This window comes from Odontesthes bonariensis, chromosome 15, assembly GCF_027942865.1.
Source record: "Odontesthes bonariensis isolate fOdoBon6 chromosome 15, fOdoBon6.hap1, whole genome shotgun sequence".
Taxonomy (NCBI): Eukaryota; Metazoa; Chordata; class Actinopteri; order Atheriniformes; family Atherinopsidae; genus Odontesthes; species Odontesthes bonariensis.
The window spans coordinates 19,999,568-20,067,907 of NC_134520.1; the positions used below are offsets into that span (position 1 = coordinate 19,999,568).

At 39.6% G+C, this 68,340-nt stretch overlaps 5 protein-coding genes and 1 long non-coding RNA gene across 8 annotated transcripts; 5 read left to right on the top strand and 1 right to left on the bottom strand.

Annotated features, from left to right (window-relative positions):
- Window positions 1–638: 638 nt before the first annotated feature.
- On the bottom strand, window positions 639–19,429 carry ccdc50a (coiled-coil domain containing 50a). Of its 3 annotated transcripts, none has more exons than XM_075485422.1 (13): window positions 19,092–19,429; window positions 15,363–15,425; window positions 12,215–12,344; window positions 10,315–10,405; window positions 9,687–9,789; window positions 6,472–7,350; window positions 5,492–5,643; window positions 4,725–4,772; window positions 4,494–4,538; window positions 4,028–4,171; window positions 3,806–3,888; window positions 3,591–3,700; window positions 639–2,851 (listed from the first exon to the last, which is right to left on the bottom strand). In XM_075485422.1, exons 1-13 carry the CDS (start codon window positions 19,144–19,146, stop codon window positions 2,832–2,834), a joined length of 1,923 nt encoding a protein of 640 aa, XP_075341537.1. In that variant the 5' UTR covers window positions 19,147–19,429; the 3' UTR covers window positions 639–2,831. The 3 variants fall into 3 exon arrangements, with proteins under 3 accessions (XP_075341537.1, XP_075341536.1, XP_075341538.1); XM_075485421.1 differs by having other exon boundaries at window positions 4,674–4,772; XM_075485423.1 differs by lacking the exon at window positions 4,725–4,772.
- Window positions 19,430–23,522: 4,093 nt separating this feature from the next.
- Window positions 23,523–24,975, top strand: uts2d (urotensin 2 domain containing). The gene is made up of 5 exons (XM_075484377.1): window positions 23,523–23,639; window positions 23,865–23,969; window positions 24,061–24,098; window positions 24,380–24,470; window positions 24,564–24,975. The coding sequence occupies exons 1-5, from the start codon at window positions 23,540–23,542 to the stop codon at window positions 24,587–24,589; spliced, it is 360 nt and encodes a 119-aa protein (XP_075340492.1). The 5' UTR covers window positions 23,523–23,539; the 3' UTR covers window positions 24,590–24,975.
- Window positions 24,976–27,519: 2,544 nt separating this feature from the next.
- LOC142399836 (uncharacterized) lies at window positions 27,520–30,884 on the top strand. The gene is made up of 2 exons (XM_075484378.1): window positions 27,520–27,591; window positions 27,747–30,884. Exons 1-2 carry the CDS (start codon window positions 27,573–27,575, stop codon window positions 29,648–29,650), a joined length of 1,923 nt encoding a protein of 640 aa, XP_075340493.1. The 5' UTR covers window positions 27,520–27,572; the 3' UTR covers window positions 29,651–30,884.
- A 5,710-nt stretch (window positions 30,885–36,594) lies between these two features.
- On the top strand, window positions 36,595–42,057 carry LOC142400500 (uncharacterized). The gene is made up of 2 exons (XM_075485425.1): window positions 36,595–36,905; window positions 39,828–42,057. The coding sequence occupies exon 2, from the start codon at window positions 39,835–39,837 to the stop codon at window positions 41,545–41,547; it is 1,713 nt and encodes a 570-aa protein (XP_075341540.1). The 5' UTR covers window positions 36,595–36,905; window positions 39,828–39,834; the 3' UTR covers window positions 41,548–42,057.
- A 415-nt stretch (window positions 42,058–42,472) lies between these two features.
- LOC142400501 (uncharacterized) lies at window positions 42,473–47,752 on the top strand. Its single transcript, XM_075485426.1, has 2 exons — window positions 42,473–44,828; window positions 44,968–47,752. The coding sequence occupies exon 2, from the start codon at window positions 44,971–44,973 to the stop codon at window positions 47,332–47,334; it is 2,364 nt and encodes a 787-aa protein (XP_075341541.1). The 5' UTR covers window positions 42,473–44,828; window positions 44,968–44,970; the 3' UTR covers window positions 47,335–47,752.
- Window positions 47,753–53,209: 5,457 nt separating this feature from the next.
- LOC142399837 (uncharacterized) lies at window positions 53,210–55,760 on the top strand. The gene is made up of 7 exons (XR_012772888.1): window positions 53,210–53,294; window positions 53,837–54,030; window positions 54,152–54,342; window positions 54,479–54,531; window positions 54,622–54,883; window positions 55,283–55,474; window positions 55,707–55,760. It is a non-coding gene; the product is annotated as an uncharacterized LOC142399837 (long non-coding RNA).
- The last annotated feature ends 12,580 nt before the right edge of the window (window positions 55,761–68,340 follow it).

Genomic DNA, 68,340 nt, shown 5'->3' on the forward strand with positions numbered 1-68,340 from the left:
CCGCTGACGGTAAGCGGGTCATATGAGGGAATAGTTGCACAGTGAATACACTGAGCACATGGATTACATTAAAATGAATGAAAAGTTGGTGTGCCAAAGGAAGAAGTCGTGGATGAAAGCACCATTTTAAGGGCAAATGTTGCAAATTATGATGGTTATTGCTGTATTTGTTCCTATGATAAAATAAAATGAAACGAACAAAGAAGTCATTGTGTATGTTTTAACTTGAATTTGTACAAACACCTGGAGGCGTGCACGTTGTCATGGCAGGTTTCTTCAAACTGGTTGTCCTTTCAGTGAATATTGCTAAGTCTCAACACTAACTACAACTGCCAGGTGAAGAACACGTTGTGTAATATTCAGCACAAATGGTGAATCTGGGTGTCGGTTAAAAATGTAAACGTTTGTCCAATAAATATGTATTTGGTCCAAATTATCAGATGAGCTACTGCAGGTAGAATTTGGAGTTAAACGCGGGATAAAAAGCACCTGTGGGTCCCGGGAAGCTTAAACCTGTACAACAGGTCACTGTGTCATCTCTGTGGTTAAAAGATTAGGAAGTCACATGAGGCGTTTAAACGTTTCTGTGGCTTGAACTCGCCCATTTCACTTCAATGAGCAAAAAAAAAGTCTCAGTGGAAATGCCGATAAACTTTATTATATTTGCAGATGCTATACATGGAGCAACCTCCACAATTTTAATCAAAATGATACAGCAAATCCCAACACTGTCAATTCATGATTTGTATATTGCATACAAGCCCTAGATCAAAGATTACAAACTTTATGTATGATGCAGACAACACTAAAAATCAATGTTATCCCTGATGCACAACATCCAAATACAAAGACTCATCTTGATCACGTCAGTTTTGACTCTTTAATATCCAATGTGTCCACAAGGTGGAGCTCTCCTCAAAGTAAATCCAGAACCCCACCTTTGAGCACTAATTCTGCTACAACCACAACTTCGAGGTTTTCCCATTTAAGTCTCTGGAAAGTTAAAAAATATGGCACACATCCCATTCTGTCAACAGCAACTAGCACATGACTCAATTCATCATTTTCCTCTGTTTGTCCAGCTCACACTTGGGTAAAAAATAAATTTTACATGAGGGGAAGCTTGTTTTGGAAGCCGATGTACAATTTCAGCAACTTTTTATGACATTGCAAGAACTTGAATGCAGCACTGACTGTTTAGAGTGAATCGTTTTGTTGCTGTCACAATGGTGTGAATAAAAATTAACTCTCCGTTTTCCCTTGTGCAATATGAACAGAAAGTTTCAAATGGGTTCATTTGAGTTGAGCAAGAATGAACTGATTTCCCTTCATCCAAATGGACTTGTATTGTGGAAATGTTTGTTTTCTGTAAGGCAGGAAGTGATGTCTGCCTTTGAGTTTTAGACAAACAACTGGAAGTGACAGCAGGGAAGCTTGTGGGGCAACCAAAACTGAGGGAACAATGTGAGGGGAATAAACAACATGGAGTAAAAAAAATAAATATAAAGGTCCCTTCTCAAAGAAAAATAACTTGTACAACAACATTTCTGGACCAAAGAGAATCTAGGATCTCCTCAATGATTTGACACAATTTGATGGCACGAGTTTATAAAAACGCACGCGTTCTGAATTCAGGATTAAGAGGAGCAAAGTACATGCATTTCAGTTTTGGATTGTAAATGAAAAGCTGATATGAAAGACCTGCAGAAAATAGTTTTTTTTTCTTTTTTTAAACAGCAGTAGAATATAAGTGAGTAGATATTTTGTCCATTCACAAAGAGAATATTATTGGCTTTTTGTAGCTTTAGCCCTTTCTGATTATTAAGAATGAGCCAGATTATTGATAGAGCTGAAATGCATGTACACAGTTTTACACTCTCAGTAAGCATGCACAGAGAAACAGTAAGTACAGTACAAAGTCATGGGGCTAAGAATGCCCCCCCACCCCCAACAAGCAGAAAAAGACACAGCATACAGCCAGTTAATGTCCATGGATGGTCACCAAGCTCCACCTCATCTGCACTGGAACCCGGGGGAGCACATGGCAGAGCCAGAATTACCAGCACCGTGATAAAGGCTTGGTGTTTTTTTTTTGTTTTTTTTTCCAGTTTAATACAGCAACAGAGATGAATTCCTTCAGTCTTCGCCTGCGTGGCACATGGATGGGGGCTGCTTGTTGCACAGCATGAACTGCAGCACAGGTGTACAAAGCAGCTGCCATGTTGTAATCTAAGACACTGTAGCAGCAGCCATCGTGCACCAGACAGACATGTCCCATGAAGAGTTAGGAGGGAACTGCATGGTTATAATATATCCAGCTGAGGCCTTTAAGCCCATGAGATGGTGTGGTCCACAGATGGGACAAACATCAGCACACTACTCAATAACCACAGCAGATGAGGAGTCGGTTCCTCCAAGAGCTATGAATCATGGGAGTTTATTTCGCAAGGCTGCTTCTTTAAGCTTGTCCAAAATGTCAAGTCAGTTAAAAGGAAATATAACACTCAATGTAAAAATAAAAAAGGAGCATGAAAAAAAAAAAAAAAAAAAAAAAGAGTGGTTCCAGCACTCTTAGACCCACTTCCTCAACGCTGGGCCAACTTTGGAGAGTTGTAAAAAACAATTTAAAAAATAAAATAAATAGATAAGAATCCCATTTTCTACTCATTGGATTGTCCCAAAGGCTTTTGGTCAACAGAGTGTGATTGAATGATAACAAAAAGATAAATAAATATTTAAAAAAAGTAAAACAAGCAACAAAAAGAGAAGAGGAAAAACAAAAAAGGATGAATGACTGACAGCATGACAGCATGTCTGGACATTTTCCAGAGTCACCGCTTGTGATAGGCACCTAGAAAAAGAGGGAAGAGACAGAGATTTATCAGCATGCCGGTTCATCAGATATTTATTTACTCTGTGGTCTCTGCTTCTTATGCTAACTGCTCCTCTACTTAGGTGAAACCATTACTTATGTTTATGCTTTGGAGAAATTCATCACTTCCTGTGTGCCAGTGGTCTTCTCTGAGGAAATGCCTAATTATGTGTGTTCATTTAGAGACCGTTTGCAGCAGTGCTGTTTTTGTTCCAAACGAATATCAAACTCTTTTTTTTAGATGTTTATAGACAGATGAGTGAAGGAAATAAATTTTCACTTAGTGTCACTTAACTGCATTCACCATTTTTCACCTTTTTAAATGGATGTCAAAGACGAAATGATAAACCAATGTTTTGAGACTAATTTTTTTTTAAATTTCTGGCACAAAGAACTGAAAATTTTCCAGTTAGCACCAGAATCATAATTTGGTCAGTTATGCTATCCTCTATGCTAATGGAAATCCATCTTGATCTCCAGTTTTTTTTAATTCTTTATCGTAACACTTACATCCTACATGTGCAGTCATGCCAGTTGTGTGAGTATCTAGTGAATTTATCACTTCAAACAATTAGAAAATGCTAATATGACCAAAGAATAAACATAGGCTATGCTACAGAATAGGCATTAATGTATTGGGTGACTAAATACACTGTTGTGGTCCTGAAACAAGCAGCACATAATACATTTTTCTTTATTACGAACACACTGTTAGTACCTTTGTAAGCAGCCTCTGGTCTTGTGGGAGGGCGAGAGGCAACAGGGTTGTCTGAGTAGCCATAACCAGAGTTCACATTCTCATAGTCATGTGTACGAGGCTGAGGAGGCCTGAGACAGACGGGGAGAAAACAAGAGCCAAGACATTAATGATGTGGTAGGGGTTTCTGCTTCATGACTGACTGGAAATATTGGGTCTTTAGTTTGTTCTTGTACCTGGCAGGCTTGCTGTGATTTTTCTGCCTCTGGTAGTCAGCCTCCTCTCGTGTTCTGGGCCGCACAACTTCCTCTGGATTTGGCTGGAAACCAACAAAAATTATGGTCCGAGTGCTTCAGGGGAAGCCGACGTTTATACACAATAAAACGACGGCTAAAAAAAAAAAAAAAATTTGCCACTAAGCCCATGATTCAAAAATACGTATGATTATGGAAAATTACCCTGTATTCTCCCTCTTGCCGCCTCCTTTCCATTGCCATCCTCTCCACTGCCAACCTATCCCTTTCTCGTTCCTTTTCCTTCTCCCGCTCTCGATTCTTCCTGTATTCCTTCTTCTCTTGTTCCATCATGAGTCGGGCGATTTCCTGCCAAAGCAAGAAAGCCGGATAATGTGCACAAGCAAAGAAAACACTTCATGTCCAACAGGCTTTCATATATGGGCTTAACACATGTTACATTAGATAATTCCCACTCGAAATGATCAGAAAATACTCATTTCACAGCCTGTTTATTTAAAACAGGCACTAATTAACATAACACTAGGCTATGCATTACATAATGTCTGGTTTAGACATGGATTTTATAGGGTTAAATGTCATAAAGCTGACTTAACTGGCTGAACGTGGGAAATGAAAGAATATAAAAAGAGGACAGACAACATAAAAGTTTCCAGACTTGCCCACTCACCTCGTCTTGTGCTACTTGGGCTGCACGCACATGCATCTTGCTTGCCTGAAACCAGGGAATAATCAAAACATTACAGTTTTACATACATAATGTTGCCGTCCCAACATCATGTAACATAAGAAATTACTCTGATCGAGTTTTTTTTATTTTTATTTTTTTAAAAAGAGGCTTCAGATTTGCCTTATGTGTTGAGTGCCAAATCAAGAGACAAATCAAAATCAGACTCCATACTGAATTTGAAGAGCCAGTCAGACGTTCTTTTTTTCCTTTTGTGGTGTTCTGTTAAAACAAAGGCAGTTGATATAAAGAAGTGACCTTGTACTCGCTATATCACACCTCTTATGCTAATGTTGGACCTCTTAAAAAGTAATGGAAATGCTTATCATATGGATGAAATAAAAAGTAAAAAAAGTTTACCAACTGGAGCTCTATCAAGATAGTAAGAGACAAGGAAGCGACATCTGTATACTTTCCATTCTTACCCTTTCCCCTCCATGACAGGGTCCACCCTGCCAGAAATCACCCCATTTGTGATTTCTGGCTAAGACATAAATATAAATATATTTATATAAATATTCAATTCAATTCAATTCATTTTTATTTATATAGCGCCAAATACAACAAATGTCATCTCAAGGCACAATATATACCTTCTTCACCTCCACACGTGGAATCTAAGTCATGATTCGGCTTTAAAAGGAGACTCATCTCCCCAAGTAAAACAAACAAACCAACTTTTTGTATTAGGACTGACTGCTCTGACCACTCATCTAGTAAAGCCTCTTTAGAAGAGGTTCAGAGTGACTGTGTACACTTTTGACCTACAACCTGGTCTCATGCATTAGTGTTAATATTCAGCTCTCTCTTCTTGTATTTAAGTGTTTGTCACCGTTTCTTGGCCTGAGTGTTTAATTTCTCAACAATGGTGCACATGACAGCCCGCCTTACATGTTAACAAATTACAAAAAAAATGTGACACATGTAGTTTCCCTTCCTACCTTGATTTCCTCTTCTTGCAGTTTTCTTGCAACTTCCATGTCCTTCTGCTCCTGCTCACGAAGATCGAGCTTTACCAACCCCTTGGTGGCCTCGTTCAGTCCGTACTCACTTTCTCTTATAACTGCTCCGCTCACTTTGTTCACAATACGACCTGCAGGTGGAATCAAATCACACAAGCATAAGTATATTACATGGGGGAAAAAAAAAAAGAGAAGAAAATCAAGGCTGCAAAGATTGATAATTTCAAGGAACAGACAGGCATGAAGAGCTGTTTCTCTAATGTCACACAATTGCGAGAAATTTACAATTACCAAGAAGCAGTGATCATGTCATTTGCTTGTCTTGTCCAGTCAACAGTTGAAAACCAAGAATTATAATTAGTGATTTACATGACGTCAAGGGAAAGTCAGAAATTCCTGCATTTGTCTTGATGAATAAAATAATTACATTGATTGAAAGGTTTAGAGTCCACTGCATGGTTGATCAATCAGCAGCTTGTTCGACTGCAACTGCATTTGATTGCAGTTGTAGTTAAAGCCTCGAGAAACCTAAAAGGGCTTCAGTGAATCTCCACTGGCGATTATCATTGTGTTTCGTTAACGATTTTGTCAGTTAAGAGCTTTTTTTCTTTTGATAGGATAATACAACCAGATCAGCAACCCTGAAACCCTTTGTAAAATGCATGAAGCTACTTCTACTGGAAAACCACAGCACACGTCAGTTTCAGCAGTGTTACAATTCAGCAAAAAAAAAAAAAATATAAGAGAGAGCGAACCCCACAACAGCAACAAATTATTTCAAGCTATCAGAACCTGTTGTAAAAAAAAGACTTGGATCCTGGTTATTTAAACAGGGAAAAGCAGTGATATCATTAGTGACTGCCGTGTTAGATCGACCCACCACCAGAGATTGCCACAGCAGAAAGCAGCACACCACACAAACACCCCTGCAGAGCCCAGAGGGATGCTCAGGGTGGTACCTGTCTCTCTGTTGGGATGACTATGACTGCGCTCCCTTCCGGGATCCTCCCCCTGTCGGGGGTCCCAGGGCTCCCTGGTGTCGTCTCGTTCTTCAGTGCTCCTGAACTCATCAAAAACCTCGTTGGGGCTGGAATGGGTACGCTGCCGGCTCCTGGCTCTCCTCCTACCATCATCCTCTTCCTCCTCCCAGGACGCCCTGCTCCCCTTCGGCCTGTCTCTGCTGTGTCCTGGCTCCGGAAAGTCATCTTCAAGTTCTCTCTCCCTACTCCTGGTTCTTGCTTGTTGTTTGTCTTTTCGTCTTTGTCTGTCTCTCTCTTCATATCTGTCCACATCACGTCCTCCATCTCTGGATCTTTCCTTGTCCCCGTCCTGCTCCCTGCCTCTCCTTTGGTCTTTTCCCACATGCCTCTCCCAGTCTTGATCTCTGCCCCTGTCTCTGTCATGCCTATGCCTATCTCTATCCAAGACCGTGTCTCTTTCTATTGGACTCTGTGGTGGAGGTGGTCTAGCTGGTCTCTCCTTCCTCCTCACCACTCTATCTGTGTCCCTGCCCCCTTGGTCCCTGGCTCTGCCGGTGTGTGCAGGCTCATACTCTGGATACCTGTCCCCATGCTTCCCTCTGGAGGGCAGCAGGTGCTCTGGATATGGATCTGCATTCCTGTGACGTCCTCCCTCTGCTGCTAGGTAGTGCTCAGGATATCTGGAGTGGCTATGGGGTGCTACAGAATCCAGTTTCGGGTACCTGCTCCTTTTTGGCTCAGTTGAATAATGGTCTGGAGAGTGATCTTGTCGCGATCGGACTGGAGAGTACGTATCATATCGACCAGGGGAACTTGATTTGTGGCGGCTAGGTTTGTCCACATCAAGGGGTCTTGCAGCTGAGCAGGACAGAGTGGAGGGATTGATGATGGTTCATGAGAACATGGAAATGTGAAAAAGAACATCAGACATGGACGATTTAAGCTAAGATAGTTAGTAAGCATGTAGTTAAACAGCACTTGTGAGGAGAGTGATGGTCAAAGGACAAAGTTCAGGCAGTGGATGAAAAATGCAGGTTTTAGAGGTGCCAAAAATGTTCAGAAATGTGTTCACCAAGGAAAATTAAGCCTAGCCTGATAAAATTAGGTCTTATAAATATAAAATAATTTCACGCTACACAGCCAATATATACTGTAATACCTTAGAACACAGTTTGATTTTGATCGACAATTGGAAATGAAGGCACACAAGTTAAAGGAAAGAAAAGCAAACACTCAGCATGATAAGCGAATGACTTATCTTAGTTAAAAAAAAAAAAAAACTCCATGAAAACCAGTCTCCTGAGTGATGGACAGAAATTCAAATGAAAACAAATGAGTGGAAATGCACATTGAAGACGCACAAAGCACTAGCCAATCATCGCTGGTGTGACTCACTGCAAAGGAATTCCTGTTATCCAACAGGCTCCTTAAAATCTAATAGATTTTGTGAAAAAAAAAAAAAAAGTTTGACTGAAAAACACCTTGACTGCCAGTACCTTCCCACAGTGATAGGGTTAGTGAATGTTTGCCCTTTTAGTTCATTCTGGTTTTAAAAACATTTGCCCCATTCTCTCTCCTGACAGTTTGTGCCAAAGTCAAGTGGAGACTTGTGTTCTGACTCCACGAGATTAAGACCAACACAGTCAGCAGCCCATCATTTCCTGAGAGGAGCCGATTTCACCACCCGAGCCCTCTGGATGGATGATCCAGAGGGCGAGTGAATGTGCAAATGAGGAAGAACTTTCTTACAAACATTCTGCCATGAACAAAATTCTTTCCATCACAACTCAAGATAAACAGTAAACAATGGAACTCCATCTTTGTCCTGCCATGAGCACATTCACGCTCATCCAGTTTTAGTCGCACAGAGACATTATACTCGAGTGGTTACGCAACGTACAGAGCTGTACAAAAAACACAGTGGGGTCGCCGGTGGCATAAATAGTCTAGTGAATGCAGTGACGAGTTGCTTATTTTTTTGCTACATCCCGAGCATCTGCTACAAGGAGCTAAGGCACCAGAATGGATTGCCGTCCACACACACAGACAAAGCAAGTCAGGCAGGCTGACAGCTGCAGACACTGTTGCAGTTGTGTTTATGTCAACAAAGTGGTCAATGTCTGTGTCTATTCAAAGCTGTATGCACTTCAAACACAGCCCCAAAACTACCCGAGCTTCAGTTGCTGCGTCACTAATCTTACAAAGTAAGAATTATTACGTCTTCGTAAAGCTGCAAAACAGAGAAGAGATGCACCGTAAACAGTGATTGTCAGTATGAACAAAGAAATGACTCTCCGGACTGATCACCACTTAGGAGTTAAATTAATGTGCTCTGAGGAAAAAAAATATATATATCCAAACCGTTCATGAAAAATGGGAAATAATCTGCCACATTAAATTCAGGAGGAAGAGACAGCTGCAGAGAGAAAAAAAAAAAAAAAAGAATAAAAAAAAAGCTGAACTTCCTCCAACACTCGAGTCACACGTGTGGCGAGGCCAGGCTCAGACCTCGACACTGCACACTTAAATGTCTGACATTTCAGCAGCAGAAAAACCAAAACTGTCATCTTCTACAAACGAGCCATGCTGAACCTGCATTCCTCAACATGGAGATTATGCAGGATTTGGGATCAAAGCTCCAACAGAAAAGAAAAGGATTTAAATGAACCTCAGTGGGATGAATCATGCAGTGTGTGTGTGTGTGTGTGTGTGTGTGTGTGTGTGTCTTTGTGGGCTTGTATGCTGGAGGTATATCAATAAATAGAAACATACTGGAACAACTAAACTTTTGTTGTGGATAATTATCACTGGGGCAAAATAAAGAGGTTCCCTTTAATATCAAAGTCAGCATCTGATATGAAAGCACTTATAAGCTGTATCTGGAGCACTGCTGAATACATTTGGACCAGCAGCTGCTCTTAAATGGGAGCAAAATAACTAATTATTTCTCGGCAGGAAAATGCAAGTCTTCCTTCAAGGTTAATTACGCGATTATAAATGCATCCCCGTATTTTTGCCTGAAGTCAGCAACAGTCTCCAGCGGAAGCACACCCTCACGCATTCAAAGCTAGAGGGATAAAATGTCCACCCATTCATCAGTTCTTCCACATTAGCTCACAGAGGCAATGAAATACATATGACACACACACACACACACACACACACACACACACACGAGTGATGCTCTCCCCCACCTGCGTGGTCCTCAAAGTAGTCCTCGTCAAAGTTTGTTTCCAGCTGCTTCTGTCTCTTCCTCTCCTCTTTCATCTCCTTTTCCTGCATCTTACGAGCAATGGCCTACAAACAAAAAGGAATATGGGGAAAAAAATAAAAATAAAATCACGTTACCATGGTGAGATGCGTCAATTGGCACACAGAAGGAGATTTCCATCAGATTGAAAAAGATAACGAGCATCATCTGAGATATTCTGAAAAGGTGCTTGTAATTTAACAGTTGATGGATTAAACCTGAACATCAGTTCTTGGTCAATGCTGATATGTGGAAAACAGACACGGATTTTAGAACTCTCCTCTTTAACAAAATCGTGCCAACTTGGCATCAGAGAAAAAAAATAAAAATAAATCCTCAAATCTCTGATTTTTACACAAGGCGGCACATACATTGTAAATAGGACTTTGAGAATAAAATAGAGGCTAAACCTTTGTGGCCATCACAAAGACAGGACTGCGTGAACTTGGTAACAGTTCAATATGAATGGCCAAATCATTCCAGGACATCAATAATAAGAGACAAGGCACTGACAAGTAGATGCAGCCCATATTGTACCTGCTCAGGCAGAAATGTGTGCGTTTGTTCCTTACCGCATCCTTCTCTTCTTGCTGTCGCTGCCACTCTGCTTGTCGGACCAGTTCTTCCTGAATCTCCTGTGCGATTTCATTATCTTGACGCTCACTGGTGTTCCCACAGATTCATGTGCATTTAGTGTGGAGGAGAACCAACAACAGAACATTAAGAACAGATGCTAAAGTAGGGCTTTGACAACACTGCTATTTGTATTCCTTGTGCTTAATGGGCTACATTGAACGGATTAAGTTACGTGAAGACACTTAAGCATGATTCAATTAAAAATCCCGCCTTAGCCACTTTATATCTTTGACAATAAAATACATTTTAAGCGGTCATGTTACATAAGGGAGGACGGCTTTGAAGTTGTCTAGCATGCAGCGAGATAGCGGGTGAGCTTCTGGCAGGAGCTTGTTACGATGTTGATCTCAAAAGCTTGCATTGGCTCACTCGTCTCTAAACAGCATGATTTTGACAGAAAACACCATCTGCCTGGAGGTCTGCTATGCAAAGATCCCTTCTCTGGGAACACACATACATGAGTGTGATGCCACACTGGCAGCAGCTGAACAGGTATCTACCCTGAATGCACCTGAGTGTTAACGGCTCAGAAGGAAGTTGGCGAAAGTAAACTAACTATGCCTTCAACACCGTGTACATATAAAAAAAAAAAAAAAAAATAATAATTTTTAAAAAAAAGTACTGTTGCCGTATTGCCGTGTGTCTGCATGTTCCACTGCCTTGAGAGTGGGTGGCCATGAGGTGGCACTGGCACATGCGGGCTGGATGGCATTATGAGCTAGCAGCAGGACGAGCAGCACAGGCCTGCATGAGCGGTGGGGCATCTGGTCTCTCTCTGGGGGTTCAAGCTCACCACTAGAGCTGTCTATGTTTGTACATTTGAAACTGTGAACTCACTGAGTCAGCAATATTATCTTGATAAAAACTGCAGAGCAAAGAGAAGGGCTTTAACTCCAAGTGACCTTTTATCAGCCTCTGTTGCAGCCTAAAGGTCCGGATTGAACGAGAAGCAACACAACACTTTTCTATGTTGAAACTTGTTTCCCGCAACAAGCCGCTGTAGTTGGCATGTTTGGATACTGCAAAGGCTAACTAGCCCACTGAGGAACTTAAGCATATCTCATGGCTAAAGACAATACCGCAAAGAGACCACAAGAACTGGAAATGATCCACTTAAACTGCTTGCAATGTTCTCTGCATGTTTGTGTGCATATATGTCAAACTGTCAGACAAATATGCATTTTGAGAACTAGCGCAACATTCACGAGCACAGCTGCTGAACAGCTACAGCTGCTCTTTATCACAAAGTGAAGGAATGCTAAGTCTGTATCTTACGAGTCCCCAAATCCATCTTTAAACCTTCTGAATATTGTTCTTTAACAAAAAACAAAGTGACATTACCTTGTAATTTACAACAATAAAGAGGGTTACTGATACCCTTGTTAACGAATGAGAAGCTACCCATAGTGGGAGTGTTGGATTAATGTGGTTTGGAGTAATAATGCAATTTCAGACTAGTTGGAAACTGCGTTTTTCAACCCAACAACCACTGACCTCAGTTATTACTTACGGGTTTACTTCAGGACATTTCATTTCAGAAATTATATCAAACAAATATAAAGTTACAGTTCTGTTGATTTCACTTATAAAAAAAAAAAAAAAAAGAAAATCATAACCAAGTTAACGCCCCACGTTTAATCTATCATAAAAAAATAAGCAAAAAGACCAAATACAGTCACATACATCTAATCTAAATCTTTCACCAGATTACTATGCTGCCCAGTCTAAAGTGATCCTTGCTCCTCATTGGCTGATACTCTTGTGTATGATTTTACTGCCCATACTTAACTGGTGTGTGTGTGTGTGTGTGTGTGTGTGTGTGTGTGAGTCACCCACATTTCAACATGTTGTTTCTGGTTCTGGATCTTTGCCCTCTCATCCTCCTCTTCTTGTAGTTTCTTGGCCACTAGCAGGTCCTTCTGCACCAGGCGGCTCTTATGGACATTGGAAGCCAAGTGGCTCTCAACTAAAGACACAAACATACAAGCGGTGCTCTTAAAAATGTGTAAACACAAACCAGGTCAAGTCAGACAGCACTAATAATGTGGAATCAGATAAATAACGAGCAGTTTATTTACAAGTCTATATTTATTTTTTTTGTTCACGTTTTCCTCTCCGAAGAGCAGCAGTGTGAAGATTGTCTGCGGAGAACAAGATAAACGTTGAGGAAGCAGACGTTTCAGCCTCGTGTGATGAACGGAGCGAGCGCTTCGCTTCTGAGAAATGAAGGTTTGCAGCTGAGGCGTCGTTCCAAGGTTGTGTGACGGCACGCTGTGGCCATAACAGATAATAAATCTCGCTTGCTGACGCACTCCCAACACTTTGTAAGCATGGAGTGCATCACTCATTCGCTCAGCTCTGTGTCACACATCCATTGATCGGTTGCCAGCTTTCATGTGAAAAAGGAGCAAATTACATTTGCCAATTTAACCGTGAGAAGCTCCACAACATTTCTGCTTCTGACTGGTGGGATTGAAAAAGGAAGCCGAGTCACAGCTGTGCCAACGTGATAAAAAGTCAAAGGGTTAATCATTGATTTTTTTTTTTTGGGGGGGGGGGGGGGGGTGTTGGCGGTGACGCTGCCATCAATTGTTTAAGTTTACGACACCTCACGAAAAATATGTCAAAAGCCAAGATAAGGCTATCATTTATCCACTGCCGTGTTTGTTCAACAGGAAAACCGATTCATCTCTCAGGGGGAGAAAAATCATAAAAACATTTCCAGACATGTTCCGTCATTCAACTAACAAAGAAGAAGAAGAAAAAAAGGGTTAAATGGAGAAAGGCCAAATGTGTGAACCTCAGGGACATCAGAGAGCTTTAAACCCAAATAAAGAGAGCAGATTACAGAGAAGTAAAAAAAAAAAAAACAAACAAAAAAAAACAGAGTACTGACACAGCGATATCAGAAGTTTTCCATGTGACGACATTTGGATGAAAATAAAAGCCAGCTGTTTGTACTCATCACCGTTAAATTAAGGTGCTAAAAAAAAGACTATAGACTGTATATCTATAACTCTCATATCAGCCTGCAATCTCCTCATGAATTCCAGGGTCAAAGGGGAAATTAACATTTTCTTCCAGCACAAATCACTTCACTTCACTTGTTGACAAAAAAAGCAAAGAATAACGAGCCTCGTGGTCCTTACACACCAAGGCAGCAATCAGCACTCAGAAGCACTGGAGAATGTCTGCAGATTGTAAAGTGCTATCTCTGCTTTTTTCCACATTTTTTCCCCATCTGTTGGAACTGTCCGTGGCAAAGGTCACTCTGGGTGTTAGGTATAGAATATAAGCTCTCTGTGCTAACATTAACTTTGCTATTCTTTTATGCATGAGCTTAAACAAATGTGCAAACCAATCCAAGTTAGTTTAACACAGGTTTTTGAGTAGTCTACGCACAATAAGAACACTCAATTACGAAATACTAAAAGCTGACCTTATAAAGAGCTGGTTTTATACAAACACTTTTGTCTATGTTTTTTTTTACCTTATAAAATAATGTAAAAACTACCAAGTCCTTTCTGCACTGCAAAGTTATTTCCTCTAACACAGGTTGTTCGACCTAGTTTGCAGGGAGATTTTTATCTTTGTGGCGTGTTCAAGTGCAACATTTTTAGCCAACACAATGGCAATGTGAGGAGACATGGGCTACTTTACTGCCACTGGTTTCTGAAGCTGGTCTGGTGCATAAGAGGCTTTAGTTTTACTCCACTAAGGCTTAAGAGGGTTAATAATACAAGAGGCAAGCCAAGCAATCGCAGAGTGATTAAAGCTGATATGCACAAAGGCTATGGTTAAGTGACTTCTGGCAGAGTTTGCAGCATAATTAAAATTTTTATGGAGCGGGGAAAGTGGCATATTTGTGGAAACAGAGAAACAGACTATTGTTCAGTGCAGTGAAGTGACATCTACTGTTTTCCACTGGGTCTCCACTATGAATTCATCCACTCTTCAAATCAAAACGTTCAAATCCTAACGCTGACAAACTTCTAAGACCCACTTAGAGAAGTAGCCTTTTCCTTTTGGTTCCTGTTATTATCGTTTTAAATGAACAAGTACAGGTTAAATATATGTGAAGGTGAAGACTGTCATTAATGTCATCTGCATTTGTTAATGATTGAAGGAAAGACCTTGTTTTGTCTGGGGCTATATTTATCTGCACCCCTAGGCAAACAAAAATGTCCTTTCAGCCTAACACAGCAGGAGACGGCTTACCCTACAGCAACAACGCCCAAGCAAATGAAGCCTCTGGCCAAAGAAAGAACATTTTCAAAAGCAGAAAAAAAAAAAAAAAAAAAAAAAAAAAAAATCATGAGCTGTTGTTTCATCCCATTACTGTAAAAAAAAAACAGAAGCATGGATACATCCTCTCTTTTTTAAAAATCATGTGCAAAATATGCAAGTAATTATTTACACATGTTCTCGCATGAACAGCACCATCAGATGACCTAATGGGGCAAGGACAAACACGTAGCTGACTAAACACACAAGTGCAGCGCACACGCATGCAGTCGAGAGACTATAGAGCGTTACTCTGGCCAACTTTAGATCTAAATCAGGCCTTCTCTGTACAACAGCTGCAGCACACAAAATGAATACGATCCTGACAAACCACATGCGTCAGTTCACCGATTCAACAGGCCTGCTCTCACACAGTGCCGCTGTGGCACCCTGCGCCATTCACTCAGTTAATTGTGTGGCTGAAACAGAGTTTGTATTAGCTCAAAGAGCTCACCACTGCAGTTTACCCTGTTTTACCTTCATCTCTGTCCACAAAGAGAAGTATGACAGTCTATCCGCCTGAAATAATTAGAATTCACAAAATTTGTCACACATTTGAATATTTCACAGGAGCCATCATAAGACAATGTTTCTCCCACGTAAGTTACCCTTGGTAGAAATAAGACGACTCACTCATCTCTTGAGGCGAAAATGTGGGAATCGGGAGGAAATAAAACACGGCTTATCTGTACTCTCTTACTTTCTTGTTCTTGGAGGTTGTAGGCCAGGGAGTGGTCCTCCAGCACAGCGAAGTCTCGGCACACTGGAGAAAAAAAAAAAAAAAAAAAAGAATACATCTGACTGAATTGAAGTAACAACATTTAGGATGCTTCAACCATGCATCCTCATTCAAACGCTATGCAACTCGTGCAGGTGAAATCTGAGACAGATGAGATATTAAAATGTGGCCTTTATAGTAACATCCGGCCCACCTGCCTACACACTAGTGAAAGATTTATCAATAAGTCATTCAATTTATCTAGCAGATCATTCGTCATTTGCTGATTGTTTCATGAAGTCAGTAAATCAATTATGAACGCAGCCACAGTTGTGTCAGCATGGCTGTTTCGGAGCAATTTTTATATAACCTGTGGACATTATTCAATTAACTGTTAACAGATTGAGATAAGTGCACTGCAAACAAAATATGGATCTACTTAAGCCAGTGTTTCTCAATTCCGGCCCTCGGGACCCACTGCCCTGCATGTTTTCGATGTTTCCCTCCTCCAGCACACCCGATTCAAATGAATGGCTCCTGATCAGGCCACTGCAGAGCTTGATGACGAGCTAAATCATTTTCAAAGTTGCTAAAAGTGAAAAGGCTGTTGAACGGGTTAACGAGCAGGACAACAGGAGAATTTTTGCAAACCTGTGCTGTTTCGTGTATGAGCTGATAAGAATGCAGCCTAGCGAGGTTAAGAAAGACCGCAGCATAGCGTTATTATGAAGCTCAACTACTCATCTCAGTTTACAGAGCGATGTATGAGGATCGTGTCAACTGGATCACAAACAAAGCGATCAGAAAATTCAAAGTCAGAGTCAAAACTACACCGTTTCTCGGGCTGATAGCTTGGCCATCTGGCATGTGGTTTGCTCATGTTTGTTGAAAAACTGCATGATGTGAAACTGGAGAGGAACTAGAAATTGCCCTCGCACCACAAAAAGCCCCGAAAGATGCGCAAAGTGATGTTAGATTATCTATATGTAGGGTTATTTAGAGATGAGAATTTCCTGCGAAATGAGAAAAAAAAAAAAAGTTACTGATGGGCCGCTTCCTCAAAGACATTTATAGATGTCTAAATCATATCCATTTAAGCGTAACCCCATTTCAAACCAAGTTTTCTAAAACCCAAAAAACAAAACAAAAAAAACCCTCAAATCTGTAGCTTACTTATTCATTTATACCTCGTTTCACAGATACAAATACAAAGGACATTATTTTCAGCATCTTCAATGACCAACTTCTTCACATATAGAAGATTTAAACAAGCCACACAGCCAACAAATAAGTGGGGAAAGAGGCTTGTTTACCACTGTGTTCCATAACCCGGCCTTTTAGTTTCACTCTTTAACCGTTTGGGGACTGAGAATACCAATAGAGTGCAACCTGCGTGCATTCTTGACGATTACAAGATTTCAGCAGCTTAACAGTTTGTGGTTGTCCAATTCTTCTCTTTGTGATGCACACCGTATATTATCTATGAAAGACAGGTCTGGACTGCACCAGGCCAATAAGGCACACGCACTGTCAATGAAGCCATGCAGAATGAGGTCTGGCAACAACAAACCTCCCATAAAAATATGTAATCTTGATGCCAGCATGTCTTTCCAAAAATCTGAACATCTCTGCATTAATGGTGCATTCACACAGATGGAAGACACTCCTACCATGTGCCCCGATACGCCCCCCATACCATCACAGATGTGTGCACTGTAAACAGCCTGGATGGTCTTACTCATCTTTGGCAGTTGAAAACCTATGTCCATTTCCCCCAAAAGCAGCTGAAACACAAACTAAACTGTTGACAACAACAATAATAACAATAACATAAGCTTGTGTCCAGAGAACTTTCTCCAAATACGGATCGATTTCTGGTGTCAGTATTACTGAAGATGGCAATATGCTGAGAGCATTCGTTATGAAAACAATTCTTCAGAAAACCGTAGGAGGGGTGCTTTCCTAAAAAAACACCCAAAAGCACCACAACACATCCACCTTTAGTGTTTTCCGAAACTAGACTAGCTTTTCCCCCCGATTTGAATATTTGGTACCGACTGCTCTTCGAAGGCAGGCAACTTCCTGTGTAGGAGAGCTAAGGGGATATTTAAAACCTGTCACAACCTCCGATAATTACAGATGGGGAGTTATGTCGACATGGATAAAGTACCATCCACCGTTCATCAACGGCATTCTTTCAATTCTACAGCAGGATTGATTTTTCCCCCATCAGCTGATATGCCACAATATATTACATATATTCACTTCATTCTGATCTTAAATTTAGAGCTTTCTTCTACAGATTACTTAATTCACACGCACAAAAGATAACGTACAACAGCGCCTGACAGCTTTACGTCACAAAACACTGAAGAATTATTTCCTGTTACTACTGCAAAGTAGTACTAGGAGGCTCAGATCGGCTGGTAGTAGTTGTAGTAGTAGATGGCAGATGCCTGCTTGAATGGAGGCAGACATGCTAAAAAGAGGAGGGCATGACCTCCACAAAGTCTCACCCCGACTCGAGCCAGTTTGGAATTTGATTGAGTGTTTTCCCACCATATGCTTTCTAATCTTCTTAACCAAGAAACAGACATCTTATTGAGGGTTTATCTACTTTTATAGCTTGCACACCACTGTGTTTATAACAACACCGAGCTACAGGGCACATACGCATTATAGCTCACAGCTATGGTTTAGGCTCCAAATCCATCATTTCAATCACTTGAGGGTGGAGAAAAAAAGAAGAAAAAAAAGCCCACCATCACTGTCAGCACTGTGCACGATGACCGCGAGAAGCTAGTCTTTGTGTTTCATGTGGCAGTGGGTAAACAAGCTCAGCTAGTCCTCTGGCAATAGAGCGGTTAAGTGGACAACTAAAAAAAGGTTTTTACCATTTTCCCCAAAAAATGAGGGATGGAACTGAAACTTTTCAAGCAGCTCTCCCAGTCTTTCCCTCTGCAGAGTGGATAAGCAGTGCAAAATGCTGGATTCTTCTGTCTCTGACCAGAATAACAAGCATCCTGCTGAGCAGCTGCTTCACACTCACAGGATGGGTTGTTTCAACCAGAGCAGTAGCACATCAATGATCCATTTCATACCAAAAGCCCAGCCATCCACTCACTACCATGTGGACATCAGAAGCAAAAAGCAAAGTTTGGGGATGAGTGCAATGTTTTTTTTCTTTAAGGACATTTTTGAGTAGAAGCAACTTTCACAGACAGAGGCAAAACAAAGCGTTAAACAGTATCCTCAGAACCATAAACAGGCAAACAACTCAATGAGATCTGTGCTGAAGCCACAAGTCACCTGACCCCTGAAACACTGCGTTTTTTTACAATGTTGTCGTGACACATTCCCATAAACCATTTTACTACAACTTAAACATATGGGGACACAATATTCTAGCATACACATATATATATGTATATACATATATAAAATTGGAACCATATTTTGACTGGGATACAAAAAGCTGGCGCGGCACCTGCACCAAAGCTAAGGAGTGTGATTACTGTTGTCATCTGTCTTTTGTATGTAAGACTAGTTTGTTTGCTAATACTAACTAGCCGGCTGAGCTACGAGCTATCACAGCCACAGAGTCTGAGACCAAACATTAACACTTGTTTTCAATCGTTAAACGTTAGCCCCCGCTAGTGTCCCCCAAACAGCTGGCTAGCTTCACATTTAGCTGGGAAACGTGGACATTACCCTCTTTCACTCCAGGTAGTTTATTCTTGTCGATGCTAACGTTACATTCAGCCATGTTGTCACCGATAATAAGTAAAAAGAAAAAATGTATATAAATTAGAAAAAAAAAGGTTGACGGTGAATTGCACTTCCGCGTGTCTTCCGAAGGTTAACGGCAGCCCAGTGATTGATCGCCTTCACTCATAAACCCGATTGATGGTTCAGGTGCTGGACGGCCCTTTGATTAGTTTCGGTCGCCACCCTCTGCCGATACGTCGCTGCCGAGGCTAGCGTGTCAGATTTTCTACGAGCGTCCCTCCTCCCTGACCATAGACGCTTCCTTCAACCAGACCCACAAAAGCGACGCAGTCGATAAACACATCACTTCCTGTCTAGGGATGTCTAAATAAAAGGCGCTAAGTGTCGTAACCATAAACATTATAAAGTCTATATGTCTATGGTTGTAAGTAAACATTTAAAATAATAATAATAATAATAATAATAATAATAATAATAATAATAATAATAATAATAATAATAATAATAAATCAATCAATCAATCAATCAATCTATGTATATATATATATATATATATATATATATATATATTTTTTTTTTTTTTAAATGTTTACTTTTCAAAAAAAGGCCCTGTGTGGTTATCACCTGGAAAAAAATGGATTTTGGTTTGCAATATCTCTCAAATCATTCATATGGTGATGAAAGATTTCAGGAGCATTAACACCATTATTGAAACTTTTCAAACTTACATTTGGGCTTCAATTTATATTGAATTGTCATGTAGTAGATAAATGATTGAGGTTAGATTTAAACATCAATCATGGGTTTAACTTGATTAGACTGAGACATTTGTAAAAGAATGCACTTGGTATTTCCAAAATTTTTTTCTTTTATATAGATATTTTATATATATATAATATATATATATATACATATATATATATATATACATATATATTATGATAATTCAAAAGCAAATATAATGGACAGATGACAGGCCACAGGCAGAGGACCAAGGGCCAAAAGAAGTCAGGGACACGTTTATCCAAGAAATGAACATGTTATCCCCAAAACAGATGCAGAAACAGATCCTGAGTTTAAAACAAAGCATTGGTAAAACAATGCCAAGCTGCAATATAAAGACCAAGAGTAATATACGTCCCAAAGACACAGAGAAGCTAAAAAAAAAACAAGAACTGAATGCTGTCACAAAAATATGTAGCTAAAATGACCAAAATGAAACACAAAACAACCAAAACGATAAGCAAAATGACCACAATTACAAATAGCACTAGCAAATAGATGAGGAATTTCCAAAATAAGCCAAGAAATGTCCTTAAAAGATGCAAATTGAAAAAAAAATGACCTCAAACAAAAAAAAGAAAACACCCAAGACTTAGCCACAAATTGACCAAAAAGATATGCTAAATGATCAATATGAGACACAAAATTGTACAAGAAAAGAATAACAAAGGGATACAAATAACCCGATGTTACACAAATGCTTCCATATATACTACGTAGATACAAAATCACCACAAATTGTATCTTTAGGAATTGTAATTTTACATTTCTCGTAGTTTGTCGCTTTCATTAGTCAATGGGAGCATTTTCGGGTCCAGGGATTTGTCATGTCATAATCCATACAAGCCCAAATCAGGCACGTGTTGCTTCGGTAAGTCATTGTGAAAATCACAAACTACGCAGTCTATTTTTCTCTAAGGTCCAAGAACTACATACATTTGTAAGAAGAAAAGCCTATCAGCAGACACTAAATTTACCTCTTTACTTAAGTTGAAAGGCCAACATACTCCACTTCCGGTTTGACTGTAGTGACTTGTGAAAATTGATGCAGCTGCACTGCACGCATCACTGTTGACATCTGCAGCAGCTTCAGGAAGCCCTCATGAGTCTGCCTGAGAATAAACTGTTATCTAGATGAACAGCGATGCTTGCGGCACTGTATGCAGACAAAAAATGCAAGATTATTATTATTATCATCATTTGTTTCTTCAACGGAGTCACAGCAGACTATGATCACCTGTCCTCCTTTGAATAAATATGAGACACATTCGCAGGTACGACAAGCTTTCTCAGCGCTTATCTCGTTTTCTCCGTCGGTTGCACAAACACGCTCGCGCATCCTGTGACGTCACAGCAGCTGCTTTTGAAATTACGTTACTGTGATTGCTCCCTCTAGTGTTCAGCAGTTCTAATGGCAGGTTGTCTGCCACACCTGCTGCAGCTCACCTGTTCCAAAGTAGATTTCTAAAGCGTCATCATTTATAATGAATGAACAGTAGCGGTCCATTTGTGAGCCAGTTAGTAACCACAATAGACCAAAGTCTACACTTAACGTTAATGCATTAATACTTTAAATCTTACTGTTTATTTTTCAGTGAAAAATGACATCTGTGGGGAGTGACGCAGTGGACTGGTTGGGCACAGAAACAGTATTTATGGGTTTGATGCACCCATTAGATTTATTTCCTTAGCAAAAACCGAGAAAATGCGAAACTCTTTGAGCAGCTCTGTGTTATATAGCCTAGGGACAGAGTAGTGGGGTTTCTAAATTATAATGCTATAAAAAGGGTCAATGCAAACAATTGAGTGGCAAGAAAAATCAAAAAGTCCAAACAATAGACGTTTTTCTTTATTTATGAACATTTTCTTACCTCCCGCTGCGTCCTGTGAGCCGAGTTACAGCCTCGTTTTGGCGTTGACGAAGGTAGTCTGGCACTCCGGCACTCCGGCTAGTTGGCTGGGGCCACAAAAATAAAGCGCTTTGCTTCTCAAAACAATATGCGTTCAAAAGAGTAATACATTGGCATCACAAAATCGTTCTCCAGGAAAAAGTCAGACCTCACAATCAATTGGCGCTATTTTCTCTCCCTCCGTATTACTGCGAATGCTTACTGACTATCTTAGCTTAATTCCAAATTAATCTCCTGATTCTTTTGGTTGTTCCACATTAGTCGTCTTTTCTTCAGGTCTTTTAGGTAGGTGTGATGAACAGCTGAATGACTACAGCTTTACGTTTGTGTACAGTTCTTGGATGTGAGGCCCATATGAGACATCTAAGAGGACTTTTTTGAACCCCTCACCAGTCTAATTTAGCAGGTGGCAGCTCGTCTCCTTAAAGGGATAGTTCGCCTCTTTTGACATGAAGCTGTATGACATCCCATACTAGCATTATTATTTATGAACATTTTCTTACCTCCCGCTGCGTCCTGTGAGCCGAGTTACAGCCTCGTTTTGGCGTTGACGAAGGTAGTCTGGCACTCCGGCACTCCGGCTAGTTGGCTGGGGCCACAAAAATAAAGCGTTTTGCTTCTCAAAACAATATGCGTTCAAAAGAGTAATACATTTGCATCACAAAATCGTTCTCCAGGAAAAAGTCAGACCTCACAATCGCTTGGCGCTATTTTCTCTCCCTTCGTATTACTGCGTGCTGCCGCCTGCCAATAGCTGCGCCTGTTACGGTGTTTACTGCTCGGAAGCAGGGGACTGCTCGGTCTGCACAGTTTACACAGCCCGTAGTGATAGAAGGGAGAGAAAATAGCGCCAAGCGATTGTGAGGTCTGACTTTTTCTGGGTGAACGATTTTGTGATGCAAATGTATTACTCTTTTGAACGCATGTTGTTTTGAGAAGCAAAACTATTGTTTTTTTTGTGGCCCCAGCAAACTAGCCGGACTACCTTCATCAACGCCAAAACGAGGCTGGAACTCGGCTCACAGTACGCAGGGGGGGTGGGGGGGGGGGGGGGGGTGTAAGAAACTGTTCATAAATAATAGTATGGGATGTCATACAGCTTCATGTCAAAAGAGGTGAACTATCCCTTTAACACTGGACGAGCACAATGTCTGCTCCTCTGACAGAGGTGTGAGCTGTGATTTCCTTGATGGCGGACAACGGTGACCTTGGTGGCGTTGGGTGATTGGCTCGGTCTCAGTGATGGATTTTCCCTCAGTTCCAAATCAGTCCTAAAGCCAAGATTGAGGAGCCCATCTCTTGCTATGGCGCTCTTAGACACTGAATCAATTTACTTACCTTTCTTTGCCCGGACCAGCACACCCATATGTGTCTATCTAAAGAACCAATTAATGTAAAAGAAAAAGACTCACAGGTGCCAAGAACATCTGATTGTGGTCTCTCATAACCAGCTGGCTGATTGATACCTTCCTTTCTGTTTGATTTGCCCATGTCAGAGTGATGTAGGGCTACTGGCCTTCACTGCAACGTCACAGCCTGTATTTCATTCAGACGTCCACAGTCCTTGTAAAAAGTAGTTTGTTGACGAAGCCCCCAATGACTAGGTGACAAGGGGCTGACTGGCCCCTCCTCCCAGCCAAAAAAGTATAAATATATTGATGGTATGAAGTGAAGGGAGCGGACTGGTTGCGTTGTTTGAAGAGGATCATATCGCGGGCTTTCTATACACAGAGTGCAATGGACAGGGTTTCAGTTGTGACATATGGTTTAGGACTTATGGGTTTGATACTACTGCAGGGGATGACCAGTGTGGAGGGGAGGAGCATATTCAACTCTGGTGAGTGTGCAAAAATGTTCATTTCAATGTCTCTACAATAAAAATGCAAATGTTTTGGGGTTTTTTTCAGCAGAAGTTTGAAAATTATGCATGCAATTATATGAACTTGAAAAAAGTAAAAAAAAATATATATACCAGGTTAAGAAACACTCAAGACATAGAATGATCTAATTTTATGTGTTTGTTCGACTTAAAGGGACATTTTCATGTGCTTTATATGTGCAGGAAACCATGTTTTTGATCTTAAAGAGGATGCAGACAGTCAGAGCAAGATTCTCGCTCTATTAATACACAAAAGTTTAGTTCCTGTTGAAAAGGACGAATATCTGGGTGAGAAACTGCATGTGGAAGAATGCTAACTCCATTATAAATATCGCATTTACATATTTGCCAGCATATTAATGGGACTTTCTGTTAGCAGGTATGGAGCTGGCTAATAAAATAGCGGAGCTTGAGCAGGTAAGGCTTCTTTTTTAGCTGCTGTAGTTCATGAAAAACTGAGGATTAGGCAGGGATGTTAAGATGTGTCCGCAGTGTGCTTGAAATTGAGTGCTGGCAACTGATTTCAATTTCTCTAAAGCTGTGAATTAATTCTAAGTACAGTAAACACAAGTCACACAATGAAAATCTCTTAAACAACTTGATGACCTTGAAAATGATGACCTTGAAAAATTACCTTGAAGATATTGAGTATCGATGATAAGATGAATGTGTTTAATCACTGTAATCTGTGCGTACAGATGCGGGCACTGAGGGAGGACCTGGAACTGGAGAGCAAGATTACAGCTAATTTGGCAGAAGGCAAATCCATAAACAGAAAGCGGGGCGAACGTGAGTTAAATACACACTTACAATACCTGACGTTTCTCTTTTTAGATCACCTGAATCTAATTCTGCTAAATCTGTGTCTCCTGCCGTCAACAGCTTGCTTCTGGAAGTACTGTGTTTGACATGGACGCATAAGGAGGACCACTGTGAAAACTTGCTGCAAAGCCCAACATAGCCTTAAAATCTGCAACACCAGTAATTTATTCACAATATATTTATTCCAGCAATATGGAGTTGTACCACAGTCAGTGTCATCAATAAACGTTTCATTTTTTGTGCACTAAAGTTCTGTCGTGAAAGCTCTAACTGCCGTTGCTGTACATGTTGAATCTGTAAATAATCAGCTTCTCACTGGAAATACTTGGTGGTCAGATATGACAAAAATGTACTCGACTCCAAAGATGTATTCATATTTCACTGTGGATTTTTATTTGTCTGCCTCTTGTGTTTTTGTCGCCCTCCTGTGGCACGCCTCAGCATATTTTGTACGCCACTGCCAACAATCACCTGTCACTGCTTTTAGAAATGCACTGTTAGTTTTACAATGTAAATAAAATTATATCTACATGTACTTTTTGTTTTGCTTTGTTTTGAAATGTCTAAGAAGGAAATTATTTTCTCAGGAAATCTTTTTTTTTGTTTTTGTCTTTTAGAATGGCATTCTTGCATTATTTTCAGAACTTTAGTAATTTTACTGAAGATGAACTTTATACCGTTATTCCACCAGCATGAAAGAGGCAAAGATTTGAAACTGTAATAATTAGCACGTGCTAACAAAACCACGTGGCAAAGCTGCTGTTATGGGTGATTTACAGTCCAATGATATTCATTTGACTGGATCTTTTAGAGCAGGCTCACACAGCTGAGTCACAAGCTTAGTCTGAACAAAGGCAGCGCTGGAGTGAAAAGGTGTTTATCATACAGCACATGCAGAACAGAGGAGGTTTCTGGGAAACCAGACTGAAGATGCATTCACAGGCTTAAACAGCAGCATCCAATAAAGTGATTACTTTGCTCTGACTGAGCTGCAGTTTCAGCAAATATTAGTCACTCACACACACATAACCATTCCAGCATTTTTTCATGAAGATTTTGTACAGCGAGACAAAATTAGAGCATAGATGCCAGCAGTTTCATTTTCAAGTGTTGCAAGATGGCAGCAATGACAATCTGACATAAATGAAAAAGTTGGAAATGTAAATATTCTCAACCTCAGAATTCTGAAATCATTTAATTATTGATTCTTTACAAACTCTTGTTTACAAGGTCCTGGCTGCGTTGCCAAATTAGACAGACTTTCATTCCACATTCTGCGAGCAAAGGCACGTGGGAGTTACTACAACAAATCTTTCTAGTCATCTAGTCTTAGATTTACCAAATATAAAACTGATTCAATTTCTTGAAGGGGTTTGTTGAACCAAACTGCTGCCGAATATTGAAAAGTGAATTGAAATTAGCTCTTCCTAGCCATGTTGCCACACCCATACAGCTCACCACTAGAATGTGAAAAATCTCATCCCCTCTGACACATGTGCAATGAGGCATCAAGTTTCCCCCTCAAACATGTAATCAATTTTATTCCAGAAACATAACAATAATAATCACAATAGGGCAATACAATTACAATAGGGCTTTTGAATGCTGGTGCTCCAATTCCAATGATTAATAGAAATGAAAGTCTACATAATCATGTAGCAATTAACTGCATTGTCTTGTAACTGGTCTGTTAAAACATAAAAATTCTGCACTCATGTTACTGTCTAGTTTCAACAAGCATCCAGAAATTTTGGAAGACATGATGAATGAGCCACCATGTGACATAAGCTATCTGTTTGTACAATAAACTCACGGTGCATTTAAGCCACTTGTAGTCACAGTATAGCAGTGTGACTACAAGTAAAAATATGCCCTCACACAGTGGATTTGTGTCAGAACTGGATAAAAAGCAAATTTGTGGATCAGTTGGACTTTTAAAAAAAATTTTGGCTAAAAATTTCACATCAGCAACCAGATGGATACAACCATCCAACTGTGCTGTCACCTTAAAGCAGCACAAATCACCCCAACTGAGTTGCTTCAGAAAATGTTTTTATTGTATTGTTTCAGTTCAGCTCATGAACGGGAAGCAGAGCAGTCTGAGACCGTCCCTGTAAAGATAAGTCCTCAGCAGGAAATGAGCCAGCACCATTTGTGTCACTCAAAAAAAAGTATCTTTTTTTTATGGTTGAATATCACATAGGACAGACTTTACAGTTTTATTTTTAGATGGGACTAGAACAGAAAGATAAGTACGACTGGAGCATTAGGAAAGCAAAACTGTCAAAACCATCCATTTTCTATACCCACTGAATCTGTCGGTCGGGTCGCGGTGGGGCTGGAGCCTATCCCAGCGGTCATCGGGCGAGAGGCAGGGTACACTCTGGACAGGCTGCCAGTCCATCTCAGGGCCACACAGAGACAAATGAGACAAGCAACCACACACATGCTCACACTCACTCCTAGGGAGAGATTTTAGAGTCACCAATTAACCTAACATGCATGTTTTTGGACAGTGAGAGGAAGCCAGAGCACCTGGAGAGAACCCACGCATACACGGGGAGAACATACAAACTCTACACAGAAAGGCCCCAGCTGGGAGTTGAACCTGGAACCTTCTTGCTGTTAGGTGATGGTTCTAACCACCACACCACCATCAAAACCTCTTTAGAAAAAAGGTTTAGACAAAACCTTTTTTTAGAAAAAAAAAACAAAAAAAAAACAGCAATACAACAAAACAAAAATGCAAACACAAAAAAAATGCAGAAATAATGCAACACTAAGATTGTCATTTGTCAGATGTTCATGTAAACTTTGTAGGATTAATTATGTGAAAAAGCTTAATGGAATAAGTACTTTCACCCCATGGTTATATTTTTAAAGCCCTCTGTGGTCATGCTTGTCTGTAAATGTCAATAACTTTGCAGCATGAAAGATATGATAGTCCTTTGAGCTGACATGTCAGTGGAGCAGAGGCGGGATAACTTGACAGACAGGCTGCACATCTATTTAAGATGGCACAAGACAGACAGGCAGCGCAGAGCACTGCAGTAAAAAAAACAGACGGAGATGGATGCCCACTTCAGAGGTTAGTAGAATATCTTGTTTACATTTTCATCCAAAATAGATAATAGCGTTTTATTGCAATTTAAAATAATATCAATTATGTTTTACTTCTTATTATTTTTAAATGAAATTTTAAGCATAACTTAAAATATGTTTTATTTTTCTTGGACTGCACAGGGAAATTGTGGATGATTCTCATCCTGTCCATTCTCCCGCTCCTTAACTGTGAAGTGTCTTGCCCCAGCAGCTGTATATGCAGTTCAGGTATCGTCAAATGTGTCGGGCACACCATCAAAGATATACCACAGAATCTGCCACTCCACACTTACACTTTGCTGCTAAATGACACAAACATGAACATCATCAATGAGCGGAGTCTGGCTGACCAGGACCTCTTGCTCCGTTTCATGCTGACTCACAGCCATCTACACACCATTCATCCTCTGGCCTTCCATGTAGCTCCTCAGCTCAAGTCTATCAAGCTGTCGTTCAATGATCTGTCCAGCCTTCCAGCACGAGTGTTTAGTCCACTTAGCACTCTGGAGGAGATTTACTTAGAAGGGAACCAATTGGAGAGACTTGCTCCTGACATGTTTGAGGGGCTTGTCGGGTTGCTGGTTCTAGACCTGACTCGCAACAAACTCACCAACCCTGCCTCAGACATTTTTGATGGATTGACCAACCTCACCATTCTGAACCTCGGCAGGAACTACATCAAGAAGCTTCCACCTACCATCTTTCACTCCCTGACAAAACTTCAACTGCTCAGGATCTATAACAATGAGTTAGAGGTGCTGGAAGCTGGAATCTTTGATAAACTTGTTAAACTTGAAGAGTTAATGCTCCATCAAAACAAGATAAAAAGTCTTCCACCTCAAGTGTTTTGGTCACTGAGGAGCCTGAAAACCCTGACCCTGTCCTCAAACCAACTCCAGGCGGTCCCACACAAGAGCTTTTACAACATGCCCAAGCTGAGCAAACTCACCATTTACAAAAACCCCTTATTATCTTTGCCAGATGAGCTAATGGGTCACATGCCCAACATGAGAGAGTTTTATCTATTTGACACCAACCTCACTACTGTTCCTGGAAATTTGTTTGCAAACATGTCTGGGCTGCTGTACCTGAACTTGCACTTAAATGAAAAACTGAGAGAACTTCCGTCGGATCTTTTCTACTATCTTCCCAACCTTCAGAAGCTCTCGTTGAGATTCAACAACCTCAGTTATCTTCATCCTCGGCTTTTCTCCACCTTAACTACACTGGGCATACTTCTCCTAAATGACAATCAAGTGAGGAGCCTACCTGAAGACATCTTTCAGAACCTTACAGGGCTTGTAACAATGGATTTGACAAAGAACCTCTTAACGACACTTCCAGGAGATATTTTCCTCTCAAACGAAAATTTGAAGGATCTTACCCTGAGTGGTAATCCCTGGGATTGTACTTGTGCTATCAGAGGTATAGCAAGATGGATAAGACATAATGAGCATGTTATTCTTGACAAAAACGACATCATATGTCACAGTCCAGTCTACCAGCAGCTCCTTACTGTTGGCTCTCTGAGTGATGAGGAATTCAAGTACTGCGACGTAAAACCATCCAAAAGTTATTCTACAACACAAACCTACTTCCACGAGCCAACAAGACCACTGGACATCATTTCAACCACTCCACCTGCAAGACCAACCACCTCAGTTACCAAGACACTCTCAACGTTGCTTGACACTGCAGCCACTGCAGCCACTGCTTTACCAGATGAAGCTCGCCCTGTCACATCTCTTTTTCATGATATACTAGTGGTTGAACATGGACCTGAGTATATTCACCACAACCATCACAAAGGCTGGGTATACATATGGTTTCTACCCTCCAATACAGCTTTGGTGGGGTTCCTCATGTTTAGTTACATCCTTCTCTTGGCCACAGGCTTGTCGCTGATTCTTGGAGCCATATATGGCATGCATCGCCTCAGCGGGAGAATGGATAAGCTGAAGGCTGTGTGTGCACATAATGACAAGAAACACTGTGTTATCAAGCCTGGTGCACACAGGAAGATCAACTGCAGAGGCTCCACTTAAAAATGATTACTATTGCTTGTTGCTTTTCTTGATTATGTGTGGAGTTCTTCCTTGAATTGTTTCTTTTAGGGGTGTTGAACTTGAAACTTTAGATTCAGAATATCATGAACTTTTGTTTTAGTCTTTTGAAAATAATGAAGAATTTAAAGATGTCAAGCTTTATTGTTTTTTTTTTTGCCACATAAAAATAAATCACTTATCTTTGGATTTGATCAATCAAAACTCTTTTAACACCATCTGTAGGGCCTTGACACTGCTCAAACCACATATTGTTTAGGACCAGAATGAACTCTGTCTACACAATGATGAAGATGTAGCAGCATTCTCAGACAGCAGGCGCCAGATAGAGATTAGGATTGGGCCACATACACACAAAATGATATCAAGAGGTATAAGAAGATCTCACAAACTAAGGTCATTGGGAATCTCCGTGCATGCTGAAATGTACATGTCTCTGTGACGGTCTGTTCAATAAATTCCCAATAAGAGGCTACAAAGGTGAGTCCGACTCCTTTTTCTTCACAACATAATGGTGACCCCGACGAATTTGTTTTCTGGAGCCCCGCTGAGTGAGTCCTCTGTGCCCCTGCAGCTGAGATCAGTCGTGAAAGCCGGCCGGCACGTATGTTTCCTTCGAACTATTTAAAGCGGCAGAGGTTTGCTGTAGAGGTACAGTGTGACAGCTTCTGGGGTTTCTTCAAATTAAGAACACAGGAGAGGGTGGTGGGCTCGCCCTCGTTGCCTCTTATTTTTCCTCTGCGCAGGGGGGCTGCTGAAATTATTTAAAGGAAACTGTTGAGCATAGAAGTGTTGAGTGTTTGGATTAAGATAATAATTGGGCATACAGCAGCTTGTGAGATGTGTTTGTGAAGCAGGTGGCTGTGAAGGAAGCCAGCCGTGCTGTGTTGTGAGTGCACTGTATATTGTCAGTTGCAACTGGCTTTTTAGGCCTTTTTCTACATTTTTTTGGATGAAACAACAAATTGATTAGTAAGGAGAAGATCTGGAAAATGACTGAGAATTGAAATAATTTCAACTTCAAGCCTGTCTTTACATTTTGTCTTTTTTTGTTTTCTTTTTTTTTTGCTTTAAAGTTACACTCTTGAATTATTACACACTGATTTCCATGTGACATGTATATATTTTCCATGTTATTTTCTTTGTGTGTTGTGACTTTACTTAACATGTGGAGGGCTTCATGAAGCAAAATAAAGTCACTGCTGTGAGGATTTGATTCCCTTTAGTCTTGGACCTTTCAAACTGCATGAAGAAAACCTCATCACTTTAGAAAGTCTCTGTTGCCATTTCTCAGGGATGTGCCGTGGTGAAGAGAAGGACGAAAACTGGTTAATAAAATATCCTTTTGACTGGAATTATGGTATATAGGACATCATTAGTTTATTCATACTGATGCATAAATATGTAATTAGTGTGTTCCTCTTATAGCAGCTGGACGTGGAGCTGTTTGAACTACATCAAGAGTTTTATTTGCAGGTCTACCAGATAAATCTGGAGTGTTCTGAGATCAATAGTAGGACGGCAAGGAAGAAAACTAAACAAAGCTGTTTTCAGTTTTTTAATTTAGATTTTTTTTGTAACATATCTGATCGTTTGAACATTAATTTGAATTAATGCTGCTGTGTTCAAAGTTTAAGGTTTCACTTGAAAATCTAGTAGAGAAAAGGAAGTTTTATAAAGCAGGAAAAAAAACAACTGAAGTCAAGTGCAAGTAACTGAAAATTTCATGTAGAGACTTTTAAACTTAGGTATACGTTCTAATTTACTTTAAACTACTCGTAATAAGGTGAGCTTGAAGGTGATGCTTTTTAGAAGATGTGGAAGGTTTGTATGTAAATACCTCTAATGTATGTCATTATGATGTTATCCTGCCTCCCCCATTACTAATTCTGTGGGTTTTTTTTTTTATATCTGTTCTCTGTTTGAATCCGACCAAGCCCACACTTTTCAAATTTCAATACATATTCAGTCAGTGAATATTCCAACCACATGTAAATTCACACACCTTGCATCAATAAACAGATTTCAGTGCATGTTTGAATAATACTTCGCAAACTTGCACCAGCTCCAGAAATTAAATTTTTTCTCCCTGAATAGGAAATGGATAAGAAAAGTACTTTCCAGAAGTGAATCACATCTTAGGTGCTGGAAAGGTTAGGAAATCATCTTCGTAATAACCGTCATAACAGGAAGCACATTTAACTATGAGTCAGATTACACAATCTCAGTGAGGAAAGCAACTTTCACTCTTTTGCAAAACAGCATCCCTGTAATTTTGCAAGCATCCATTTTAAGACTAAGCCGCAACAATGTGCACAGAACTACACCCACCACAGTGATGGACATTTTTTGGGAACAGCTCAAGATCATACATAACAATGCCTGTTTGTTTTTTTTTCCTCGGCAAAGTTATTTTTATCAAATTATTTCTCAAGTATTTCCAATAACTTAAGTTAAGTGGAGCTTATACAATTAAAGACACATTTGTAACCTTTTGTGGGCCTTCTCAATAAAAATAAACTTATTCTGATGGCCAAAAAAAGTTTAAAAAAATTCAGACCTTTTAAATCCTCTCCAAGTGACGACACATGCCGCAAATTCCATGAGAAGCGATCAGGCTTTAAAGCATAAAGCAAACAAAAGAGGATGAATTGGCAAACAAGTTCATTGCTATGACAACGGGCCTTTCCAGTACACTGAGCTCACACAACGGTGAGCGCACACGCCAGCTCACACTGTGAGAGGGTGAGCTTGGGAAGAGGAAACTGCACTGCATGAACACAAGAAATAACTGACAGCAGTGGAAAAATTTAAAAAAACATGGACTTGAACTGTTGATTCATTCATTTGAGATAAGAGCTTGGTTTGTCTGCGATGAACTTACCACAACCTCCTGTTCTGAGGGAATTGTCCAAAGCACACTGTTCAATCTGGTCAATGCAAATTTACAGCTATAGAGTAAAACTGTTGTCCTCTTTAGCCCTTTAATTAATTGTTAACAGCAGTTTAGGCACTTCAGCCAAATGATGAGCCCCAATGATATTAGTGTGAACTGTTTCTTGTATGTCTCAGTTTGGTTTTATTCAAATAGATTTGTTTCAGAGAACAAGGCCCAATATTTAATAACAGTACATACACTGAATTTATTTAGTATGAACAACAAAAATAAGTCCCTTTCTGTACATTTATCCTTTGAATGTCAAATGAGAGTATAGTAGAGCATTTCATCTTATGAACAAAGGCAAATGACTGTAAAGACAATGAAAGCCCCAAGCTAGAAGGTTAATGCCAGAATAAGCTCGGATCAAAGAATTTAATCACTCAAACAAACTTAAGAATACTTGCAGTGTCAATTAAATTTGTTCTTTCACAAGAGCCCTTTTACATAGCACAAAACAACCCATGAACACCGGGTCTTTTTCAGTTTTGACCATACAAGTTGCATGTGTCTTCATGTGTCTTCTACAGTGCACAGTGAAAATGAGTACACCCCTGTTGAAAAGTAACATTTTGAACAATATTTTAATACACACACAAGTTATTCCCAAAACGTGCATAGAGTAAGTTTAATACAACATCTGTTCAGCTTACAACAGAAAAGAAAGGTCAATAATATAACTTAAATGACCTATTTGTCCATTTTTGTGAAATTATGCTGGTGCAAAAGTGAGTACACCCCTATGTTAAACTCCCTGAGAATGGGCCGTGTTGGCCCGAAATGTCATGAAATGAAAAGGCATTAAAAGGGAGGTCATCGTTGTGCGTTTCATCCTTGCCTTACATTGAAATTTTACATTTTGAGTCTGCACCAGGCTAAAAGAGATGTGTGTGAGATTTGACTGAAATCCTATGGAGAGTATCATGATCTGCTTCAGTAGTCACAGTACATGTTGACAAGCATGTTTCTTTTGGTGAAATTCAGCTTCCTACTGTTGATGGCATCCATACAGCCCCAAACCATGTCACTCCCACTACTATGCTTGACTTTAAGCATGGGGCACTTTTCTTTGTACAAATCACTTTTTACCACCACACATGCTTGACACCATCGAAAGCAAATTTGTTTAACATTGTCTCATCAGAGACAAACAAACTAAGGATATGGATTGCTGGAACCATGTCCTGTGATCTGATGACACCAAGATGAACAAATTTGCTTTAGATGGTGTCAAGCCTGTGTGGTGGTAAAAAGTGATTTGTACAAAGAAAAGTGCCCCATGCTTAAAGTCAAGCATAGTAGTGGGAGTGACATGGTTTGGGGCTGTATGGATGCCAGCAACAGTAGGAAGCTGAATTTCACCAAAAGAAACATGCTTGTCAACATGTACTGTGACTACTGAAGCAGATCATGATACTCTCCATAGGATTTCAGTCAAATCTCACACACGTCTCTTTTAGCCTGGTGCAGACTCAAAATGTAAAATTTCAATGTAAGGCAAGGATGAAACGCACAACGATGACCTCCCTTTTAATGCCTTTTCATTTCATGACATTTCGGGCCAACACGGCCCATTCTCAGGGAGTTTAACATAGGGGTGTACTCACTTTTGCACCAGCATAATTTCACAAAAATGGACAAATATGTCATTTAAGTTGTATTATTGACCTTTCTTTTTCTGTTGTAAGCTGAACAGATGTTGTATTAAACTTACTCTATGCACGTTTTGGGAATAACTTGTGTGTGTATTAAAATATTGTTCAAAATGTTACTTTTCAACAGGGGTGTACTCATTTTCACTGTGCACTGTACATCCTGGCCCCAATAAGAAAATAATCACAGGAGGAAATGAAAAATCTAGACTAACCAATTGAGAGAGGATACAGGAAGATCAGTGGCCGATGAAAAATTAGTGGAAATGCAGTCACGGAAGTGAATAGGAGGTCTAGAAAGAACCCATTAATCTGCAGTTGCCTCCCCGATAAAATTCCAGGAAAGACTTGTTTCAGGAAATGCACTAATTTCAGTTTCTGTAACAACTCAGACACTGCAAACAATGCTGCATAACATCCTAAATGGATGCCATCAAAGAGGAACAAAGGCTTTCTTATTCTTTGGCACCAGACTTTAAGATTGAACCTTAATGAAAAACATGAAAATAAAAAAAAAACTATGAATTTGGGAGCACATTATTTTGTCAAATGAGACCAAGATAAATTAATTGGATTTAAACTTGCTCTAACTTGTTTGGCATCAAGGGCCAAGATTGCCTCAGTTCATGTAAAGTACTTAAAACAAAGTGCGAATTGGATGTTGTTAGTGCTCATAAGGGCGATGCTATACAGGAATATAATAGAATGTTTTCATGAGAAAACAATATAACAAACCTCTCAAGACAGAAAAACAAAAGACAACAAAAACAGGTATCTGCAAAATGGAAGAAAATATTTCTGTCAGGGTGGTGTAGGGAAGGACACGGATGCGGACTTCAAAAAGCAAACTAGATTTATTTTACAATAACAAAGTAACAAACAAAAGGCGCGGCTGAGCCGGATAACAAAGAAACTTAAACTGTGGAATCAAATGAAACATTAACAAGACTAGGAACAAAAAAAAAAAACAACTTAGCATGGCATGGATAAATACTTAACTTTGAAACACTTGACATGGCGTGATGGTGCATAAGTATGGTGCAAGGATCTCACAAAAACTGAAGGCAAATAGGGAACTGAAGTACTGTGGGGAACTGATGAGTGCAGCTGATGGAAATGAGTGCAGGTGACGTGAATGAAATTAATTGCAGGGAAACTAAAACATGGGAAAACTAAGAACTAAACTAAGACATGACTAAAACGTGACCTAAAAACATAGTCCCATGGCAATTTCAAGAAAATTGTGCAACACTGGTATCCAGTGGAAGTAAAGTAGTTCCTGTAAAGTAATACAGTTCTATTGTGCAACAAAAGTGAATATGCATGTTAAAAAACATAACCGTGCTTGTAACCCCAACTCTAAAGGTGTGCTGCCCCACACGTGTGACAAGTTATTTACGCGTCATTACGGCAACTGCCAGAGATGACAACTGAAACAGTCCTTATCATGCTCAGCACTGACATCTCTAAACAGCGTTGCACAATGCAACTTCTCAACTGTTGTCCCAGCTATTGTATTGTGTGTCCATTTATCACAGATTGAAGACATGTAGACAAATAGACAAACTCCTAAAGTAAAAAACTAAAGGTGGGAAACTTTGAGAAAACACAAGGTCGATGGGGACAAAGTTGTTCCATTCTGTCTCGTTATACAGTGAACAACATGATCACATATGATGTGCTGGAAATGATAAAGAGATATTGGTGAATATTGGTCCTGGTGTATGATCTAAATTAAGTCATGTTGATGCAGAACCATGGTCTTTAACTCATTTTCTCCCAGAAAGTCACAGAAACACTATGTGTCTCGTGTAGGTTTAATCGCTGCAGCCTCATCTGACTATACGTTAGCTCCACCCTTGTTATCTGTTCCTTTGCTATCCTGTTTAAGAGTTTGAACGTTGAAAGCAACTCAACAATCACCACTTAACCTCGTTTTTAAAACAAATTTTTTAAAGAACCAAAACAAATTTTTAGCACGACAGAAATCTGCATTAGATTTATGTGAACAAAACTATTTTGTTATAAAAATATTGTACCTAAAATAGTTTTGATTCAGTCAGCCTCATACACTCAAACACTGCGAACATACAAAGGAGAGTTCCATGGGAATGCAACAGGAAAAGCCGTTTTTTTTTCTCAAATTACTCAGTACTGGCAGATGTTTCTGCACAGATGTTCATTATGGAGTATAGTGAACAGAAAACCCTCAAAAGCCAGAAGCCTAAGATGACGTACATACCGCTCACCCTCAAACATGCACTCAAATGCCTATACTCACACAACAAAATCAGTTCAGGCACAGTAGGGTGAGGCTTGATCCCCCTCCACCACATTTGACAAAAATGTGAGTGTGCGTGAGGCACAAAGGGGGCAGGGGGACAGCCGAACAGTGTCACTGGAATCTCAGAGAAAGAACCTCCAAATTTCACGTACTCAGACCGGGGGGGAAAAAAAACGCTGATTTATGTAAAGAAATTGAGAGATGATTCAGAGCAGGAATATGTAATAGTATAAGAGTTCAGGGAGAGCTGGAAACTTTCAGAGGATTAGTGACGCTGTAAAAGGAAGGGTGGACGCATTGCACATGAACAACAACAGCACAAGCTCTCTGTATCTGCTCACTAACGGTCAGCCACGGCTGGAGGTAAGTTCCTCTATACGGCATGCTGTCCTGCTTTGCACAGAGCTGATTTTTATTAGATTTGAATACACTTGTGAGGAGAGATGTGGTGGAAAGATGTTTTAAATGAACCAGAAACAAGATAGGGAAATAAGTCACTAATAGTAAGGGAACATTAAGTAGAATACTTTGTTCATATATTATACTTGTGTTTTAAAAATATGGTAGTTTGTAGCTAAACGAACATTGAAGCGTTTTCATGTGTAAACTTCTTTCCAGCATACAGGATTTTTAATAGTTTTACCATGAACTGAATTTTTTGTCATGGTTATATATTTTAGTTCTGATCCTGCCGGTTCTGATTGTTCTATCAATGGGTGAGGGAAAAATCGGAGTAATTATTGTTGAACTGGAAATGTTTTGTCCAGCACACAGTAATGTGAGGACACATGGTTTAGCTGTCATTCTAAAAAGAGCATGATCAAAATCATACTTGTGATGAGTCGTAGCTCAAACAGATAAAATCAGAACTGATCTTATGTTTGGGAGTTGTGATGCAACTGAAGTCGCTCATATCCTGTGTGCTTTTTCCATGTTGTAATGCTTTGTACCATGCCAAATGCAAATAAGGAAGTATACTCAGATAACACATTTCTCACGGCACATATTCCTTTAATGTTTTTGGCTTTTGAGTCATTTGAAACCCACCCTTGACTTAGGTCTGACATCTGCAGAGCCATGCACGTAGAAATAATAAAAAAAAAGGGAAGTACTGGTACTAACGAAACTACTGGGTGTTGAACCACAAAATCTTAAATGAGGAACGTTCATACTATGAATGTAATAATGTTTTTAAAATGATTCAAATGTTTGCTGACCTCTCCAAGCAAGGACCCAGCAGAACAACCCTTTAATTGAAAGCAGAAGGGTATAAAATGTACTGCAAATGTGAACAGCTGTGAGTTACCAGGATGCATTTTATGACCCATCTTTGATGTGCAGAAAGAAAGAAACAAAGAAGGAAAGAAAGAGGGAAAGAGAGAAACAAAGAAAGAAAGAAAAATGTTTTACCTCCGCAGCTGAAGCTCAGAGGAGCCTCTTTAGAAAGTTACTTCCTTTGAAAGACTCTTTCTGCACCCTAATACGTCCCAGCCTTTCAGAAACTACTCACGTATGCCAGCCTTAAGTTTCCAGAGTGGATTTGCATGGAGAAGCTTGTCTTTATGTTGGGCTGAGCTTCCAGCTGTAATGTTGAGATATAGACAAAAAACACAGAAATATTTCTTGTAGAGGCAAACTCTATTATGATCTTCTTTGTACTTTAGAGATTTGCTTCCCCAATTTTTAGTGCCAAAGGCCTGCTAAGCACTGGGGGCAATGGTCTTGCCCACAGGCAACACTGAATCGATTTATAAAATTGTCCCTTTCAGGCATAAAAAGTACAATGCTGAGGCTACACTGTTACTAATTACAGTTTTCCTGAGGTATAATTGCTTTGTTATGTCAGGGATTTAAAGTGCAGCGTATCCTTTTCTGGCATAGAAATGAGAAAACAGAGTTGTTCACAGAGAACTCCCAATTATTGTTTCCATGGAGGAAAGCAGTTCTCTCCATTTTCCCTAATGAATGTTCACTGAGCAGTTCAGCTTCCTTCAAAAGTGAGCCATCACAATTTGAAACTTAAGGAATTATCTTCCCTTTTACACCTTTTTACCAGAACGTTCTTTCATCAGAAAGCTTTTACATAAGGTGTTTGCACAAACTTGCACAAAGCTTGGTATCGACGTTTTGAGATAGTTTCTGGTATTTCCAAATTCCCTCTTCCTTCAGATATGTTTGGAGTTCAATACTGAGAGAGACAGCAACCACAAATAATGAAATCCAAGCGACAATTGCTCACTAAAAATTTTAAAAGTGCTGTTTTTGCATTTATCCAGTCCTGCTTTCATTCTGCAAATACCAGGTCAACTAAATAGCTTAATTTGATAAAAAAAAATGAACTCCTTGCAATCTGCAGCAGATGTCTTTATTCTTGTATACACTTGGTAAGGGTGCTGCAATTCAGTTTTTCTATTCCCAATCCTGTTCAAACTGTTAACTGTGTTTTCATACATTTGTGGCAGATCTATTAACTACTTTATAATGTCCACATCTAGCAAAGGTAAAGAGCCTTTTGAGTTGTCACAATTAAGGGATGGGCAGATATGAATCTCTGTAATCTTTAGTAATCTTTTTAATGACAGAAAGCTATATTTTCTTTATTAAATTTCTTTAATGCTACTCTTTTCTCTGTAGGACCTTTTCACATTTGCTCTGCTGTCATCCAGCAGCAAGTTACAGTTTATAAAGCAACAGTGAGATTTCTTTTAACGATAGACACAATTGTCCTTTAGGAATCGTACTGTATATGTTACATTATCAGACCCTTGCAATAACAGTCCAAGCTGGGCATATTCCAAGATAAAAATGCCAGGATCCATCGGCCTCAAATTCTGAAAAAGTGGTTCAGGGAATATGAGACACCCTTTTCACGCATGGATTGGCCACCACAGAGACCAGACTCTAACCTAATTTCTAGCATTTGAACAAATTTAACCTCATTTGTAGCAGCATCATGTGAGGGGAAATCACAAGGTCTCTGTGTTCAGTTTAAGATGTTTTGAGATTTATAAACCAAGTGTTTATAAGATTACTTAAGCAGGCCTGAATCTGTGTTCAAATATGAATTCAACATTTTCTCTCAGAATTGAGGCCCCTGTTGAAGTGAATGTATTCCCTGGAGATATTAACTGACTTGTAAAATTCGATAAACAAGAAGTATTAGTGGGCTACACCTGCACAGACTAAAATCAACATTTAGGACTCCCTGACAGTAACATACCAAATTCCTTTCCTAAATTTCTGATGTAACACTTTTAACCAACCCTTCTGTTTCTTCTATTATAGGACAATAATGGACCTGCCATTGCCTCATCACGTGCTCCTACTTCTCTGCTCCCTAAATGCTGTTGTTTGGGCGTGTCCTAATGGATGCAATTGTGTTGAAACCAAAGTCTACTGCAAAGGCCTCTCTGACTTCCCCTTGCTTCTGTCCTCATTTACTACTGAGGTCTACTTGTTGGAATGCAGTTTTTCCTCTCTGAAACCAGAGGACCTCACTGATTTCTCTAATGCTCTTAGCAGCTTTCTAATTAAAGACACTGTTTTGAGGGAAGTGCACCCTGGCACATTTGATTCCTCTCTAAACATGGGGACCTTAAGGATTTCTGGCACTGAACTAATGGATCTTCCTGAAGCCTTGTTCCAAAATCTTCAGAAGCTGCAAACTCTGCATCTGATTTCAAACAAGCTCTCAGTAATGCGGCCTCAGTGGTTCTCCCCGTTGAAAAAGCTGAAATGGCTTGACCTCAGTAAGAACCTTTTCACTTCTTTGCCAGTGGAAACTTTTCATCCTCTCTCCAAGCTGGAGTACCTTTCCCTTTCTGGAAACAATATCAGTCAACTACCTAGAGAGACATTCAAGGATCTTTCTGTGCTGAAAATCTTACGCCTTAACAAAAACATGCTACAGGAGCTCCCTGTCGGTAGTTTAGATGATCTTGTAAACCTGGAGGAACTGTCTTTACAAGAGAATCAAATCACTCACCTCAACCATGACATCTTCTTCAAGAATCTGAAGCTCCAGAAGCTGTTCCTCTCCAAGAACAGGTTGACTTCTCTTCCACAAGGGATCTTGTTAAACCTGCCACTCCTTTCCCAGATCTCCCTGTATGAAAACCAGCTGACAAGTCTGAATCCAGGGGTGTTTGGGTCCATGGCCCTACAGGAGTTGTGGTTGTATGGCAACAAGCTGAGCCGTGTAGATGACGACACGTTCAGGAACCTGACACAGCTGCGTCTCCTAGTACTCAGCCACAACCAGATCAACTATGTATCCACTCATGCATTTAGAGGTTTGGAGCAGCTAGGAGAAGTATCACTGCACACTAATCTGCTCACAATTCTGCAGGAGGGTACTTTCCATGAGCTACCCAATGTAGTCAACATTTCCTTAGAAAACAACTTCATCAAATCACTGCCTTTGGGTTTCCTCCAGGGTCTGCACCACCTGGGAGAGATAGACCTGCAAAACAATTCCCTGCATCACCTGCCACAGCAGAGCCTAGATTCCCTCACTGCTGCAAATAGGGTCCTTCTGCAGAAGAACCCCTGGAGGTGTGACAAGGATATTTTGCCTCTTCGGAATTGGCTGAGACAGCACCCATCTAAGGCCAACCAAACCCTAGTGTTGTGTGATACTCCTTTCAGTCTGTCTGGTGAGATGATTGCATTACTGACAGACGACAGCCTGATGCCTCTCAGCTCTACTGAAGAGCCTGTTTTGACTTCGACGGAGAAGAGGAGGAGACCCAATACATCTCCACCCAAACGGAGCACCCCCTCAACTGCTATCAAGACCACAACCGTCCCAGGGAATGAAGAGGTGACCAGCAGTGGACAAGGGGATGGTGGAATGGTTTCTAAAGATATCTCAATCATTTTAATTGCCATCGCAGTAGTATCCACTGTCATTATCACTGGTGTCGTCATCAGCTGTGTGTGCTGGAGAAGGAACAAGAGAGGCAAAGGAAACATAGACCGCAGGAATAAGAACTCTGTGCTGTAGATGAGAACTCACAATATGAGAAAGCCAGGAACAGTTCGAGCCAAGGGAAATGGTTCAATGACTGTCGTTTACTTCAAAAATAGCAACGTTGGTTTTAGAGCCTCAATATCATTAGAAAAAAACAATCAATTCATTAGTTTTCAGTTTTCAACAGATCTAGAGTACCAGAAAGTATTTCTAGTCAATTATTCCATTAAAAGAGGAGCGACGACTCACCCACTAAGTTAAAAAAAAAAAAAAAAAAAAAAATTCTCATCTCATAGCCAAGCTGGACTTTTTTATGAATGGAAACTCAATGAAGTGAAGCAGTGAGCCTCTTTTAGTGATTTGAAGCTGGCCTTTTATTTTTTCTGTTTTACTTACAGCAGTTTGATAATGACTTTTGTACTAACTGCAATTTACTGTTTTGACAAAAGGTTTACGTAGTACAAATACTGTACCATCCACTATAACACAATGCTATGCAAAATGTCTCTGTACACTTAATAAAAGTACATTTGTTCTTCACAACCTTATATCATGTTTATTATTATGTTATGATAAACTGAATCTGACAGCATTTGATCCTTCTGTTTACATATTTTGCATAGAATTCATAGACCATAGCTTGCAAATATGAGTACAAAGTTTGAATTATTTGCATTACTCCAACAAACTCCATTTTGCAACTGCAAAAGGTACACATTTACACATTAAATAAATAGCATACACCTATAGCATGAAAAATATCATTAATACAGCATGTTGCAACTGATCTTTTAAAGCTTCATGTGAATATTCAAAAACAAAATAATAATAATAATAATAATAATAATATATATATATATATATATATATATATATATATATATATATATATATATATATATATATATATATATATATATATATATATATATATATATGTGTGTGTATTATGAGCCAATTAAAACCATGGGAGAAAAAATATTATGCAAAGGAAAAATGAGCGAATGACATAAATTCAAGGAAAACTGTGTCGGTGTAAAAGGTGAGAATTAACACAGTAATGTACCTTACACTCCTTTTCCAGTTATCACTTAAATCAACCAATAATCCAGCTGTGGAAATTGCTGACATCCTTAATATATCTTAACAACCAACCATTTGATGCTCTTTGTAACATCCAAACAGATCCTCTGATCTGTCTGATCAGAGCAACTCTAAAAGGCCAGTTCTTTTCCTACATTGTTGACAAACGGTATTTTTGTTGTAATAGTACTTCTGTACAGCAATGGCTTTTTCCAGGGCATGCAATTTTGTGTAAACTCCTTCCGTTTATGTGACACCAGTAAGAATTACCTGCATACTCAGGCATAAAATGCATGCATTTATAGTGATTTCTATGTCTTTAAATGGTCCGCTCATGCCTGAACTGACTTAAAATGAAATTATGAAAATTACACTGTTTCAGAGAATACGTAGTTTCACTCGTTTCAAATCTCATTCCACAAGATCTCATCCCTGTCAGTTGCATTTTATTGCCATCTAGTGGAAAGAAGACAGAATGATGTTAGAAAATATTTGGACTGGTCCTTTCCAGCACTGCCTGCAATTGCATAGACAGGTAAAAACAAATTAGCCATAGTTGTGTCCCCTTGCTGTGAGAAGCAGTCTTGTTTCTTCTTCTTTTAATAGCCCTTTTCTCATAAGATAATGCAGGCATGCTTAAGGAGTTGGTGGTAAACGTTAAATTAAGGGAAATTTAAATATAAAAGTTCAATACAATCTTTATACACTCAACCTTTTGCTGTATAGCACAACATAAGACACTACTGAGATGTGCTTTTATCATACATTTTACAACGCTTCTACTCCTTTATGTATAAATGCGGTGGACGAAACATTGGAAACACGTTTTGATATTGTATCCAGTAGTTCACATCAACACCATTGCACTTGCCCTGATAATAAATCTGTGCCTAACACCTTTTATGATGTTGTTCAAACCTGAATCTTAGTGTCTTCATGAAAGTAAAACAGTTGCTGAGCTTGTATTGACCTGCCATAGATTTTACATGTGTAAACTGACTGGTGCTCAGAGAACAACCTTTCTCTGAACACCAAGAAAACCAGAGAGGTCATCATCGATTTCAGGAGGCACAGCACTGGTACAGCCCCCCTTTACATCAATGGTGAGCGCGTGGAACAGGTCTACACGTTTAATTACCTCAGCGTCCTCATCTCTGACAACAATTCCTGGTCAGAGAACATCACAGCCATCATCAAGAGGGCTCGGCAGCGGCTACACTTCCTGAGAGTTCTCAGGAAGCACAACCTCAACTCCAACCTGCTGCTGACCTTCTATCGTTCATCAATCGAGAGCCTGCTGACATACTGTATCACAGTATGGTTAGGCAGCTCCACCGCCGGTGACAGGGGGAGGCTACATAGAGTCGTCAAGGCAGCAAAGAAGATCATCGGCTGCCCTCTCCCCTCCCTGATGGACATTTACACCTCCCGCTGCCTCAGCAGAGCCATGGCAATCTCCAACGACAGCTCCCACCCTGGCTCTGCACTGTTTGACCTGTTGCCCTCAGGGCGGCGCTACAGGAATATCAGAACAAGGACAAGCAGTTTCAAAAACAGCTTTTTCCCTAAAGCTATAACCACTCTCAATTCTGACATACACTGATCGTCCCTTTGGACAATCCCTATTCTTGTGCAACATTCAAAAATTATGACCAAACACTGTTGTGTGCAATATATCCACATACTTGAACCTACTAACACCTTATTTTATCTTTTATCTATTACCACTAACACCATGTTTTTATTTGATTTATTTTATCTTATTACCGTAAAAAAAAAACTGTGTATCTTACACCCTTCCCTTTTTTACATTGCTTATATATTTTTTATATACTCTTTGCACTGTTTTTGGTGGCTTTAAATTTTGTTGTACCATGTATAATGACAATAAAGGCATTCTGATTCTGATTCTGATTCTGAAGGAGCCGCTGAATGTAAAATATGCAGGAATGGCAGAAGGCACTGTTTTTGCCAAAAGAACTGTTGAAAAAATGTTAGAGGCTACAAAAGTCAAGAAAATTTTATTTTTATTTTTAATCTTGGTGTCATGCTGCAGAGATGTGCAGTAACTGCTGCCCCTGCTCTTATCTCAAACTACAGAAGTGTCTTACACCACGCCTCTTGTGCCGTGCAGCCCATTTCAGGTCAACTGGCTGATTTCACAAGATAACTGATGAGACTACGCTTGTTTGTCTTATTCACTGCTCCGTCCCTGGAGAAGAAATTATCAGGTAAGGAAATTGTATTTCTCTCCTTTGTTTGTTTTTGACAACAGAGACAATGGATAGTTTGAAATAACATGAACAACATCAACATGAAATTAATCTCTTCAGTTAAATACAAATTACAAAATTGTTTTCTTTTTTCTAGAGAATGAGAATGTCAAGATGGGAGATCACTGCGTTTTTCCTGGCCTTACTGGTTGACTTTTCATTGGCACAAACGGAAAAAAAAGACAATCAGGATGTTTTTGGTGAAGCTATAACAGAAATCCCACAATCTCCGAGACCTGGTGTGACAGAGTTTTTTTTTGTGGATAGTAAGATTAAAACTGTCCCTAAAGGAGCCTTTTCTGAAAACCCACAGCTGGAGAAGGTGGAGCTCATGAACACTAACACACTGTCTGTTGAACTGGGAGCTTTTGAAGGTTTGGTAAAGCTCATAAGCATTGAGATCTCCAACAACCCGTTAATGTCACTCCCAGTGGGAATCTTTAAGGACACCAGCAATCTGGAGGTAGTTATTATAAAGTTTAACAAGCTCCATAGACTTGAAAACAACTTGTTTGAAGACCTTAAAAAATTAAGAATACTCCAGGTCCACGGAAATGAAATTGAATTAATTGAAGACCAGGCGTTTGATGGTCTTAATAACCTTGAAATGCTCAATTTAGGTAAAAACAATCTCACATCTGTATCAACTGAGTGGTTCTCAAACCTGAATAAGTTGAAGACGCTACGGCTTTATGAAAATCAGCTGACAACCATTCCTGAGGATCTATTTACGAACTTACCAAACTTAGAGGAAATTGGTTTGCAATTTAATAAATTAACCACATTGTCACCCAATCAATTTCCACATAAAGACAAACTAATGAAGCTATTTTTGGACAACAATTTTCTGACAACTTTACCTGAAGAATACTTTGTTGGCTTCCCCAAGCTTAAAACACTGACCCTACAGAAGAACAAGTTAAGAAGTCTGCCCCCAGTGCTTTTTGGAGAAATGCCTAAACTGACGGAATTAAGCCTTCAACAAAACAATCTAAGCACCCTTCCTAAAAGAATATTCAGTCCCCTGAAGAAAATCAAGAAACTAGATCTCTCGAAAAATGACTTTGTGACTTTGTCTGCTGATTACTTTGATGGCCCGGAGAAGCTCACAGAGCTGAATCTACAGAACAACAAGATACAACTTCTTGATTCACTTGTGTTTGAAAATCTGCAGTCACTGAGCACACTCAAGCTTGCGCGCAACAACCTACAAACACTTCCTGGGGATATTTTTGAGCCTTTAGCCAAATTGAAAAAACTCGACCTCAGTAACAACCCCTGGAACTGTGACTGTAATCTGACTGATCTTCACTCATGGATGAAGGCAAACTTTGCCAAGCTCTCATCTGCTGTGCTCTGTGAGTATCCGGAACACCTGAAAGGTCAGGAAATCAAAACATTAACCGAGGATCAGTTGATTTGTCCAACCCTTCCACCCACAACCTCAATTCTAACGACACTCCCAACCACAGAACCAACAACCACCATCACCACTACCATAGCACCTCCCACAACAACAACAACAACCACCACCACACTCCAAACCACACAACCAATCACCACCCTTACCACTACAACGCCAACAACCACTTTGCCCACGACAGTGACAACAGCCACCACTATAGCTACCACAATACCGACAACCACACCCACAACAACCACGACCACAGCTATGACCACAACACCCATTGTGACTACCGTTCCAACCACCACCACAACAACTACACCCATGACCACTATGACCACAGCTATGACCACAACACCCATTGTGACTACCGTTCCAACCACCACCACAACAACTACACCCATGACCACTATGACCACAGCTATGACCACAACACCCATTGTGACTACCAGTCCAACCACCACCACCAGAACAACAACTACACCCATGACCACTATGACCACAACACCCATTGTGACTACCCTTCCAGCCACAACCACCACCACCATCACGACAATTGCACCCACAACCATAATGACAACAATTACAAGCACCACTACGACCACAACAACAACTGCACTCACAACTACTTTATCCACCACAACAACAAGTACACCAACAACCACAATGACCACCACTACACCTACAACAGCTATGCCCACAACTACCATGCTCAGCTCAACCCCTCCAACAACCACCCAAATTGCAGCACCTCCTCCATCAACTCTTTCAGTGAGCTTCCCCTGTTCCTTTGAGACAGGTGCTCCAGAGTCAGGACCCTCCTACCTGCATCAGACCAGTATAAAAATTCAGCAGTGCAAATCTCGAATGACGATCTACATTGCACTGCTGCTAGTAGAGATTACCTGCACAATGGTGCTAGCTAAGTTCACTTTCTCTCTTTACCGCCTGCTTCAACACAGAGAGAGGGTCAAACACAGGATTAAACTAACCCACTTCTCCTACAGGAGAGAGGTCATCCTGAGGCCTGTGCAAGAGACAGAGACTCGAGGACTTTAAACGAGGACTTTCATCAGTGTCATTGCTGGTAGAGGTTATATGATCTGTCAAGGCATCCTTAAACCTGCTATAACCAATCTCTAGAATTTGTTGGTAGAGGAAACATGTCGAGGGTTTTATTCTTGTTGTTTGTGTAGCTCATTGTTGAAAAAGAAAAAGATTATTTTCTTCACTGTGGTCGTTCACTGTGGCTGTTCGTTTATTTTCCGTTTTTACTCATAATACACAAAAGACACAACAGAAAATCTTTGCATATATATCCCTCATTAGGAACAGTATTTATACACAGCATTTATTTTTTTTAAACACGAAGCAGTCATCTTGTTGTCAATTGAGACGGGCTGCAATTTTTGCCTTTCAAAATTCATATTTTGTCAATTTTGGTTTGCTTAATAAAATGCTTTAATTGATTGTGGAATATTGTGCGTCTCTATTTTATCATTGTCTTACAGACCAGGTTGTGACAAAGACAATGCTTTGAAGTTGTATTGCACATCCAGAACCGTCAATGAAAGAGACTGAATGAAAGTTACGCAACTTTATCTTGCCAGATTTACCCAAAGGCTAAATGGCAAAACAAACACATAGACAGAGAGAGAGATGACTCATTTACACCAGATGTGGGTGTTCTGATACTGGAGAGATGACGAAAAAGAAACTACAACACAATGGATAGAATGTCAACATGAATCCTCTTTCAGAATCAATTTTCAAACCAGCCACAATCCAACAAGAAGAAAGATGTTCGGTGCTAATGAAACACAAGATGACGATAAACACATAGAGCTGTGGCTCTTATTATCATTCAACTCTGAATTGCTGTGTAGTGTGTTGTACATTTAAGTTATCTAGTTGATCACTCTATCAGCAGGTAAACAATCCTATAATATAACAGTATTCCGCAACCTTTATTGTTTTATTCATTTTGCTGAGCGGATAGCGTCAAATTTAAATGTGTGTATATAAAGCACTACAATCAGCTTTTACTGTACATACCCTCAAGTGTATTAAAACTATTCTGAAAAAAAATGAGGACAGAGGAAAAGACCTTGGTGTAGTCACTGGAGGCTATGGTTGTTCCCATAATAATATGCAAGCACGCCAACACATGATTAATGCAGTTAGTTTGTTTGTTTTATTTGGTAAACATTAAAATGATATACTGCATTTGTTCAGAAGCAGAATGAACGTGTCTATGTTTTCTATATTCTATTTTTGTGGAAACTTTGTTTTATCCATCCAATTTATAAGTAAAACGAGCTTTTCGACACCCAGCTCGTCATCTCATTTCTCAATCTGCACAGACGCAATTACTCAATGCAACTGTTCTATTTGCCTCTTATTTCCTTCCACCAGAGAGGCGAACAAAGCAGGCAAGGAATGACACAAGGGGAGAGAAGGTTGAGGTGAGAGGCATTCAACATAATCCGACATCCTTGCTTCAGAGCATCATTTTAAATCAGTGTCAATTAAAACACAACTGCGTCATCAAACCATTGTTTGGTTGCAGCCTTAGACTTTATTCAATTATTTTTGTCAGATGAAATCTGTTTGTGAAAGAGCAGATATTGACCTGATTTAAACTGTAGGATGCCAAATTAACTTTTGCATGAAACTTTCAATTATTCCTCATTTACTGATTGCTTCTACTTTCCCCTGTTGTTTGGTTAAGTTTGGGCATTTAAACTGCTTGTTGTGTTTAGAATGCCTTAAGACAGACTCAGTCACAATGTCTGTCTACTGCATGAGAGAAATATCCATAATCTATTTCAAAGGGTGACAAGTCCCACCCAATATGCAAAAGATACAAAATGTTTCACAGATATGAGGAAAAACCTCATATTGAAATGCAGTACTTTGAAAGTTAAGTGAAAATGAAGTGCATTTGCAGATTGTCTTCATCTGCACAATTGCGTTAGTTTTTAATGTCAGCTGAAAACTCTGTTTTAGAGTCTGAGTGAAGCTAATTCTAACTAAAAATAGTTTGGATCAGAACACATGCAAAAAGACTAAACTGTGGAGTCAGATGGTTTGACACTCAAATATTTAGATACTCCAAAAATAATCTGATAGAAAAGCTTTGTGTAGCATTACATAAAATGCTAAATATTACATTGTACCATGCTCGTAAAATCTTCTTTTTGCTGTAAAATGTGTCTAAAAACTAAAATTTTGTTACACTAAAACTGTGCGCTGAATATAACAATAATGTTTAAAAGCAACCTTTCTAGTCGTCTGTCTTCACTGAGATTTGGCTCAACACAGTTAGCACACGGGAAAAGTATCCTTTAATTAGATTCAGAGAAAAAGCCAAATGAGCTCAGAAACCTTATTCTATGACGAGCTGTCAGATACTGTTGCTTTTTTTCCTCCACAGGGACAAAATGTCATTTTCCAGCAAAATAAACAATTTCATCTTTTCCTAAAACTGAGCAGAAGTCTTGGACTGGGATTTGTGTTTGGAGGGGTTGCCTCCTTGACAGTGAGAGATTAAATACATTAATTAGACTTTGACAGTGGAATGGGATTAAAACAGTAGGTCAGACTCATTAACCCATTTGCGATAACATGTGTGCTAGTTTATTGTACAAACTCTGTGCCTTACCCTATAATTGAGTTTTTAGCTTTAAGAGAAGACCCTAATGACCATAAAAATGAACTATGACATAAACTATAATTTAGGGTTTTTTAAATTTACACCCCATGAACCATTTCAACCTTTTGCCCTTTTTGTTAAAAACTATTAGCTCCTGCAGTACATTGTTCAGAGCCCTGAAAGCTCAACATAAGTAAGCTGATAGGGCAAAATGATGAAAAAAAGTTTTTTCCCATTTTTAATGACTAATCTTAACTTCACTGAATTGATAGTCGAACATGTGTAGTGTGCCACATACCAAACTATAGCTAAACAAGTATGTAATTACAATATGTCGGATCAATAAAGCTGTTTATGAATTATTTTCTCTTCCGTTCTACTGTCATAAGAACACATTTTCTTAATTACTTTTCTCTTGTGGCAGTGAAACATTCTGACTTTGATACAGACAGAAACAGCAGAGACAGGCTTTTTCTTTCTTTTTCTTCATGTCCCAATCTCTGTATCCTATAAAGACATAAAATAAAGACATATTCTTCATTGAGATCTTTCGCTGTCTTTTTTAAAATTTTCATGCCATTTTGTGTCAGAAGTACAAATTTCCCATCAACTGAAAATCTTAGCAGAATCTTAGATTCCATCAAGAAAACACACAAGTAATAGTAATATATGGTATCGAATGAAGCACTGGAAACCTCCGACCTTCTGTGAACAGTTATCTCAACTACAAACCTTGTCTCTTGCTGTGCATAAAGGAAGTTGGATAATATGAAGAAGCAGAGACAAATCTCTTCCACTAGAGGGCACTTCATGTATTGGATAAAACAGTGACTTAAAAACACATTCAACACTTTCACATCTTAATATCCTTGCCCATATTAAATAGGAGGAGCCTACTTTAATACAAAAAAAGTGTCATGGAGATTTAAACAAAATAGAAAAATATTTACATGTAATGTGATCTAAGTTAAAACTATTTCATACATAGAAAGCACAATTCAATCTGGAGTTACAGAAGCCTGTTCTTTAAAAGAAGGAAACACTATGAAGTCGTGATGCACAGCTGGAATAGTGAGTGAAAGAGACTGAATGAGGCTAACATAGCTTTGCTTTATCCGATTTACTTCAAGGCTACATGTTCAAACAAACAATGGGACGGAGATGATTTAGTTACATAAGATGTCTTCTGATGCTGGAGGGATGATGAATAAGAAACCATTTCAAAATGCATAGAAAGTAACCATAAATCCTTTATTTATATCAGTTTGTTAATCACATAAAACACCTCTTAAATAATCATGAGGAGCAAAATCAGACCAGCAAAAATCCAACAAGAGGACAGAGGTTTGGCTCTGATGAGATACAAGACGACAACAAACACTGAGTTGGCTCTGAATAATTCACTCAGCTCTGATTTTCTGTCGTACATTTAACTTTTGTTAAAGTTGCATCACAAAGCATATCTCGCCTCTCCTTGTAGTGAGCAGTCTAACATCTGTGAATTTTACGTGATGTATTTTAGTGTGCGTCTGTCAATTACAGGTGATGCAGCTTTTAGGTTTTATTGATGGTCTGAAAGAGACAACAAAACAAAACTTCCACGATTGTTTAAGTTAATTTTCTGAAATAAAGGCATTCAAATTCAAACATGAGTTTAAAAACCACTGGAATTAACTCATACACCAACATAAACATTTACAGTGTAGAAGATTTGATCTTTTCCACCATGAAATATCTACAAGAATACAGAGGAGAAGACAATGAAATCCCAATGTCTCTTGGGCTGCTCTGTGGACAGCTCCCTCATCATAGGGGCCGGTTCTTATGTGCCAGCACAAGTGATACGCTAGGATCCCGATGAAATAGACCTTCACTGAGGTCTACAGCAATTCCAACAATGTTTGAGCATGCACCCCAATATATATTTCATTAGGAAATAGAAAGAGGATTTAAAATATTTTTATCTCGACTCCATGACAAAGTGGATGACATATTTAAGTGTATGAAAAACCAAAACTGCTACTCGCTATTAGTTCTGAACAGGCATTAAACTCAAACTAGCCAACCTATGCCATCTATCTCTAACAAATAACTAACTGTTCAGCCTTCATCATGAAGCAACATCTTCCCTAAATGTCAGCATTTGTTTAACTTTGGGACACAACTTTAATTACGGAGAAATATGAGAAAAATGACTGATTTTGTTCGAAAAGGATCTTGTGCAGAGTGATAAGGAGTTTAGGTTCACCACCAACAGTGGCAGTCTGTCAACAGAGACAGCTGGGATTAATGAATTCTCTGCGGTGACTACTGCTCATATTGTGATTGACACTCTCCATTCCCCATTGGTCTCAGCGTGGATATCTTGACTGCAACAATGACAGGACGTGCCCAGTTGGACAATTTTGCAATGCTGGTAGTCCACAGCTGAGAGGTGACCAAAATGTTGAAGACCTAATGGCGTGTTTGTGATTTCACATATAAGCTGTCAGCTTGGGTATGAACAAACTCAGCTCTGCTCGGTCCGTTAGTCTTCGGGCTGGTCTGAGAACAATCAACCGGAGTCTTCAGTAAACACACCTTCAGTATTTGTCAGAACAGAGAACACAGCTCACTTTTGTATAATTTTGAAAACTTATCTTATATACCTAAAGATGAGTCTCATCATTAACATCGATTTTGGTACCCACCGCAACATCACAAACGTGTTCTCCAGATTTTTTTTGAGGCAGAACTATGGAGAGAGATTTGTCGGTGGTCTCAAAACTACCGACAAATGTGTAAATGATAATCCACCAGTTCCACATACATTACAAATACGTTTCATTATTTACAAATAAATGTATTTCATTTTGTGTCTCACAGTCTGCGTTTTATACAAATACTGTTAAATTCATTAATACTCATTTTAATTTTTATATATACATCATGATTTGGATGTGAAAGTGTACGCATTTGTTTAAAATTTTGTTGCATATATTTGTAAAATCAAAGTTACAACATTAGAATGTATTTATAAATTGGTGCATCTGCATTTGTGGATCACAAGCCTGTTTTCTGTGTATTTTTTTCTGTATTTTTGTTCATTTTCTCTCATGTTTTTTTGGATTTTGAGACTTTCCTTTCGCCTTTCTGCACCTGATCCACACACAAAATGCAGCAGCCCATTCACAAATGTGCCAAGCAAGCGAACGAGCTGCCGCTAGGGGCCGCTGTTGCTAAGTTTCACTGTGGTTGTGGATGGCGGTGCTCCTAGCTTCCAGATAACAGCCCTGCTGCCAGCAACAACCAGACATCGCTCCAGGAGAGCGGCATGGCGGGTGACGGTCAATAGGCGTCATGTTCAAATGGAAATTCGTCTACAGTGAGTAAAAATATAAGGATCTGTGGTTAGTAAAGTTGTGCAATAAACCACAGATTTTACCATGGAAATTGTATAATACAGTATTTCAGTGAGCCTAATTGTTAGCTAACCCCATCGTTTAGCTAGCTAGTCATCACAGTGAAGACTTACCTGGTGTGAAGGAACACAATAGTGTTTTAGCGTTGGTTCTGTGGATGTGTTACATGTCCTAAACTTGTACTGTACATTCATGTGTTATTATTATTGCAAAAAAGACACACACACAATTACGAATTTGTATAATATTGTTTATTAATAATTCATTATTATTAATTAGTTAGATATGCTAGCTAGTTAGGTCTGATGTTAGTAACTAAAGTTAAGACGGTCTATGTTCAACATGAACTTAAATATAAAATATCAAAAATAATTTTTAAGATGATGGTGTTCCAAGAAGTTGAATGTAGGTGGCTCTAATTAAATCAGTTGTACAAACATTTTACAGTTATATTTGTATTATATCTATACGTATAAACTTTTTAACAGTGTAATGTACATTTCAGAATATGGTGGAGACTAGGGCTCAGGCCCTTTCAAGAGTGCTTTCGTCCAACCGTAACACCTCTGTAACTACACCAGTCAGGCCTCCATGTCTCTCAGCTAATACCACCGTGCCTACCACTAACACCACTAGTTCCCCATCCAGCAATAAGAGCATTGCCAGTTCCACTTCTAGAATCAACCAGGCTTTAAAGAGGTAAGACCAAATTTGCAAACAATATACAGTATGGTTTTCCAGATTATTTTCTGTACCCAACAGCACCAATCAAGTTCAATGACGTACTCTCTTGCCTCTAATATGTTTAATTCAAAAACAGAAGCAAAAAAGTGTAAAGGCCGGTTTTGTACCTCTTCCCGGACCATTTCATCCAAGCATACAGACCTCACAGTATATGTCCTGCCATCCTCTTCTTCTGTGACACCTAAGGCTTCAAAAGAACTAGAACTTGTCCGTGCAGGTTTAGGGAAAAGGGTGGTTTCAGTTCCAGAAGAATTCTGTCATGAGGAGGTAATGTAATCATCATTATGATAGATTTAATGTGCTATTCTTGAAGAAGGTATTTCCACTTTGGATTCTGATCTGATTGTATATTTTTGAACACCACGTTAGCTTATTGAGCCTTTATTTTTGTATGTGTTGTTAGATTGTTACACTGTTGGAGGAGGAGTTCCTCAAACTTGTTCAACAAAGCAACAGGTAAAAAATATTTTCTTAAAAGATGTAAAACTGGTTTCAATTGTCAAGTTACTGTCCTTGGCAGTGTTATCAATATCTCTTATAATCTAGGAGGAAGTGGCCAAAGGAAGCTTTCAATAATTCCTATGGACACAGAAGGCTATTCTGGTCGGCAGCTCCGGTCTGTTTCAAACAGTGGGCAAGAACGTTTTGTTTTTGGCGCCCCTACAAGAGGAGATGGACACTGAGCCTCTTCCATATGATGCAGCAGAATTTGCATAAAATGCCACAGGTTCCTTGCATTACCTGTAAAAGCACCATGCCACTGCAAATGCTGGCTCTACATGCCGAAGAATGTCAGCAAACAACAAATGTTAGTTAAGTTTTGTTATTGACTTAATTTCTTACTTTTTTCCCCAACTGTTTCTTACAGTTTCATTAGGGGGAAAAATTCACACATCTAAAAAAATGTAGACCAATCTGTTTATCTAAAGTTGGAGTATTTAGGAGTATACTTTAGTTTTTTTTTGTAGCCTGTTGCGGGGTGCATGGCATAAATCTGTTTTCATTATTAACATTATTATTATGTCTAAATTCTGTCTCCTGTATTTTTTTACTAGGTCTGTCAGTATAAAAGAATGCTTTTATTGCAGGCCAGCTTTTGCGAAAACAAATGACTGAGCCTTGAAACAGAAGAACTGACATGTTGTAAAAAAGACAAAAGTTTAAGACTAATAAACTTGTTTTTATCTTCCTTAATATTGGAAATCAGTTCAAGACCAAAAGGAAGCTGTTCACCTGTTTCTTGAGCAACTGAGGCAACAAGGAGAAAGCCAGCCATCTCTGTTACTGATGTTGGATTCCAGGCGTAATGATGAAGAGCGGGATAGATCCCTGATTTCTTTTTACAAAGAAAGTCATCAAAAGAGCAGATGGGCAGCACCTTTTCGTTGTCGCATTCAAGGTATTAATTTAAATATAACATTATAGATTTAACTTCTTGAACTGAACAATGCATTTTATACAACAGCTTTCTATGAACCCCTCTGTTGGTGTTTACTGTGAAGATCACAACACACTTTTTGTGTGTTTTTTTTCTTTTTCAAACCAGAATACTGAAAGACACAACTGTACAAAGAAAATAATTCCAGGTGATTTGCACAATAAACTTTTTATACCATTTTATAATCTTATAGGGGATGCTGCAATTGGTTCTGGAGTTACAAGACATATCCTGTCATCTACCATCACCAAATTAAAACATAGATTTAAACTTAATTTTGGTTTGTATTTTTTTATATAACATTTTGCCATGAACTTCAGTTATTACTGTTTCTGTTTTCAGGTATTCGTGTATTGTAATTCAATAAAATGTCATGGTCTAACAAGTAAGATATGCAGTGTACTGAAACAAGTGTGTAGATGTAAAATGCTTGTAATTAGTCAGGGAATGCAGCAGAAACTGCAATGTTTGAAGGAGAAATCGACCACCTTGTCCCCAACACGTCAGCAGTGCTGGTTGAGTGTGAATTTTTTCTCATGGCTGGTAGGATGATAGGCCACTCAATCATTAATAATGGTCCTACCCTGTCCGGGCTCAGCCTTGCAGTAGTAAATGCTTTGACAAGAGGGACTAAAGAAACAGCGACGTCGAACCTCAGCCTAGAAGACTGCTCTGACTTAGACCACAGAGAGACCATTCGTCTGGTTAGTATAGCAGGCCATCTATACTACTTGATTCAGCATATATGAAGATTTAGCCTTTTGTAACGTTTCCTGCCCTTTACTGATTTTGACAGGTAATTGATGAATCAGATCAATTCATGAACGTATAATGTTAAATTCATTAAATATGAATATTTACATTCTGTTAATCAGTGAAGATTACAATACATTTAATCATGAATTGTAATGTATTAAATAATGACAATCTCTTGTTACTAATAGCTACTGAAAGAAGAATGGACTGAAGATGAGGCCTCAAGAGTGACAAACTTATGTTTGGAGTCGTCTTACCCATTTCCTACAAAGGAGACAAACAGACTGCTACTGTTCCAACAGTTCCAACTGTAATATTTTAGTATTTATTCTGTTTATATACAAACACACCAAATATTATCTGTTTAATCTACAATGGGCAAGCATGTGTACAGGCTGTCATTTTATTCTTGACACATGTTCATCTAGTTCGGCATCTGTGTAGGGACTGTACATTCCTCGGACAGAAAGGTTGTTTTCAGCCATTCGTCTTAACAGAGTAGCACGAGACACTCCCATCAGACTTGCAATCGTAGTCACAGGCAGCCCAAGGTCAAGAAGATGAGCAAGGTGTTCAGTAGGTATTATTATCTGGGGCCGTCCACTCTCGTTTCTTCTTTCAACTTGAACAACTGGATAAAGGTTCTGGTTGTCTCTATAGCGCTGAATTGTGTTGTGCAGCTCTCTTAGCTTTTGTTTAACGTCCTGGGACACATGAACATTTTGTGACACAGCATCAAGAAAAACAATTTCTTGCCTACATACAAACTCCAGGTAATCAACATCAAGTGTTGTTTGCTGTAAAGCATGTGTCCCCCGGTCACGTAATCTCTCCAGGATGTGTTGCTTTAGCAGCTCCTAGACAATGAACGACAAAAGAGATGCAGTGCATTTATACATAACTGAAATAAGATCATTTATTTAAGAGAATATGAGAACAGCATTTGGTTTGGCTGGTAGCTGGTTTGAGGCTAAATTAAGCTAGGCTGGCCAAGGTGTACATGTTAGTATTAGCACCACCCACTACAACTACACGAGATCGGGATTAATTAGTTAGATCAGGTGTGTTGGGAGCAGGAGGATCACTAAAACATGAAGGACAGTGTGCCGCCAGGACCAGGGTTGAAAAATACTGCAATAGTAACAGCCAAAAACAAATGATGATCAACTAACTGATTTAACTGGAATAAAAGTTTATCTTGGTTACCCATGTGTTGCTAGACAAACTCAAAATAAAGTCAAATTAATCATGAAGCTTATCACAAAACCCAATAAAACCATAAAAATTAGTCAAAAACATACTTCATGTTGGTCAGTTGTTGAAGTTGGTCAATCAGCTCAGCTAAACCAGCTTAACCAATTTTAGCGAATTCCGCTGTATTTTTCAGCAGAGACGGTGTAAATATTTATTAGCTAGGTAAACTGAGAGCAGGGGGTTATTGCACTATACAGGATTTCTCAACTGTGAACAAATAGTTTAACCCTTAAAACAGGAGAGAGTACACCAACAATTTTCCCTTTAGCCAAGTTTGACTTGGTTTAGTTTCTTAAATAAGATGATAAATCCTGTGTTGTGGAATACTCCACTGATCTACTATCAGAGTTCTGTTCTGTTTAAAGTTAGCTAGCTAGCCTACTGTGACTACTAAAACATGGCGTCCACGAAACACGTGACCAGCCCAGAACCAATCAGCATAGCGGGAATGCAACAAGGACTCATGGGAGAGAAAATTTACCCCCAAAATGGGCTATAGACCTTTTTAATGCACTTGTAATGAAGTTGTGATAACACCTGTGCACCTTACTCACCTCCCTTTTCCCTGCTGTGTATCGATATAGTGGTGTTGACCGCGGTACCGTCACTGTGAACGAGAGAGGGTGAGAGGACTATAAATAGTTCTCGTCGCCAGTAATTATATAGGTGATTGGAGCTAGCTGTCTGGAGCACCGCACAGATAGACATCTCTGTTGATCTGGCGTGGCATTCCCCCGCCACCTTCACTACGTTCTCAAAACACAATACACATAAATAGAAAACATACATCCATGTAGGTCCACCATAAGTCAGTGCAAACTCAGATGTCTATCTTGTGAGGGACAGGCGGTGCTTGACGAGGTGTTAGCTGCTGCCGGAAGAGCTAACAGTCAACCAGCTGCAGCTCCAATCACTCTTTTCATTTTATTCACTGGAAAATGCTCACTTCTTTTTTAGCCTTTTTCTTATTCTTATTTATTAACAAATAACAAGAAAACATACTTTATCATCCAAGTATCTTTCTTAATATCTTTTAATTACTGCTACGACTTAGCGTTGGCGAGCTAAATTTAGCTAGCTAAGGAACCATAACGTTAGCCTGTTCAGGCCATGGTTAAAGCCATTGTGGGCGCTTTCCCACCATAGTCCTGTCACTGGGCACAGCTCAATTCTGGGTGGATTTCTGCATGCCCGAGTCTCGTGGTGTGAGCAGTATTGGAGCGGAACTGGAGCGCATTTCATCAAAACTGGCTCCATGCTCCAACTATATTTTGCAGCTCCGCTCCGTTCACATGCTCTGACACACCATGCAGCCGTGCAGCCACAGTGAAGTACGCAACAGACCATAACATTAGCGCGATACAGCAGTAATAACTTAGTAACTGAGGCAAAGTTATGTGTTACCGAAATGTGGCTGTCTACATCGACATAAATTAAATGCACACGTCGTTTTCACAGTAGGTGTTATATTGCATCCGAGTTACTGTTATGACAGTAGCTGCTAATTTTCTAACTAGCATAAGGTTAGCATAAGGTTAGCATAAGGCTTGACTAACTTCAAACTTAATTCATTTCAGTGAATGTGAGCGCGTCTCCGTGTCCGTGTGTCTCCGTGTAGCCCTGTGATGGACTGGCGATCTGTTCCCTGCCTTTCGACAGCCGGGATAGGCTCCAGCCCCAAACAGAACCAATTCCATCACACTGTTGTTGGAGCTAGGTTAACCTAGTTATCTAGGGTAAGCTATTGTAAGCTATTTTTATGAGCCCTGGATAGAGGGATGTTTGAGCATGTTTGTAACATCCGGTATTTATGTGAAGAGCTTTTATTTTGTACACAAGACAGGAAATGGTTCCGGTGTTAACCTGTAACTCAAGGTGTGTGAATAAAGTGCTGCTGCCGTTCGAGCCAGCGAATGTGAGAACGCTACATGTGGTTCTTTTATAAACCTCAATATAATAAGAAGAAGACCCTCGGTTACATTGGTGGCAGCGGTGGGATATTCATTTACTGGACGTCCATCCCGAAAAACAAAGTTTGTGATTGTGAAGTACAAATCAGAGAGTGATAGTTAGGTAGCAAAGGCTAGCCACTGCTAGTCCCGCGTGGCGTGTTTTTTTTTTTCTTTCGCTGTACAGTTACCGCGGGATCCGTGTGAAGGACATCAGCCATCGTCTTGTCGATAGACAGTAAATAAAGTTAAAAGGACGGTGAGGCACAATGTGGCTGCATGATGCTGATCCCCTGGATCATAAGGGACGAATGGGAGAGCATTCTTTCGCCGGCAATGTAAAGATCGACCTCCCACCGCCTTTCACCGGCGAAGAAAAGCAGAGTTTCTCAGGCTGGGCAAGACAGTATGAGGTTGGTGTGAGAGCTCTGGTTGGAGGCTCCAGGCTGGATTATGAATATGAACTTGCAAGGATTCTGCCTACACGACTATCCAAGGCAGCATTTCTTCTGTGGGATAGCTTACCAGCAGCAGTTGCGGGTTGCCTATTTGAGGACTATGTTCTTGTGCATGGAGTTCCAGAGACTGTTCACAGTGATCAGGGTCGGCAGTTTGAAGCTGAGATTGTTCAAAGACTCTGTGAGCTTTTGGGAATAAAAAAAAACACGCACCACTCCCTATAATCCGAAGTCAGATGGGATGGTGGAACGCTTTAACAGAACACTGATAGACCAAGTTATTGCAGACTTATGGAGGGGAGTGTGATGGATATGTTAAGCATGTGGCTTTTGCCTAAAATACATCTGTTCATGCCTGCACCAATTACTCCCCATATTTTCTGACACATGGACGTGAGGCCCGTATTCCTGTGGATGTTATATTGTTGTCTCAGAGGGCCAACTCCTACTCTTCTTGTGGCTATGATGACTTTGTGACATCACTCATGGGCAGATTGGATGCTGCTTTTGGTGGAGCCAGGCTGGGTTCTGCAGATACTCATGAGAGACAAAAACTTTACCATGATGGCGTGGCTCGTCATCGGCCATACACTGTGGGGGATTTTGTTTGGCTGCATGATCCTACAGAGGATCGATTGAAACTGGCTTCTCATTGGAAGGGCTGAAACCTTACACACTACCGATACCTTCTGCTCTTTCCACTACGTTGCCTGAGTTCAATGGAGAGCCACAAGAGTCACTTGCTACAGTGGGTTTGGATGTGGGTCAACACCCTGACTCAGGGGACGCACAACATAAAGTTTCCCTGTCAGGAAGGCTCCTGAGACAACCTGCTCATTTTAGGGATTATGTCTCGTACAGTTAGATTATATTTGTTCAGTTAGTCATGCTGTTGCAGTTAAGAGAGGGAATGTTAAGAAAGTCAGCAAATGCTCTGTTTTGCCAGGTTAAATGTGCTGTAATGATACTTTGTCTTTGTGTGTGGTTTTGCATGTCCAAACGCTATAGTGTATCAGCTTTTGCTGGTGTGCATGATAATGTGGTGGGGCGTGCTTTACTGTGACTGCACTAGTCAGGTTGCATTGTGTCGGGATTGCGTTGTGTTTGTTTTCATTGCATTACTTTAAGTGTATGGATAAAGCTAATGTGGTCTTTACAGTTTTTTGTTGAAACGGGGACGTTTCTTTTTGAGGGGCCGTAGGTATGTAAGCTATTTTTATGAGCCCTGGATAGAGGGATGTTTGAGCATGTTTGTAACATCCGGTATTAATGTGAAGAGCTTTTATTTTGTACACAAGACAGGAAATGGTTCCGGTGTTAACCTGTAACTCAAGGTGTGTGAATAAAGTGCTGCTGCCGTTCGAGCCCACAAGTAGGTTCTTTTATATACCTCAATATAATAAGAATAAGAATAAGAAGAAGACCCTCGGTTACACTATATTATGTCTATGATGAATCCACTCGAAGAGAGACTTGCCGAAGAGGTCCTGGCGGTGAATTTCCTTTCATCGTAGTAGGCTTGTCATTGAAAAAACCCGCTACTACTGTCCTAGCGCCGGCAAAGCTAAATGAAGCATAAACGTCTCGAGCCATTAACACAAGCGCAAGGGCAGTTAAAAGAAGTATAACTCAGCCTTAACTTAAACAAAGCCTTGGGTTTGAACGGGGGATGAGATTTAATCATAATAACAAAAAATACTAGTGTTTTTTTTTAAAATCTGTTTGTTTTTTTTTAACTTAGACCTAAAGCTGCAAATGTCCAAGTACTCACAGGAACAATAGGATTTGAATATTAGTTGTAATGAACTGAATTTAAAAGGTCAGCCAGGAGCAGCGATTTGGGATGAGCTCAGAGCAGAGCTTCTGCTCCTCAAGATCGAGAGAAGCCAACTGAAGTGTTTCGGGCATGTCCAAACAGCAGGAGACCCTTTGGCAGGCCAAGGCATGCTGGAGACAGTACGTATGTTGACTGTTGGCAAACTCCTCAGCATGCTCCTGGAAACACTGGAGGAAGTGGCCAATGACATGGAGGCGTGGGTAGCTCCTCTTGGAATGCTGGGTGGATGGATGATATCAGGTGACCTTGGAATAAGAACATGACACTGTGAGAACTCACTGAAACTGTATGCTGAAAGTGGAGTTTTCAGCTCTGATCTGAAGATTATCTAGCTAAAAAAAAATTGGAAAGGTTGAAGTATAGCCTCTGCCACATGTGCTTTACTATAAGCAACTGAAAAACATACAGTGAAGCAGTGGTGCTCACATACTGCTGTGAGGCTTAAACCTTTTGGGGTTTAATCTTACTGATCCCTTGTGATTTTGAATAAGTATAAAAGAATCTGTAAAAATAAAAGAAGCCAAAGAGATTAAACTATAAAGTTAAAGTTGAATTTGAACATCAAACTCACATTTATCCTGCCCAAGTGATCTCTTCTATTGCCATAAAGGTAGAGCATCAAGACAAATGATCTGAATGCTGTTTGCTTTGAGCTGATATTTTGGAGTTCGGGGATAAATGGAACAAGCCTGAAAGTTCTGTTAATGAGCCTGAAATGGAGCCGAGGAGATAATTGTGTGTGAAGAGGGCAATGTGCTGAGGAATATAAGAGGCCATAAAATAAGGAGGCAGCCATTACAGCCAAACTAAGATAACTCAACTGGAAAACAGTTTGACGCAAGCTGGCATATTTTCAGCTGGAAAGGTACAGATGATTACCAGGGGTTAATTGCCAACAAAATCTATGCATAGCATATGACAGCGATATGGTTGAGTGATCTTTGGGCAATATAACTCTCATTCTCACTATGCTCTCTTGTTTTATGAAGCCGTAAGAAAATTATTCTTTTCTTGCTCAATGGTGGCATCATAATGAAATCTATGAAGAAAGTAGGAAAGTAGAAGGAAACTTTCGGAGATCTCTGCTACTTCACGTGTTGCTGTCCACTTAAAAAAATGGAGAATTCTTTTGTTCCAGACTAAAAATTCACAGTGCTCACGTCCCTTGAATACCAAAAGCGCTCCAGTCTCACAAGAAAATGTTTAATAGCTACATTTGTTCTCATTTCTAAAATGAGGTAATGTCCCATTTGGTCTTATCTTGGGGTCTCTTGGATGAGATGCAGTGTCATAATACTATCCTCAACATCTTCAAATCCTTATAAGAGAGCAAAGCAACAGCAGACTCTTTTTTTCTTCACAGCCAAATATTTTGATGAATGTCTCCTTTGCTGGAATGCACCAAGATGGGATCAAGGAAAGAGGAGCCGGAAGAACTATGAGTAGAGGACAGATTGATGTATTCTTAGCAGACGTTTTTATCAATTCCTGCAATGTCTAAAGGAGGCATGGCACATTAATACCACACTGTAAACTGCATCAAAACAAAATATCTTCTTGATCTCAAATAGATTTTAGGCTCATCTAACAGAAAACCCAAAATAAAGATTTGATCTGTAACAAAAGAATGTTTAGATGACGCAGCTGTGTCGTACATCGCAAAGAATCACAAAGCCTTCTCTGCCTTCCTCTCTGGTGGGAGGGACCAAGACAGAAAGGAGTTGAGTGGAGGAATCAAGTGTTTGATATTTGGCAAATGGGATAAGAGGAGTGAGAAACTGTGTTATGTAGCAAGAAGCTGCAGGTTAACAGTGTCATCATCAGCACGAGTGAATATTGAATTGTCATCACATAAGCTGCATCTCCCTCTAGAGTTAGGAAAATTAGTACAAGAAAACTTTATCAAGATACAATTCTTTAAGCTTTATTATGAAATTGTAATATCTGGTGCCAAGGACCATTATAGCTACTGCATGTTTCTTTAGAAGACGGTCAGCAGACATTCTGACAAATCAGCAAATATGGTGGACAAAGCAGGTTGGGGACAATTACAAACAGCAAAAAATGATTATTATTATTTATTATTATTATGAGTGGTAGTAGTAATAGTTATGTTAGTGTACATATGAGATGGCAATAAAATAGTTATTTTTCTTCACTGGGGATGACTTCTAGGCAATAAAGAAGTGAAACAGGATGCCGAGCTTGCAACTCTTCTTCTTGACTGGAAGGTTGTTTTGAAAAGCTTGTTTTAAAAAGCTTGTTTTGTTAATGCCGTGGATGCAGCTTCCGATGTAGCTGCAACTTTTATCTGCTGATTCCCTGATGTTGGCTTAATGTTGTATTGTATCAATGTGGTGCCGAGCTTCCTCTATTTGAAATGTGTGAATTACCAAAGAGAAATGGCAGCAGATTAACAAGATAATATATCTTTTGCAGATAAGATTGGAACCCATATGTGAAAAAAGCTGCACTATCAATATGTTTGCAACCGTGTTTGTGCTACAGCCCAAGCTAATTACATTATATCATTGTCACCCAGTAGACTGAAAAGAAAAAAAAATGATGAAAAAAAACGACCTGTACATTATTCAAATAATCTTAAATAGGAATGAAAACATGCATCTGGTAAATCTCTGCCCCCTTGTGATGACAGTGTTTAAAGACCAGAGGTATTAAACCTACCTTTGATCAATACTTTTAAAGCTTAAAACGGGGCTGGATGTTTCCAGCTCTATTCGCCCTGTGGTGACAACAGAACATAAATGCTAAATAATGCTAATTAATAATAAATTAATTTTAAAAAAAGAAACTTAAACAAGAAAAAGAAACATGGCCATTTAAAAGGGTGCATCAAACCAACAGTAAAACACAGCAGAGGTTATATAATGTTTTGAGGCTGGAGATGATGAATGTAATGAACAGGGAAATCATAAGATCACAAAGTTTAAAGAAAAGAGAAACTGTTTTGAAATAGCTAGCCGTAAGATGTGACCGAAATCACTTTAAAACCATCCTCTGTTGCATTACTTCCGAATTGAGGTTTCATGATAAATAATAGGCATTGCATTCGATGATGCGTATTGACGCAATATTGTCCCCATATTAAAAGTTAAAAGCCATCTCCGCGGTCTTGTTTAGGCCGTCGGAAACATCCTGGGTTGGGACAAACTTAAGAGTAGGCCCTATTCGTATTTTAAAATCCACATTTTAGTACAAGACACTATTTCGGTTATTGCACAGCCCTTGACACACCAACAAATCTCAGACAAACCTCGACCAAGCAAGAGCGCATCAGGAGACGTAGCCTGGCTACAAACAGCCCTTGCCCTGACAAAGTTTTCAAACATTGCCAGGCTATGAAACGACGGGCAAGAGTGAACGAGCAGCAACCCCTCTGTGAAATAAGTTTTCATTCATTGTCAATCTCGCCTGATATGCATCATAAACACTGACGAATCTTCACCTGCAACAGCGACGTCTTTCATCACTCGTTACACTGTAACAGACTGCAGACCGCAAGCGCAGTGTGTGGGAGCGGAGCGGATTCAACATAGTTGCTATTCAGCAATGGGGGCTGATCGCAAGCGCATTCATACAAGGAGAGTGAAAGCAGAGCGGATCAAACAGTCTTTGGTTAGGAGAATGCCATGATATAAAATTATAGTTTTTAGGAAAGCAGAGTAGTCTGTTACATCTTTCTCTACTTTTTTAAAGTGGTGGGGACAAATCTGCTCGTCAGACAAAGTGCCGGGGACGCGTCCCCACCGTCCCCGGCGGAAATGACGTGCCTGAACATAACTATTAAAGGGCTGTCATTGTGGCTAAATGCTCTTCAACTCAACTCTCAGTTTGCTTGTATGAGTTTTCTCTGTGCCCTCCAGTTTCCTCCCACAGTCCAAACACATGCATGATTGATTAATCAGGTATTCTTAATTGACTGTTGCATGTAAACATGCATGCTTGTACAGCTCTTTGGGTTAGCCCTGTGAAATCAAAATCAAGTCCAAACCAATTTTTCAAGCAACAAATGATAAATGTTCAATAGATTTCTGACTTAAGTAACTAAGTTGAGTTGAACAGATCAACACAGCGGCTCCTGTGTACAATAGGAACAAACAGCTCTTGGAACAAGATGTCCACTCTTCAGATATACCAGAAATATAATAGTTATCACCTCCAGAAATCCTACCTCCAGGATTCAAAAGCCATTCTCTAAGGGCCTCACAGTTTACTCTTAGCTACAATTTCTAAATAGTCAAACCCTGCCACTGTCAATATTAGATTCTGGGGGCTTGAATTTTATTTTCCCACATTGAACCCTCACCTAGCTGCACTATTCAACATTTCTCAAACACCAAACCTCATTTCTAAGTTTTAGTTTGCTTATGGACACGCTTCAATTTAACTGTCAACACCACTATTACCCAAAATGTGGTCCTAAGACAAAATTCTATAAATGTTTGAATGAGCAAGGAGCAGCTCGCTGTTTCCACCCACTGAGCAGCTTCCTCGGCTCCCTTTCGTTGTTTTATTCATTTAGCTAGTTGGTTTGTTTTTTGAGGTGACTGACTTCTCACCCATAAACAGCAGCCCACATGCACACGAGGCGTCTCTCATATGTAGAAGCCGCTGAGGGGCAGCTCTGGCCTCTGGCACTGGTGTCACTCGTATCACAACCGCCCAACCGAACTCCCCTCCAAAGGACTATACAGCAGAGCCAGCTGAGCCCAATCTCTGCCTGCCAGCTGGACCCCCCCAGGCAAAATGCAGCACCATGGGGCCGAGGTCACCATGAGACCTTCTCATGTGCTGCTAAAAATGGAATCTGCCAGTTACTGCTGCATGATGGCAACATGGACACAGAGCATACTAAGTGTTTTTAATAGCGGATGTTTCCATGGAGTGATAAGCCCAAGTCAGTCTTGATAAATAGTTAAGGCCCCGAGGGAAACAATAGATGAAAAAATTGCATTCAGAGGTGAGCATACGTGGCAGAAACATTTTGTCCAATCTAAACTCTAACCAGTGTGTGACAGCTTATACATATACACCACACAAGTCTATTTCCAATTTTTCCAAGACATCCTCATAAGGGCTTAATTTTTCGGACCCAGATGCTGTGCCCATCTTTTTAGTTGACTAATCTAGGACAATCTACTACAGTGGGCCCCCTTCCAAAGTTTGTAATGGGCTCTTAAACTACATCACAAACAATTGAATTATTCTTTTGATAGATATTGTAATATTTCTTCTTTATCACCTCACACTTTGAAAACTTCTGGTCTACAGTACTATCATGGCCTCTGTTGTGGCGTCCACATGAAATATTCACTAGCAAATTAAAAAAAGGAAAAACAACAATTCTTTAGCTACACTAAAGCATTTGATTAAGCAGACATGATCACGGCTACACAAAACAAAAAACAAATATGTATTAACATAAAGCCAAAACTACCATATAAAACTAAATCTACAGAACTTAGTATGGGAGTAATAAGGGGCCACTTTCTTGGGCAATTTTGGAGTTTTGCTCACATGATTCAGCAAACTGTCACCGTGATCGCTGTGAAGCCGTCCCAATGCTCCTCCAAAAGGGCTTGTGTTTCTCAAGAAATCATCCTGGTTAATAAAATACAACCCAATGTTGTTTTAGATGTCAGAAAACAGAATGCAATGACTTACAAATCTTTGAAAATAATACAATATTCACTATAGAAAACCCATCAGATGTTGAAAGTGAGACATTTTTCTGTCGTGAAAAATCTCTGCTCACCTTGAGTTTTATGGGAGCAGAACAACAGTCATTAAACATCAGACTGCAAATTATGCATCCTATTTTTATGTAGATTTTACACACTGCCCACTCTTTTCACAAAGGGGTTGTAAATCAAAATATTATGTTGCTTAACATCCTCAATGAAGACAGACAGGAAAGTAAACCAGGAAAGGTGAACTAGCTCTTCGAGAAGCTTCAGAGAGACAAAAAGCCACATATTATTATGAGAAAAGGTTGATGATATGTTGACAAACAGCTAATATGTCATGCACAAACACAGTTTATACATCATCATGGCTGCATAATGTTTTAATCTAATCCTACAGTGCTGTCTGCCTCAGTGAGAATCAATATGTTAAAAGTTCATGGAGCAAATCTAATAAAAGAAAAATAGACTCAGATGTGATTAATGTTCAAGAACCTGAGTTGATGTGAAGATGAATCTTGCATGTTACTTTGAATAGCGATGGTAGCGACCCAGCTGACAATACAAGGAGTAATGGCTTTAAATAATGACTTGTCAGAATTGGTATGAAGAAATGAGACAGAAATAGCTCTGCTTGAGTAGAAAAAAGAGGCTATTTTTAACTTCGTCCTCCTCTCCTTTGTCTAATTTTGGTTAAAAATGACTCTCTGTGACTGCTCAGGCTCCACTCTCATCCATCTGCAAATGGCTATTGCAAGTATCAACAACTCTGAGAGTAGTGAAAATTTCTCTCACCAGGATTAAAGGGCACATTCACAAATGCATCGTTCTCATAGTCACATAAGTTTGAGACTTTATATTAGAGAGA

Coding starts and splice junctions, on each gene's coding strand:
- uts2d (XM_075484377.1), top strand. CDS start 23,540: ATGGACAGGGTTTCAGTTGTGACATATGGTTTAGGACTTATGGGTTTG. Junction 23,640..23,864: donor GAGGAGCATATTCAACTCTG/GTGAGTGTGCAA, acceptor TTATATGTGCAG/GAAACCATGTTTTTGATCTT. Junction 24,471..24,563: donor AAACAGAAAGCGGGGCGAAC/GTGAGTTAAATA, acceptor TGCCGTCAACAG/CTTGCTTCTGGAAGTACTGT.
- LOC142400500 (XM_075485425.1), top strand. CDS start 39,835: ATGGACCTGCCATTGCCTCATCACGTGCTCCTACTTCTCTGCTCCCTA.
- ccdc50a (XM_075485421.1), bottom strand. CDS start 19,146: ATGGCTGAATGTAACGTTAGCATCGACAAGAATAAACTACCTGGAGTG. Junction 15,426..19,091: donor ACTACCTGGAGTGAAAGAGG/GTAATGTCCACG, acceptor TTTTTTCTCCAG/TGTGCCGAGACTTCGCTGTG. Junction 9,790..10,314: donor AGCAAGAAGAGAAGGATGCG/GTAAGGAACAAA, acceptor TTTTGTTTGTAG/GCCATTGCTCGTAAGATGCA.
- LOC142400501 (XM_075485426.1), top strand. CDS start 44,971: ATGAGAATGTCAAGATGGGAGATCACTGCGTTTTTCCTGGCCTTACTG.